At 61.0% G+C, this 62,438-nt stretch overlaps 7 protein-coding genes across 9 annotated transcripts; 3 read left to right on the top strand and 4 right to left on the bottom strand.

The window, feature by feature from the left end:
- The first annotated feature begins 1,749 nt into the window (after positions 1-1,749).
- NPR2 (natriuretic peptide receptor 2) lies at positions 1,750-13,181 on the top strand. Its single transcript, XM_036403846.2, has 22 exons — positions 1,750-2,495; positions 7,240-7,439; positions 7,524-7,637; positions 7,908-8,043; positions 8,135-8,229; positions 8,314-8,446; positions 8,564-8,648; positions 8,735-8,855; positions 9,374-9,448; positions 9,600-9,677; positions 9,801-9,905; positions 10,173-10,244; positions 10,322-10,481; positions 10,555-10,710; positions 10,790-10,958; positions 11,071-11,217; positions 11,388-11,511; positions 11,639-11,707; positions 11,796-11,970; positions 12,056-12,154; positions 12,246-12,337; positions 12,506-13,181. Exons 1-22 carry the CDS (start codon positions 1,772-1,774, stop codon positions 12,557-12,559), a joined length of 3,183 nt encoding a protein of 1,060 aa, XP_036259739.1. The 5' UTR covers positions 1,750-1,771; the 3' UTR covers positions 12,560-13,181.
- Positions 13,182-13,778: 597 nt separating this feature from the next.
- SPAG8 (sperm associated antigen 8) lies at positions 13,779-16,138 on the bottom strand. Of its 3 annotated transcripts, none has more exons than XM_054517916.1 (6): positions 16,093-16,138; positions 15,358-15,778; positions 14,569-14,731; positions 14,434-14,479; positions 14,030-14,321; positions 13,779-13,947 (listed from the first exon to the last, which is right to left on the bottom strand). In XM_054517916.1, exons 1-6 carry the CDS (start codon positions 16,101-16,103, stop codon positions 13,798-13,800), a joined length of 1,083 nt encoding a protein of 360 aa, XP_054373891.1. In that variant the 5' UTR covers positions 16,104-16,138; the 3' UTR covers positions 13,779-13,797. The 3 variants fall into 3 exon arrangements, with proteins under 3 accessions (XP_054373891.1, XP_036259181.1, XP_054373890.1); XM_036403288.1 differs by lacking the exon at positions 16,093-16,138 and having other exon boundaries at positions 14,030-14,092; positions 14,207-14,321; positions 15,358-15,985; XM_054517915.1 differs by lacking the exon at positions 16,093-16,138 and having other exon boundaries at positions 15,358-15,985.
- Positions 16,139-19,791: 3,653 nt separating this feature from the next.
- HINT2 (histidine triad nucleotide binding protein 2) lies at positions 19,792-21,418 on the bottom strand. Its single transcript, XM_036403268.2, has 5 exons — positions 21,350-21,418; positions 20,377-20,535; positions 20,189-20,293; positions 20,040-20,112; positions 19,792-19,935 (listed from the first exon to the last, which is right to left on the bottom strand). Exons 1-5 carry the CDS (start codon positions 21,401-21,403, stop codon positions 19,844-19,846), a joined length of 483 nt encoding a protein of 160 aa, XP_036259161.1. The 5' UTR covers positions 21,404-21,418; the 3' UTR covers positions 19,792-19,843.
- Positions 21,419-21,633: 215 nt separating this feature from the next.
- Positions 21,634-26,082, bottom strand: TAF1C (TATA-box binding protein associated factor, RNA polymerase I subunit C). Its single transcript, XM_036404028.2, has 14 exons — positions 25,900-26,082; positions 25,718-25,811; positions 25,471-25,577; positions 25,284-25,379; positions 25,131-25,201; positions 24,797-25,044; positions 24,612-24,722; positions 24,376-24,499; positions 24,194-24,265; positions 23,940-24,075; positions 23,717-23,845; positions 23,395-23,569; positions 23,124-23,261; positions 21,634-22,835 (listed from the first exon to the last, which is right to left on the bottom strand). The coding sequence occupies exons 1-14, from the start codon at positions 26,029-26,031 to the stop codon at positions 21,664-21,666; spliced, it is 2,805 nt and encodes a 934-aa protein (XP_036259921.1). The 5' UTR covers positions 26,032-26,082; the 3' UTR covers positions 21,634-21,663.
- A 3,174-nt stretch (positions 26,083-29,256) lies between these two features.
- Positions 29,257-39,232, top strand: TMEM8B (transmembrane protein 8B). The gene is made up of 14 exons (XM_054517867.1): positions 29,257-29,447; positions 29,551-29,642; positions 32,907-33,096; positions 34,124-34,331; positions 34,463-34,596; positions 34,731-34,990; positions 35,241-35,596; positions 35,896-35,992; positions 36,189-36,312; positions 37,651-37,793; positions 37,972-38,150; positions 38,236-38,382; positions 38,457-38,573; positions 38,735-39,232. Exons 1-14 carry the CDS (start codon positions 29,257-29,259, stop codon positions 39,068-39,070), a joined length of 2,574 nt encoding a protein of 857 aa, XP_054373842.1. The 3' UTR covers positions 39,071-39,232.
- Positions 39,233-50,945: 11,713 nt separating this feature from the next.
- LOC118698965 (uncharacterized) lies at positions 50,946-54,029 on the bottom strand (the record flags this gene model as incomplete). Its single annotated transcript, XM_036402524.2, has 8 exons — positions 50,946-51,419; positions 51,506-51,649; positions 51,833-51,877; positions 51,965-52,000; positions 52,080-52,133; positions 53,091-53,168; positions 53,284-53,358; positions 53,477-54,029. Coding segments are annotated over 8 exons (1,338 nt in total), but the record flags the coding sequence as incomplete, so codon positions are not given.
- A 1,523-nt stretch (positions 54,030-55,552) lies between these two features.
- On the top strand, positions 55,553-58,538 carry LOC118699425 (killer cell lectin-like receptor subfamily G member 1). The gene is made up of 6 exons (XM_036403442.1): positions 55,553-55,601; positions 56,048-56,158; positions 56,687-56,770; positions 57,387-57,535; positions 57,760-57,863; positions 58,343-58,538. Exons 1-6 carry the CDS (start codon positions 55,553-55,555, stop codon positions 58,536-58,538), a joined length of 693 nt encoding a protein of 230 aa, XP_036259335.1.
- Positions 58,539-62,438: the final 3,900 nt, after the last annotated feature.

Raw genomic sequence — 62,438 nt, 5'->3', positions numbered from 1 at the left:
ACACCCCCCTCCAGTCTCTATCGCCCCCCACCCCCGCCCGACGGGAGCAGGCAGCAGGCTGGGAATGCCAGGAATGCACCGCAGGCATGCTGCCTCCGCCGAGCCCCACTTGCCCCACCGAAGCGCCCTGCAAACAAACGCACGGCACCTCTGTGTGCCCCTTGGCTTGGCGGCCCCCCATGGCAGCCCATGACATCCCCTTAGGTCCTTCCCAAATCCCCGGCAGGTCCGGCAGCCCCGCTCTGCCCGCGTTATCCCAGCCCCACGGCGCCGCGGGGGCTTGTGCAAGGCTCATTGCACCCCGAGCGCTCCCCTGTGCTCCACTCGTATGCGTCCATCCTCCTACCCACCACCCCACAGGCCTGTGTCCCATGGCAGAGGGGCTGAAGCCCCAAAAGCTGCAGTGACAGCTGTGGTGACATGCTCGTGGCATCCAGCCCCCTGCCATCCCCTGCCCTCAGCTCCCACTGCCCCGCCAGGGCTCCTGTCGGCCCGGTCCCTGTGGCACGGGTTCCAGGGCGCCCTCCACTGATGAGCAAACACACAGGGTCTCGGGGACGGCTGGTTCCCCAGGGCATCCCAGCTCTCAGGGTCCAACTCCCCAGGTGCCTCCCTGCATCCCAAATCCCCGAGGACATCTCCAACCTCCTACCCTTCCCCCATGGGAGACACCCACGGCCAAAGCACTGGACGCCTCCACAAGGAAGGCAGCCAGACCCCGGGCAACTCCTCCTCAGACTGATTCCTCCTTTACCCAACAGCTTAAGACCTCCCAAAAATCCCTTGTGAGGACTCTCACACCCAGGATATTCCCTCCCCTTCCAGCTGGCTGTACCCCACAGCCGTGTATCCCTTCACATCCTTGCACCCCTCCCCAGGGTACCTCTTTGCCCCATCATGCACATCCCCCGCACTCCACTGACTTCCACAAACCCTGCGGACCCCCAGCCTGAGACATCCCCTCCCCAGTCCGTAGTCATTGGGGTACCCTAGAACTAGGATGCTCTCTCACTGCAGCTCCCCGAACCCAGGTACCTCTTTCTCAGCCCCGCACCCAGCGGGGACACTCCAAACCCTAATTCTCCCTGCCAAATTCCCCTCACCGACCCTAGATCCCACGTACCCCTCTTCAATCCTTGCCCACTGGGAGCCGCTGTCTCTGGGGACTTCCCTCCCTTAATCCCCCGATGGGACCCCCGAGCCCATCCCCAACCCCTCCACCAGAAGCCGAGCACCCCAGTCCCCTGCCCCAAACCGATGCCCTCTTGTCCGATTCCCCCTCACTGCGCCTCACCAGAACCAAAGCACACCTCCCTCGCTCCTCCACCCACTGGGGACACCCCGAGCGCGGATGCCCCTCCCTACCTCCCCTCCCGGACCCCCTAAAACACGGGCCCCCCATCCCTCAGTCCCTGCCTTCCAGGGGCCGCCGGACCTGGGCACCGCGGTCTCTGACCCCCCCCCCCCCCCCCGGGGAATCGCGTAGCACTTCGCCAGCCTGGAAGGCAGAGACGCCGAACGCCCCGCCATCCCCCCACCACCCCGACCAGCGCCCCGCTCCCCGCTAGCCCCACCCCTGGCCCCCCCTCTCTGGGGACACCGCCCCCCGCCCCGTCGCGGTGCCGCCCATCCCCGTGCCCGTCCGGCCGGGCGGGGACCGGCGGCGCCGCCCCCCCGGGGGAGGGCGGTCGGTGGCGGTCGGCGGGGCGGGGGCGCGGCGGGGGCGCCGGAGCGGCGGGCGGCGGCCGCGGCGGAGGAGCCAGCGCGGCCCATGGCTCCGCCGCTGCCGCTGCTGGCGCTGCTGCTGCCGCTGCTGCCGGTACCGACGGGCGCGGGGCGGCGGGCGGCGACTCCCGACGGGGCGCCCGCCAACTTGACGGTGGCGGTGGTGCTGCCGGAGCGCAACGTGAGCTACGCGTGGGCTTGGCCGCGCGTGGGTCCGGCGCTCAGCCTGGCGCTGGAAGCGCTGGAGCGGGGCGAGCCGCCGCTGCTGCCGCGGCCCTTCTCGGTGCGCGTCGAGTTCATGAGCTCGGAGCTGGAGGGCGCCTGCTCCGAGTACGTGGCACCGCTCAACGCCGTGGACCTGAAGCTCTACCACGACCCCGACGTGCTGTTCGGGCCGGGCTGCGTGTACCCCGCCGCGTCCGTGGGGCGCTTCGCCTCTCACTGGCGGCTGCCCCTCATCACCGGCGGGGCGGTGGCCGCGGGTTTCAGCCGCAAACGGGAGCACTACAGCACGACGGTGCGCACCGGGCCCTCGGCACCGAAACTGGGCGCCTTCGTCTCCCACCTCCACGCGCACTTCAACTGGAGCGCCCGCGCCGTGCTCCTCTACGTGGACCGCAAGACCGACGACCGACCCTACTACTTCACCGTCGAGGGTGTCTACCAGGAGCTGCAGGATGGCAACAACCTCACCGTCACCGTCCACATCTACTCCCCCGAGGAGGGAGGCCCCGACACCGCCGTCCACTTCATCAAAGCCAACGGGCGCGGTGCGTGGGGTGGCGCGGCGTGGGGTGCGGGGGGGACACCGTGACCACGGGCGGGATCGGGCCGAGCGCCCGCGGAGCGGGGGCGGCGGTGTGGGAGTGGGAGGAGGAAGGGAGAGCGGAGGGGGCTCCCCTCGGGAGATCTGCGCAGGGCTTGGAGGGGGGGAGGCAAAATGCTCCGCGGGGCACAGCGAGGGGCTGAGGGTGAGATGGGATCTGTGGGGGGAACGGTGCGGGCATTGGACCCGTCTGGGGCTCAGCAGGGGAAAGGATGGGATGCAGGAGGGCACTGGGGTACCGTGGATGACATGTAGGGTACAGCAAGGGGTTAAGGGAGCAGCAGGACACATCTGGGGCACAGAGAGGGGATGGGGATACAGCGGGACTGCTGCAGGACACAGCAAAGGGCTGGGAATACGGTGGGATGCATGTGTGGCTCAAAAAGGGACCAGGGATGGCAGTGGGACCTGTTTGGGGCACACCAAAGGATCGGGGGGCAATGGATTTCCACACAGGGCACAGCAAGTGCCAGAGAGGGCAGTGAGATACATGTGGGGGGCAGCAAGGGGATGGGAACAGAGTGTGATCGTGTGGGGTGCAGCAACAGTCCAAGGAGGCAGTGGCACCTTTGTGGGGCACCATGAGGGTCTGAGGACACAGTGGGACTTGAGAGGGGTTGAGAGCAAAATGGCGCCTGTGTGAGGCATGGCAAGGGAACACGGATCTGGTGAGACTTACATGGGGTGCAGGAGGGAGTGGACAGAGTGACACCTGTGGTAGGGCATGGCAAGGGGCTGGAGGCACAGTGGGACCCCTGTGGGGCACAGGGAGGGGCTGGAGGCACACTGGGACTCATGTGGGGCACAGGGAGGGGTGGGCAAAATGGGCTTTGTGTGGGGTGCAGTGAGGAGTGAGCGCATTTTGTCACAGTGGGGCTGGAGGAGCAGCAGGACCTGCACAGGAGGTGAGTTCACAGGGGACAAGACAGAACCTCAGCCAGGATGCAGCAGGAGGAGGGGGCACAGTGTCTCCCTCCCAGGCCCCACTCCAGTCAACCTTTGCCAGCAATAGCTGGGGCACACCCCCAGCTCTTGGGACATGTGCTGTGAGGGGCACCCTGTGGGAGCACCCCACCCTCTGTGTCAGCAGGATCAGGGTGACCCAGGCATGTCCTTGGAGGCTGAAGGTGATGGAGGGGATGTGGCTCTCTGGAGGATAGCATCAGCTCTGGTTACATACCCAGAGAACCGTGGTGCCAACATACCTAGGTGGCTGTGCTGTGCTCAGGCAGAGCCCCCAGAGTGGCACCTGGGCACCCCGGGCTGTGCCTTGTCCCTGCTGCACCCCCAGGATGGGGCTGATTGCCCCATCCTGCTGATGGAGGGATAAATCAATTTGGTGCCTTGCGAGTGCCCCAGGAGAGCAGCTATATTGGGAGTGGGAGGAAATGGAGGGGCTTACAGAGGCAGCTGGAGAGCAAGGGCAGCCTGATGCTCTTTCATTATTGATGAGCAGGGTGTATCAGTCCTGGAGTCAGCCACTCCGCAGTGCTTCTTAATGGATTCTGAGATGCTGTGTCATTAGGAAGGACATCTAGCCCCGATAAGTGGAGCCAGATGGGCCAGCAGGACTTGTGTCCAAGGCTGGGCCGGACCAGACTGCAGGGGGAGGTGCTTTGGGGTGCTGGACTGGATTCCAGTCAGGATTGAGGCCAGTGAGGCTGAGTCCATGGAGTGAGCATCCCATGGCTGCCCCACTGGGATGGGAGCTCTTGCCTGTGCCATCACCAGCCATGGGGTTTGGAGCTTATTATGGGATGAGGGCGAAGGACTCTGCAGGGAGAAGGGCTAAAATCAGTGATTCCCATCAATGTTTCCATCTTGGTGCCATAAATCACTCCAGTGGAAATCAATCCCTCTGGTGCAGGCAGGGGGTTGTGGCTGCTGGGGGAGAGGGCCAGGCATGGGCAGGGACCTGAGGGCTTTCTAAGCTGGGGTCATAGTATCACAGGACCATGGAAAGGCTTGGGTTGAAAGGGACCTTAAAGATCATTCAGTTCCATTCCCCTGCCATGGGCAGGGATGTTGAGAGGGTCTGAGCCTCTCTGGCCACAGCTCAGAGGTGGTGCCAGGGTGTGGGGCTGAGTGCTTGGCCGCACAGAAGTGGATGCTCAGGGCTGCAGAGATGGTTATAAGTCCCATCCTAGGCCAGGTGTGTGGGATGGGGAATGGAGACTTGCAGGGCTGTCCCAGGGGTTGGGACTCCTGCATGGAATGGTAGGGAGATAAAAGCAGGGTCTTCAGCTGCATCCACGTCCATGACCTGCAATAACACCATGTATCATCCCTCTTGTCATCACCTTCCTTCTCCCAAGTCATGGGCAGGAGTTTGGTGAACATTTCCTAGAGAAAGCCACTTCCCTGGCCCTCTGTGCTTCCCTAACACTGCTGGTCTTGACAGTCACAGGTCTAATGAACAGGCACAAGGGGGGGTGAGATTGCCCCTCTCACCGGTGCCTGGGAGACGTGCAGGGGCCCACGTCTCTCCTGCCATTTGCAAAAGCACTGATATAATTAGAGCTGTGGTTGAGAGAATTACCGGAGCATCTGCCTGCAAAAAGCCCAGGTGCCCTGCCTGTGGAGATGGCTGGGTGGTGCTGCTGGAGGGGAGTGCATTTGGTCTTCACCCCCACACTCCCCCTGGGCCAGGGCCCTGGTCTCTGCACTGCAGTGCCCTGTGCTGGTGAAACTGCTTGAAGCTGGGATTTTCTGCCCGAACCTGGGATTTGCCCTCATTTCAGGGTTATCTTCCATCATGCAGGGGTCAAGCAGTGTTCTGCCACCTCATCTGCATGCTCGTGGTCCTGCCCCTTCCCTGGGACCTGGCACTCTGCCACCTATGGGAGAGACGCCCCCTAAATAAATCAGTCAGGGGTCTGGATGCACTCCAGCCTTGCAGAACTTCATTCCCTTGTCCTGGGTGATGCTGAGGCTGCCTTTGGCCATTTGCCGGCCCCCTTTGGCCATTTGCCGGCACCTTAGGGGGTGCCTGAGCCCCCTAAGGCCATGCTAGCCATGCAGGAAGCTGCCAGCTGGAGGCAGCTGCCTGCCTCAGGGAGAGCCCCAAGCATTGACCCCTTCCTTCTGCACAGCTCATGCAGTCTGTCCCCAGGGAGCCATCTAGGCGCCGTCCATCCCCTTGCTTGGTGGCCTTTGACCAGGCAGGCTTTTGCTGCCGCCGCAGGGGCTGGCTGCCTGCGGTCTCCCACCATCTGCCACCAGCTGTTGAGGCTCCCTAGCCCCTGTGGCTCCCTTTTCTTGGTGCCTGCAGTGGGATGGGGAGGGTTCCGTCTATGTCCTTGGGGGGAACCCTCAGGCTCTGCGTGTTGGGGAGCTGCTGAGCTGCCCACCCTGCATGAGAAATCTGAGGACGTTTCTTGATGCAGGACTAGCAAAGTGGAGAAGCCAGGAGTTTATTTGAAGTATTGCAGCATTCAGAGGGAACCATTTCAAACCCTGAAGCAGGCTGTTGCTCACACACAGCCCACGGTGCTGCGATTTCTCCCTCCCCCGTGCCCAGGAGCAGCTCCCCACATTGCTGTGGATTCCCTGTGCCCAAGGTGGCTGTGCTGGGTCTCTTTCCCACTCGGGGGCTTCCTCACTGCCCCCGTGGGTGACGCTGCCAGCCCTGCTGCCCCCATGGCTGGGTGCCTGTGTGGCTCGGTGCCTTCCAGCAGCAGAGACCCCTTCCTGGAGTGCGGCCCTTCCTCGCTGTCCCCATCGCCGCCTCTCCCCGGGTCCAGCCGGGGCGCTGGGCCCCATGCAGAGGAGCTGTGTGTCGGGGCTAGCGCCCAAGCGTGACATTCCTCCAGCACCCGCTGCCGCCGCCTCCTCCGTTGCTCAATCCCGGGTTCCCAGCCAGACTGGCTGGAGCGGGGGCCCTGGTTTTCCGGGGGGAGGGAGGAGGCAGTGTCAGGATCCTCAGCAAGGGCACGGAGGGCCCCTGCTCGGGGGGTTCGGACGCTTTCAGGCGCCCGTCCCCACAGCCTGTGATGCCCTGTGCCAGCAGCATGCCAGCCCCACACAGCCCTTGGGTGGGCATCCCATGGGGGCTGGCCAAGCCCCCAGCAGAGGCTGGGGGCAGGTTGGGCGTCCTGACGGGGCCCGGGCACCCCCTTGCTGTGTGGGTCACACCGGCGAGATGCTCTGTTTCCAATTAGCGGCCGCCGAAGGTGCTGGAATCTGGGAACCTGCGCATTCCTGCCGCACAGACAGCCGGCCACGAACCCAAACATGGGTTTGTCCCATTCCACAGCGCGGGTTCCCCAGGGGCCTCCGGCACACGGCTCCAGTGCCTCTCCCAGCCCCCCTGATTCCGTGGCTAGGGCTGGCATGGAGCAGCACGGAAACTGATGCAGGGGGGAGACATCCTCTGGCTGGCTTTTGCTGGATCGGGGTGTGTGGGGTCTGTGCCTGGGGCATCCACCTCATGATTTCCAGCAAGTTTTTCCCTGTTCTCCTGTACCCCTTCAGTCTGAGGTGATTGACAAGGCAGGAATGGGTCAGTGCCAGCAGGGGCTGTGGGTCTGGCCATGGGTCGCAGGGAGAGGGTGAGCCAAGCCCTGCCCCATCTGCCTGCCCCGCAGCCTCCCGGTGCTGCTCTGCCCCACCTGCCCCATCCCTGGCTGTGTGCCTGGGGTGCAGTGGGGTGTCCCTGCCCCGCTGAAGCCCCTGTCTCTCTCTGGCAGTGGTGTATCTCTGTGGGCCGCCAGAGATGCTGCGGCAGATCATGCAGCTGGCGCAACAGGAGAACCTCACCAACGGCGACTACGTCTTCTTCTACCTGGATGTGTTCGGGGAGAGCCTGCGGGGTGACTCTGCCCGTGACCCCTTCAAGCCCTGGCAGGAGAGCCCTGGCCAGGACTCAGGACTGCGTGAGGCTTTCCAGGTGAGCTATGCCCACCTGCCTGGGGACAGAAACCTCCCCAGCCTGGCTCCAGTGTGTGAACCAGGGTGCTGTGCTTGGTTGCAGATGGTGCTGGTGATCACCTACTACGAGCCCCAAAACCCTGAGTACCAGCACTTCCAAACCCAGCTCATCCTGCGAGCTAAGCAGAAATTTGGGGTGCAGCTCAACTACTCCCTGGTGAGTGAGTCCCCCAGTATGCTGCGGTGGTGGGGTCCCTTCACACAGGTCTGAGACACCTCACCAGGATGCAGAGGGTGGGACACAGCCACAGACAGTGCCAGAGGGATCATCCCTGGAGGGAACAGCCACAGGCACTGCCATCCCTGCAGGGTGCATGTTGGCCCCAGAGTGGTGATGGGGCGGTGGGTGGGTGCGTGGTGCTGCTGTGAAGGTTCTGGGATGCTCCTGCGTGCGTGGCTGTGGGTGTGCTCAGATTCCCCCTGGCAGATGAACCTGGTGGCGGGGTGTTTCTATGATGGGATGCTGCTGTACGCCATGGTGCTGAATGAGACTCTGCGTGAGGGCGGCTCCAAGAAAAACGCCACCCACATCATCGAGAAGATGCGGGACCGCAAGTTCCAGGGTAACATTGGGATGCGGACAGCGGGGCTGGGGGTGCCGTGGGGGCGGTGGAGCTCAGTCCCCATCCCACCTGCGTCTTAATTTTCCCACAGGCGTAACAGGGCTTGTGAGCATGGACAGCAACAATGACCGGGACACTGACTTCAACCTATGGGCCATGAGTGACCCCAAGACCGGGCAGTATGAGGTGGGGGGAGGTTCCCCCTGGCTGGGGCTGGGGGATGGGATGGTGGGGTCTGGGGGTGGCCTCATCTCTCTCTGCCTGCCTTAGGTGGTGGGACACTACTCGGGTGTGGAGAAGCAAATCCACTGGCTGGGACGACCCATCCCCTGGGTGAAGGGGGCTCCCCCCTTGGACAACCCTCCCTGTGTCTTTGATGTGGATGACCCCTCCTGTGATAAAAGTGGGTGTCCTGGGTCCCCACATCCCCTGGACCCCAGCAAGCTTCCATACCGGGTGCATGTCAGTCTGGCTGTCATATCCAGCTGGGCCACCCTGACATATCGTCTCCTGCCTGCAGCCCCCCTCTCTATGCTGGCCATCGTGGCTTTGGGCACTGGCCTCACCTTTGTCATGTTTGGCATCTCCAGCTTCCTCATCTTCAGGTCAGCACTGGGGGAACCTCTGTCTGATGGGCAGGTGGGCAGGCAGGGCAGAGGGGATGGGGGCCTGACCCCAGTGTGTCCCCCAGGAAGCTGATGCTGGAGAAGGAGCTTGCCAGCATGCTCTGGAGGATCCGCTGGGATGAGCTGCAGTTTGGAAGTCCTGAGCGGTACCACAAGGCAGCAGGCAGTCGGCTCACCTTGTCCCTGGTGAGAGGAGCCATCCCTGAGGCACCACTCTGCCCCTGTGCTGCCCTCCTTCCCTGCGTGACACCCCTCCCTGTTGATCTCTTTCATGACCCTCTGTTTCCTACAGAGCCATAGCCCCACTGAATCTCTCCTCAATACAACCCTTCATCCTTATATAGCTCTCCATTCCCTATAGAAACTTATTCCATCCATCCCTGGCATGACTTTCCATCCTCTGCAGAGCCACAGCTAGATCCTTCCTCTAGACAGCCCTGAATCCTCTATGTAGCACCATACTTCATCAAGCCCCTATGTTGCCATCCATCCCCTACAGACATATCTTGTCCATGTCCTACACTCTGTGCAGTGCCTCATCCTGGAGTCTTCTCCTTTCTGACAGAGCATGCAGAGCTTGTCCTGACCCTTAGAGCCCATCCTGCACCATCCCCCACACACCTTGGATGTCCCTGCCCTGCTCCATTGGTGTAGGTCATCCCTCCTTCGCAGGGTTCCTCTCCCTAATCCCCTCCTTCCCACAGCGTGGCTCCAGCTATGGCTCACTGATGACCACCCATGGCAAGTACCAGATCTTCGCCAACACGGGCCACTTCAAGGTCAGTGCAGCAGGCAGGGAGCTGAGCCCTCCCCCTGAAATGCCCCAGCTCTGTTGTGCTCCCACCTGGCTGCACCCCCATCCTGCAGTTTCCTCCCCTTCGCAAATTCATCCAGTGGACATTGACCTTTTCCCCTTCCCAAACACCCCAGGGCAATGTTGTGGCCATTAAGCACATCAACAAGAAGCGCATAGAGCTGACGCGGCAGGTGCTCTTCGAGCTAAAGCATGTAGGTTTGGCGTCTGGGCTAGGGTGGGCAACCTGCCTGGGAGTGCAGGGATTGGTTCTGGGCGTGTGGGAAGGCAGCAGGAGAAACAGATCAAGACTATTAAGGGTCCACTTCCACCTGCAGATGCGAGACATTCAGTTCAACCACCTGACCCGGTTTATTGGGGCGTGCATCGACCCCCCCAACATCTGCATCATCACCGAGTATTGCCCACGGGGCAGCTTGCAGGTAGCGGGGCTTGGGGACAATGCAGGTGACACTGAGACGTTTCATTTCTTGTGACCCAGCTGGGCTGTGTGTTGTGTACAGGGCTGTGGATGCTGGTGGCCACCTGAGCCCTCCCAGTAATGCTCACAGCTGAGCTGTCCAAGCAGGTGTCAGAGGCCAGTGGAGGGGAGGGGGTGGGTGCTGCAGACCCCCGAGCTGGGCACTTGGTGAGGCTGCCATCACCATGACCTGGGTGCCTGGTGGGGTCCACTCAATGTGCTACCGCAGGACGTCCTGGAGAACGACAGCATCAACCTGGACTGGATGTTCCGCTACTCTCTCATCAATGACATTGTCAAGGTATCCAGCTCAGGGGTGTGAGAGGATGGGGAGAGGTGCCTGAGGGATATGAGCTTCACTGTGTCCATCTGTCCCAGGGAATGGCCTTCCTGCACAACAGCATCATTGGCCACCACGGCAGCCTCAAGTCATCCAACTGCGTGGTGGACAGCCGCTTTGTGCTGAAGATCACCGACTATGGCCTGGCCAGCTTCCGTTCGCCCAGTGACAATGAGGACACACATGCACTCTATGCCAGTGAGTGCCTACCTGGGACAACCAGGAGGATGGGGTGGCCCTGTCTCACTGCTTCATTGCTTTGTCCCACCAGAGAAGCTGTGGACAGCCCCAGAACTGCTGCAGAAGGGACACCTGCCCACCCCCGGCATGCAGAAAGCTGATGTCTACAGCTTCGGCATCATCGTGCAGGAGGTTGCTCTGCGCAACGGCCCCTTCTACATCGAGGGCATGGACCTGAGCCCTAAAGGTGAGGATGGAGAGCACGTGTGTGGAGCTCCTGCCCCACCATGGAAGCCTGGTGCTCACTGTTGGCCGCACCCCGGCAGAGATCGTGCAAAAGGTGCGTAATAGCCAGAAGCCCTTCTTCCGGCCCTCCATCGACATCGGGGTGCACAGCGAGGAGCTGGCAGTGCTGATGGAACGCTGCTGGGCGCAGGAGCCGGCCGAGCGCCCTGACTTCAGTCAGATCAAGATCTTCATCCGTAGATTCAACAAGTGGGTGGTTGGCACATGGGGACGGTGGCCCTGGGTGGAAGTGGGGACAGCCATGGGGGTGGTGGTTGGGAGGCACCTCTTCCTGCAGTGCCAACTGACTGCACCCCACCAGGGAGGGAAGCACCAGCATCCTGGACAACCTGCTGTCACGCATGGAACAGTATGCCAACAACCTGGAGAAGCTGGTGGAAGAGAGGACACAGGCCTACCTGGAGGAGAAGCGCAAGGCAGAGAACCTCCTCTACCAGATTCTGCCCCAGTGAGAGGGGGACACAAGGGGGTGTGTGGGTCTGAGGGTTGGCGTGAGTTCAGCATGCACCTGCTGCTGTGCAAGTATGGGGTCCCTTGCCAGCTCTCCATGCTGGTGTGAGGCAAGGGTTGCAGGGGGAACAGCAGGTTTGGGGTGGAGCTCACCACTATCCTTGCCAGTTCTGTGGCAGAGCAGCTGAAGCGTGGAGAGACAGTGCGGGCTGAGGCTTTCGACAGTGTCACCATCTACTTCAGTGACATCGTGGGTTTCACTGCCCTCTCAGCAGAGAGCACTCCCATGCAGGTGAGAGCAGGACTTGGGGGGCAGCACCTCTGTGGGGCTGGTGGAGGTCTCACACCCTGGCAGTGCCATCCCTGGGGCTCGGGGGACATATCCTCTCCCAGATGCACACACACCCTTGTTCGTCCAGGTCGTGATGCTGCTGAACGATCTCTACACTTGCTTTGATGCCATTATCGACAATTTTGACGTCTACAAGGTGAGTGGTGGGGTGAACAAGCACAGCCGCCCAGAGTGAGGCAGGCAGCAAGGAGCCCAGGTTGTACCTCCCCCTCCTGCTCCCACAGGTGGAGACCATTGGGGATGCCTACATGGTGGTCTCGGGGCTGCCGGTGCGCAATGGGAAGCTGCATGCTCGTGAGATTGTCCGTATGGCCCTGGCCCTGCTCGAGGCTGTCAAAACCTTCAAGATCCGTCACCGTCCCAACGACCAGCTCCACCTGCGCATCGGCATACACACCGGTGAGCCCCCGTGCCGACCAGCTGGGGGTGCTTGCCCACCCGCCTGCCCGCCCTGCAGCATCCCCGAGTGCCTCTGTGCCTGCAGGTCCTGTGTGCGCTGGGGTGGTGGGTCTGAAGATGCCACGGTACTGCCTCTTTGGGGACACAGTGAACACCGCATCCCGCATGGAATCCAACGGCCAAGGTAAGCCAGGGCAGCTGAATCCAGAGCCACGGGGTGTGTCCTGTTCCTGTGGCACCCAGCCATGTCTCTCTTGCTCCTCTGTGCCACTCAGCCCTGAAGATCCACGTCTCATCTGCCACCAAAGAAGTCCTGGATGAGTTCGGCTGCTTTGAGCTGGAGCTACGTGGCGATGTAGAAATGAAGGTGAGGGCACAGTGATGCTGCTGGGGTGCCAGCCCTTCCAACCACAGGGAAATGTGATGGGGAGGTGGGTTGGGGCTGGGACCCCTTGTTGCTGTCAGTGCTGGGGATGACACCCAAGAAGCAGCTCCAGGGGCAGGCAGGGTCTAACCTGCTCACCTCTGCCTCCAGGGCAAGGGAAAGATGCGGACATACTGGCTGCTGGGCGAGAGGAAAGACCCTTAACTCATTTGAGCCCAGTGGCTGTGGCAGAGCCCCCAGCTCAATGGGGCCACCAGTGCTTTCCGGTGCCCCAGGATGCACCGGCACCCCCCCATCACTGCATCCACCTGACTCTGCAGCCCCCCTGCTTCAGCAGGGCCTGGGCAAGGTGGGGCAGCGGCCACAGCACCGTCTGCTCCCCTCCATCAGCACCAGCAAAGCCCACCTTCCCCACAGCCTCTGCTGGAGTGGGGTAACCAGCCCTCATCCAGCCCAAGAGACCTTGTATTCCCCCGCAACTCTGAGGTCTGCCACCCCTGCTCTCTCCCCTGTGGCTCAGCTGGCTCTGAGCTTCTCCGGGGCCTGGCTGCCCCGCAGGGCACTTTGCCGTCTCTTTTCAGTACCTTGCCCCCAGCAGAAGTTGTGCCCATGTCAACCCCTCCCTGGGGTGGGGGGAAATGGGGATTCCTGCCAAGACTGACTCCTTGGCCAGGTTAGGCTTCAGTGCCGCAGCTCCCCCCCTCCCCAGTTTCCCCTTCCCCTGTATATAACCCCACTGGGTCATGTAAATACCCATCCCTCCTCCAGGTGTAAATATAGGACTCACTGCAACTATTTTGTTGAAATACAAACTTCCCCAGATCCATCTGTCCTGTGGCCTCTACTTCACTCTGCCCCAGCATGCCAAGAGGGAGGGAGGCCAGGGGAACGCCAATATGGAACTCAGCCTGGGCTGGCGACAGCTGCCTGAAATGTCCCAAGAGATCGTATCCCAGGGGTCTGTCTGCGGTGCAGGGCAGGAGTGTGGGCATGGGGAGCCAGTGCTGGGCCGTTGCAGCAGCGGCTGTTGAGGGCTTGGGTGGTGCTGGGAAGGCAGGGCTGCCGTGGGTTTGCTTTGGCGTGAGGGCTGCAGTGCGTTCCTCTGAGCTCATGCTCTGGCCGCCCCGCTGCCGCCTCTTACTGGAACACACCTGTGCCTGGGGACTGGAACAACGGCTGCCTGTCACCCACTGCCTGCGCCGGGAGGGGACGTGTCCCAGGGGCTCTGCCTCCATGCCTAAGGAGGAAATCTTGGGACCACAGTGTATTTTTGGTCAACAGTGACTTGCAACAGGGCTGAAAACAGGGTTTTCCATTTTGCTTCATGCTCTCATGGGATTTGAGATCCCAGGAACGCAGTGCTCCCCCTCCAAACATCCAGCTTGAGGACAGCCTTGGGGTAGGCAAGGATGCTGGGACCACCTGTGTCCCCTTGTTTTTTATTACTTGTGGGGCTGGAGCTGTCTGCTCAGGGGGTCATAGGGGTTACAGAGGTTGAAGGGCTCAGGATGCCCTAAGTACATGGTAATGGGAGTGGAGAAGTCTGCATTCCTCTTGAAGGGAATGTTTCTGCCGAAGAAGGCAGTGACACCCTGGAGAGGAGAGAATTGGAGAGATCTCTGTCAGCAGCTGAGACTCCCAGGGTACTGGCAGGACAGGGTGGTGGGGCCTTACCGGCAGTCCACGGGCTTGCTCCATCCAGAAGCTGGTTGGCTGCTCTGTTAAGTAATCGTGACGCTGCAGTGGAAGCAAAATGTGAGCGGAGGGGATGGCATGCTCAGCAGGACAAGAGCCTCGCTGCCTCCCTGGCGGCTGCTGCAAGCTGCTGGGGATAATATCTACTGCCTGTACCTGGGTGATGGGCTGGGGTGTGGACTGGAAACCCAGGGCACGGTAGTCGTGGTGTGTGGTGGAGATAGATTCCATGCACTTCGGGCAGGGTCGGATCTCCTCCTCCGTCTCCTTGCTGCAGTCAGAGCAGACCCCACACCTCTCAGCTCTGGGATCCCCACCTCCCCAGGTCCCCTCCTCTGGGGCACAGCCCCAAGGGTGGGTCTCATGAGGGAGTGCAGGCTTGCCTGTATTTCTCATAGAGCATGGATGCCAGTGTGGCCTTCCGCTGCCCTGCAGAGGGGAAGGTGCCATCAGCCTCCCAGCTAAGATTCCCCTGCTGCCTTTTTGGGGTGCACATGGCTTGTGGGGGCCAGCCTCACCTTGCCCCAGCAGCACAGCCCTGAGGGGTGGGCAGTCCTTCGGGGGGGAGCTGTCAGTGAGTGAGGAGAGAAATTGGTGGATTGGCAGTCCATCGTAGCCACGCTGTAAGTCCTCACTGCCTAAATCCTTCCTTGGCCGAGAGTCCAGGGGATCCACGACTACCTAGGGATGGACAGTGGGGGCTGTGGAAGGAGGCAGGAGCCCGTACTGCACTTCCCCATGCCTGCTCCTGGCTTTTAGGCTTTTGATAGCCCTAGAGGCATAAGCTGTAAAGAGGTGTTATCATCTTTCTGGCCAGAAGCCTGGGAAAGCTGGAGCAGGGACACAGCTTGGGCAGGGCTGACCTGTGCTGCCTGGTGGAGGTCAGCCAGCCTTGTGTGGCAGTCCCAAGCACCTGGGTGCCCAGACTGCTCCTGAGCAAGCGTTCTTACAGCACTTGAACAACCCATGGAGTCCCCAGGGTGTGCCCCAGTTTGGTCCACCAGGTGCCCCCCAGCTTGGCTTGCCCAAGCAGGCATCCCCACATCACTGTGATGAGCCGTGACACACAGCTCTGGCTTCCCAGCAGCGAGATCCCAGCTCCCCTCCTGCCTTACTGTTACTCCCCACGTGCCTGCCTGTGCCTTTTGTGCTATTGAGTTTCATCCCTTTTCCATCCTGCTGGGCTCAAGGTCGTCCGGGTGGCTATTTAAAGAGATGTGTCTGCCCAGGAGTAGGGAGCTTCACAAGATCAGCATGTGGGACATGATGGGGCCAACTTGGAGGGGCATTTTCCCTTATGGAGTTACCTCCTTCTGCCAGTCATGGGTCACACGGCTCCGCTGGGGCACCGCCTGGCTGGGCTTCTCTGCTGGCGTGGGAGGAGCGGGGGCCAGCGCCGGCAGTGTGGTGGGAGACTTCTCCTCAGAGCCGGTCCCCCACTTTCCAAGCCAGGGAGGCAGCTTGATCTCAGAGGGATTCTTCCTAATCTCTGGGGATGGCACCCGGCTGGGCACGACTGGTAGGGGCACAGTGGGCAGCTCATCTGTGTCTGCTATCTCCTGGGGCGGCTCGGCTATCTCTGACATCTCCCGGAGCCTCTTGGTGGTGGTTGTAAGCGTCTCCCCGCAGCACGGGAGCCTCTCCTCGGGCAGGGGCTCATTACCCTGGACCCTGACCGGTGGCCTCTCCCCATGGCATCTGGGACCCACATGGCTCCTCAGAGCGTCCCTGCAGACGGGAATAGACCCTGAAGAAAGGCAGCGCGGCGCATCCGCCATTGCCAACCGCGTCCCCAGCCCCCACCAGCACAGGCCGCGTCCTGACCCTGGGTCCTCTGCAGTGTCACCCCCACACTGGGACAAGGGATTCCTCTCCTTTTGGGGGAGAAAAGCAGTACCTGCTGCTGGGCCTGTCATCTCGAGGGGTCTCCCCCTCCGTAACTCCCTTCTGTCCCCTAGATCTCCAGCACCAACACGGTTCCCCACCCCCCTGCCTGGGCTCAGCCCCCTCTTGCTGGCGACCTCCCCACAGCTCGGACCCACCATCGTGTCATTCCCCCCTGGCCCCCAGCGCTCCACAGGCCCTGCCCCGGCTCTCCCCCCGGGGTTACCCCGCGGGCTCTCGCTGCCCGCAGCCTGGGCCGCACCCCCCGCCGCAGCCGCCTCCTGCCTCCATTGCGCGTGCGCGCGGCGGGACGCGCCTCTCACCATGGAGACGGGGATGGGGGGGGGGGCAGCCGCGCGCGTGCGCGCTTTCAATTGGCGGAGAGACACGGAGGGGGCGTGACCGTCCCCCAAACTAGGCGGGGCAAGATGATTAGTTAAACGGATCGTGGGCGTGGTCTAGAAGGAGTGGGCGAGGCGGGGCGTGGTCGGCGTGAGGGGACGGTGAGGGCGGACGGGGGTGTGTGGGGCAGGGGGCTGTGTGGGGTACGGGGCACAGGGCTATGTGGGGCACAGGGCTATGTGGGGCACGGGGAGCAGAGACACAGGGCACGGGGCTGTGTGGGGCACGGGGTGCAGAGACACGGAGGGATGGGGCTGCGTGGGGCACGGGGTGCAGAGACACGGAGGGATGGGGCTGCGTGGGGCACAGGGAGCAGGGACACGGGCGAACGGGGCTGTGTGAGGCACGGGATGCAGGGACATGGGGGGACGGGCTGTGTGGGGCATGGGGAGCAGGGACATGGAGGGACGGTGGTGCAGGGCACGGGAGTGCAGAGGGATGGGAATGTCAGGGGATGGGCGCATGGGGCTGCAGGGACACAGAGGTGTCCACACTGCACTACAGGATCAAGGCTATACCCACCTCTGGAGTCCACGTACCCCACGCCATCTTGTCCCAAGTGCACTTAGGGCAGAGCTAGTTGCGGGGTCTCTCGGGGGTGCACTGTACCTGGGCAGAGCCAGCACAGCCCCACTGGGGCAGCAGAAGGGACATGCCCAGGGCTCCTGAGGACACACTGCTCCCCACGGCTTGACCCAAGTGACCACCACACTGTTTGGGCCTGGCACTGGAATATGTCCGCTTGCCCCAGGGACCCCCAGCTGCCCTAGGGCGATAGGGTGGGACGTGCCCGGCGCCTGGCTGGGTGCAGCTTTGCCCACCGGCATGGAGAAGCAGCCTCCTCTCACCACCAGCCCTCGATGGGCCCCCGGCCCCATCCCCACAGAGGCCGAGCAGAAGAAGGGCCCTTTGATAGCAGGCGGCGGGCTCGGGAGTGAGGGCTGTTATTCCAGCGCTTTGCGGTGTGCGCCGACGGGGCACCGTGCACTCTGCGCTGGGGCCTCTGTTTTTCCTGGCTGGGGATGTGCTTGGTCCTTCTGGCCTCGGCAGGCCGGGGGGGCCCCCACTGGGGACTGCTCCTCCCTGTGGGCCCTCGGCCCCGTGCCAAGCAGGGGCTCCTCCAAGCCCATCTGCTGCACAGCTGCAGGGAGGAGGGAGAAATGGGAGATGTGTCCCAAGCTCATCTCATGGCTTCCCCATGCTGGGGCCACATAAGCCCTGCTGCCCCTGAGCAGGGTGAGAGGTGGTGCCAGGGTGCCCCCAGGACTGGCAGCTCACTGTGAGGGTTCTGGGTTCCATGCTGCTGGTTTTGACCCCATGCTCAGCCCACGGGCCCTGTGGTGGACCCTGAGGTGCACCCCTAGGCCAGCTCTTGCTGAAGGGGTGGCAGCCTGGGGATCCTGCTCCTGCTTGTATCCCTTGGAGGTCTTCCTAGGAGCATCCTCAGATTCCTCACCAAACACCCGTGGGCTTACCCATGGCTAGGCAGCAGGGGAGCCTGAGGGATACTGAAGGGACACCAACAGCACCAAAGTACACCGTGGGACAGGGAGCCTGGCGATGTCACCCCGGGTGTGCGCACCCACTGTGGGGCAAACCATCCTGGGGTGGTCTGTGGGGCATCACTGTGGGGCTGTGCTCTGGCAGCATCAGCTCGGGGCAGCAGCCCTGGAGCTGCTGGAGCACATCTGGCTGCCTCTCGCCGCCGGCTGACACATCCCTCGCAGCCCCCCCGCCCGGCTCTTTTGGGAACTTGCGTCATTTGTGATCCTCTCCGGCTGAGGAACCAAAACAGCCGTTGGGCCCCGTTCCCCCCCCCCCCCCCGCCTCGGCCCCATGGGGCTGTGTCCACTGTCCTGCCCTGCCGCTGCTCGGGGACTGACAAAATAAACCTGGCACAGGAAGAAACACGATGGCAGGCGACTGGCCCTGACCTCGCGTGCCAGCCCGTGCCCTGTGCCCAATACAGCACTCCCTGTGGGACTAGTCTGGGTGAACCCTGGGGGATGATGTCCTGGGGATCCCTGGCGCCTCTTTAGCGTCCCCACCACGCCAGGGACGCCCAATCTTCTTTGGGGTACATATCCCAAAGGCTGAACTCAGGGCTGTCCTCAGTTCAAGAGCAGCCCCAGCCCGTGCTGAGCCTCAGAGGCAGGAAGAAGCAGTATCAACAATTTTAAGGCTCATTTACACCCCGAAAACATTCCCCATACTATACTGGGTGTGTATGTGTGCGAAGTGACTGGGCTCTGCCACAGCCCCACACAGCTCCCGGGGGCCCCCCGCCGCCAGCGCCACCGAGCCGGGGGATGAACAGAGCCGCCATTCTCCCCGGCGGGCTGCGGTCCCCTGCGCGGCGGCTGGCGGGGGCCCAGGCGGTCCCGACGGCGGTGCCAGGTGTGCCGTGCACCGCGCCAGCACCGGCCCCGGCCACTAAATATAGCCCCGGCAGGCGGCCACGGAGCAGCGGGCGCAGGAGGCACGCGGCAGGGAGCAGCGGCCGCATGCGCCGAGCCCCGCGTGTGCTCCCCTCACGGGGCCGGCGCCGACACGTGCGGGCCCAGCCCCGGTCAAGGCCTGTAAACAGCGCCGTGCGTGCTCGGAGCGGCGGGGCTTTGTGTGCAGGGGGCTCTGGAGTGTGCAGTTTCCATCGGTGATTGACGGTTGTGGGGTCTGCAGCGAAGGGTACAATGTGTTTTCCTCAGTGTGCTTGGGGAGGGGTCTGGGGTGAGCAATGCAGTGAGTTTCCCTCGGAGGTGGGTAGGTGGGGGGTCTGGGGTGAGCAGCGCAGTTGGGTTTTGCATGGCAGTGCACACACAAGCAGTATAGTGGGAGAGTACACGGGTATGTGTACATGGAGGGGGCAGCTGGTCCACCCACCACACAGCCTGTCCTGCCCTGTGCTCTGCTCAGGGTTATGATCCTCCTGGGAGCTTCCAGAGAGGCCCATCTGGGGTGGACAAGAAGTACACATGCAGTCAACAAGCCTGCTCCGAGGGCATTTAGATCAATCTAGTGCAATTAACTGGTTTTGAAAAGCAGGGAAACATCAGTGTCCAGTGCAGGGCTCTGGGGGCAACACAGGGGGGCTGGCAGGGGGGCAACCTGAGGCAGAGCAGGGGCATTCAGGGATGCTGGGGCTGCGTGGTGGCAGTGGGGCTGGCTGGGCAGCCCTGGACATGGCGCACTACTGACACCCCTAGGATGTTCCCCACCTTGGGGACAACCTTGTGGCACCCAGCCTGCTTCCCTAGCCCAGCACCAAGATGAGTCTTTTGCCTGTGAGCAGCCCCACAAAACCCTTCTGCTTCAACTGTGGGGTTGGTATGTGGGGAGCCCAGACCCTCTGCAAAAAGCAGGGTATCAACTCTACTGCTGTGACAATGGAGGCCAGCCCTGCCCTGCTCAGGCCAGCCACCTCCACCCCCAAAAAAGCCACCCCGACACAGAGCCACTGAAGTTGCCACCAAGGAGATGTTTTATTAGAGAGCAAGTGGGTAGTGGGCATTAGCCAGGGGGCCAGCCCATCTGCCGCCCCCCCAGCACATGGAGGTGTAGGTGGTAGACAGACTGTGCGCCATGTTTCCCATCGTTGATTACTGTCAGGAGAGGTACAAGGGTCAGGCCACCCTCTTTGTCCCCAGCCCCCCAGGAGTACCAGTGAGGGTCCTGCCCCATGGCATGATAGGGGATATCAACTCACCAAGGCGGTAGCCATCAGCCAGCCCCTCTGCCTGTGCCGTGCTTGCCGCCACCACCATCAGGTGCCCCAGCAGCTGAAGGAGGGGGGAGTGGCAGGTCAGCACTGTATGACCCCCACCACCAATGTCCCAGGGACCTCTCTGGACTCACCTCAGTGTCCTGGGGACCCACGCGGCTGATCCGGGGGATGGGACGCTTGGGGATCACCAGGAAGTGCACGGGTGCTTGTGGGGCCACATCACGGAAAACGAGGCACTACCAGGGGGAGCAGGGTAAGCCCCACACCCGTGGGTTCTGCCCCCCTGCCTCGGTGGGGACACAGCTGCTGTCCCAGCTACCTTGTCATCCTCATAGAGAATGGTGGCAGGGATGGTGCGGTCGATGATCTTGCTGAAGATGGTGGGCTGCACTCCTGCCTCCTCGCCAGCCGCTGCTGCCTGCTGCGCCTTGCCCACCTCCCCATCCTGTCTGCCGGGCGCTGACACACACCGCCGGAGCTGCAGGGCATACGTGGCTTACAGCCTGTGCCCATGGGGACAAGGACAAGGACACCACCGTGGGGGTGGGTGGGGGCATGTGGGGGAACACGCGTGCAAGGTGATAGAGGGGAGCACATGGGTGTAATGGTGGGATGCAAGTGGGGGTGGCAGGGGACACGTGGGGGGATGCACAGGGGGCTGACATGCAGTGCACGCTGGAATATGGGCGAGGGATGCATGTGGGGTGATGCAGGGTACACTGGGGGTGATCGGACTAATGCATGGGGTGATGGTGGATGTGATGCGGAATGCATGTGGAAAGTGGTGGGATTCATACAGGGGTCCTGGGGGTGCACACGGGAGTGATGCTTGGCTGTGACGGGGGTACCACATGGGGCACAGGGGGGTGCACACGGGGTAACAGTGATAGGCGTAAGAGAGGCAGATGCCCAGGGGGCTGGTAGCAGGCTGTGCTGACAGGGGTGACCGGGGACTATCCACAGCCTGGACAGTGGGCTGTGCTCACTAGGCTAACAGGCGGCTGTCCACAGGCCTGACAGAGATCTGTGCCCTGGGGGTGCGGCTGTGCCCAAAGAGGCGCACGCTGGGCTGGGAGTGGATACCCACGGGTGGATACCGACGGGTGCTCCGAGGCGCCGGGCCGTGGCCTAGGGGTGCGCGGGCCGGCGCTCATGCCCGCCGCGGACTTTGCCCGAAGGTGTAAGTAATGGCGAGCACGGTATAGACCCGCTCTATTGCCCCTGTTACCCCGCACACCCCGGTGTGCCCCCCTTATCCCGGGTCCCCCATCCCCGCGTCCCCCCGCGCCCACCTGCGCCGGGCGCAGCGCGCCCCGCACCAGTCCCCGCGCCAGCACCGCCGCCATGGCCGCCGCTCCCGCCCCCGGCACTGCACCCGCCCCGCTCCCGCCCCCTTAAAGCGCCACCACGCCGGGCATGCGGGCAACCTTCGCGTTGGAGCATCCCGGAGGGAACCCTTCGACCGGGGAAGATGGTCACTCCCTCCCCGAGGGGAGTCCCAACCCCGGGCGTCCGGCCCGACCTCCCCTGCCCCTAAGCGTGGGTGCCTTGACCAAACAATTGAGGACCCCGGGAGGAAGGCTGTGCCAAGCAGGTTTATTTGCACTCAGAAGCCCATTCGTGGGCGCTTGCGGCGGGGCTGCGAGGCGGAGGACAGCTGGCTCTGTGAAGACGGGAAGCACAGCTGGCTGGCCTGGCTGCCAGGGAGCTCTGGGGGCTCGGGGGGCCCCTCGGCCCACACGGACAAGTAGTCCCGCAGCGTTTTCCGCCGCTCCTTGGGGATGCCGCGGCAGCGCAGGCTCTGTGAAGACAGCAGGGCTTCGTCGGGCGCTGGTGAGGGTGGGTGGCTGCGAACTGGGGGGCTGCCTGCTGGTGGTGAGCCCTCCTGGGAGAGAACGGATGGACGGCCGGGGGAGAGCAGCGAGGGGCCCACATCACTCAGCTCGGACAGCTCAGACTGGTAGGTGAGGGAGGAGGTGAAGCTGGCCGAAAGGCTGCGGTGGCCCTGGGCTCGCTTCTGCCGCCGCCGCCGCTCCCGCAGTGCCCGCTGTCTCTGTGCCACACTGAAGCTCGTCCTCTCCTCCCACCACTGGTCCCAGTCCCCAGCCCAAGCTGCTGTCAGACGGTTACTCAGGGGGTCCAGACCCCCTGCCAGCTCCAGGGTCTGTGGCAGGGGAGCGGGCTGGAGGGCCAAAGGCTCCCAGCGCTGGATGCGGCCCCGTTCCTGCATGGTTTGGCGTAGCCGCTGGCGCATCTGCTTCTGCAGGCTACTGGGGCCTGCTGGCCCCTCCAGATCTCTGCGGGTGAAGAGGCGCCTCTGGCTGAGGCTGGGGGGCCAGGTGTGCTGGGGAGGCTCCCTCCAGGCCCTGGAAAGGGCCCTCAGCCAGCGGCGGTACCGCAGGGCTGCAGCTGGGCTGGGCACTGCTGGCGAGGGCGGGGGGCTGGCAAAGGGCTCCTGCAGTAGTTCAGCTTCGTCCAGGGGTGCTGGCGTGCCCACGTCCTCCTCCTCCTCGTGGATAATCACCTCCAGGTTGGGCAAATAGAATGTTTGCTCTTCCTCCTCTTCTCCCTCACTGCCCAAGCCATGTGGGCTGCTGGCTGGAGCCTCGAAGAGGGGGGAAGAGCCAGGGGCTGTTGTGGCCTCATCCCTTGATGGGGGTGCAGGGGGCTGTGCTGCCTTGTGGATCAGCCTCTGGCAGAAGACATCCCCAGCCTCAGAGAGCTGGAAAATCAACATGGACTTGCGTGGTCCATCCTCCTGCAGTGTGGCAGCCAGCCCTGCAGGAAGAGGAAAGGCATTGTCACCAGGGTTCCAGTCCTAGGAATATTTCAGGGGCCTGGCCAGCAGTGGGGACTGCCTCCACTCCTCAGTGGGCACCCTCACTGCTGACTCCTGCCCTGTACATCCTTTTCTATGTCATTAATCGCTTCCGCAGCATTGTTCAGGGCTTTGCTCTTGCTTTTTCAGCCACCCTCCAGCCAGGCCATGACAAAGGCTACACTTCCACTCTGTTCCACCTTCTCCCCCACCAGGAGCTGCAGCCTGGGCCGGTGTGGGACACTCACCTGCTGCAGGGGCTGAGAGGCGCTGCTGGAGCAGGTGGTGGCGGTGCGGGAGCTGGGTGGGCAGGTGCTGCAGGCACTCTGCGATGCTGTGCAGCTTCTGTGGAGTCCCCGCCAGCTGACAGGCCGACTGGCTGCCCCCTGAGGAAACACCCCAAAAACTGTCTGGTGAGCACAGATGCCAGAGCAGCAGCTGATCCCAGCAGCAAAGAGGCTAGGAGGGAGGCACAGAGGAGCCTTGGCTTTGTAGCACCCCTGGAGCTTGATCTCTTACCCCAGTATTGCAGAAGCAGCAGCTCCTGCGTGCGGGATGCACCAAGCAGCATCTTGTGGCTCCTCCCAGGTTTCCCTGGCATCAGGTGAGCAAAGAGTGGAGGTGCCTTCATCATGTGTGCCCACTTCAGAACAGGCACCAGTGGCAACCGCTCATCCAGCACATACATGGAGAACTAGGACAGAAGTCTTGGCTCAGACACGACACACCCCAATGCACCATGGCAGCTCCCCTCAGATGGAACACCCTCATGCCCCGTGGGCACTGGGAGACACAGCTGTGCAGCGTGTGTTCCCCAGCTCCCAGCTGTGGTGGGACTCACCTGGGTGGTGACAAGGTACTGTGAGGGGTGAGCCCTGCCCAGGTACATGGGCAGCACCACACGCTCGCCCTGCTGGCAGCCAGCTTCCTCGCCCACCTTGAACAAGTCGAAGTGGCATCTCTTGGGGGCCTACAGCAGTGGAACAGGGCACAGTCAACACTCTGGGCCGTGGAACCGTCTTCCCTGCCTGCCCCAAGCCCCACGCCCACCCTCCCAAGCTCACCCGGGCATCCAGGCACTGCAGGCCGGTGCGGTCAGCACAGCTGAGCACCCGTGGGTGGGCAGTGAAGTCACTCCACCGCCAGGGTGAATGGTCCCGAAAAAACATGGTCTGGGGGTCATGGCGCAGCTGCTGCAGCCTGTGGGGAGATAGCAGTATTGGCATGGGGGAGGGCTGCCCCAGTCACTTGGCCTCCCATCCCCTGGGACTCCACTGTCTGCGAGAGTCCCTAGACAGCCCTGAGTGCCCTCTCTCACCCAGTCTCAACGCTCCAGAGGTAGACGGTCCCACTCTGGGTGCAGACAGACAGCTCCCCGGGAAGGTGAGGGCTGCAGGACAGGGGGCACAGCATCATCCTGGGGCGACAGAACCTGCCACACAGAGCAGGGCTGCGCCAGCAGAGCTCCCTCCTTGCACAACCCCTTCCTCCAACACCTACCTGACAGTGAGGCAGGAGGCAGGCACATCAGTGCAGATCACCTGCAGCGGGGTGGGAGCTGCTCCTGTCTTGCCTGGCACCCTCCAAACACCACAATGATAGTCTGAGCGAACCCCAACAAAATCTGCCATAGGGAAGGAGGTGGCACGTGATCTGGCAGCATCCCAGGGGGCCCCTGCTGCCCCTCCTCACTCCATCCTGTCTGCCTCGAGATGTGGATCCTGGGCATGGCTCACCTTGCCCATCCACACGGGCTGCAGCCACTTGCCGGATGCGCCCGCTGAGCTCAAACTGCGCTGGCGAGCCCTGGGCGTGGGGCAGCTCCTCCAGCACCACATCCTGGAAATCTGAGGTGCTGACTAAGGGCAGTGCAACACAACTCCCACTTCCCGCCCCAGGAACACCCCATGGGGAAGGATACAGAGGTGGTTCATGGCCTGTCCTCCGGGGTGCACCAGGCGTCCCACGGGTGTCTCCCCGTCCTCAGGGGGCAACCAGGCCAGTGCCCCCCCAGTGAGGCTGTCATCAAAGAGCAGGTTGGACCACTGCTGTGCCAGCTCCTCGTGCAGGCAGTCTGCCAGCAGCCCCAGTGGCACCTCGAAGAGCCAGTCACGACAGAGGTGGGAGAACCAGCGCAGGCGGGAGGCCAAGTGCTGCCGGGGGCAGCCGCTGCAGGGCATGGAGAGCATCAGGTGGGGGGACAGAGCAGGAGCCCCCGCAGACCTCTGCAGGGCAGGGGACAGAGAGACGCTCACCGTCGGGCCTCCAGGCGGTTGATGTCCTCCACCAGGGCCGTCATCCGGATGGTGCTGTTCCGGGCTGGTCTCTACAGGAGTAGGGGGCAGAGTTTGAGACTGGCAAAGGGAAGGGTGGGGAATAGCACTGTTAATCCCTGGATAGACAGTGACCTTCAGCTTGGCGTTTCCCAGGTAGAAGTTCTTGTGTAGCAAACGCCCCAGGGAGCCAAAAGCATCTTCTGGGTGATCCACAAAGAAATGGCCCAGCTGTATGGGAGGGAAGGGAAAGGGTCAGTGCATGCAAAGGTCCCCCACTGCCCCCCAGGTCCATGCCAGGATGCAACACCTCAAATCCCACCTGCTTGGCGAAGTCCAGAGTAGCTCCAGACTTGCCTGCCCGGAGCTTCCTGCACAGGCTGCTGCGGTACAGGATGTCCTGAGGCGCAGGCGAGGGGATCCAGCAGCCTGTGGGGAAAAGGCAGAGCCGCTCGACATCACATGGAGCACAGGGACGCCGCTCAGCACCGCGGGGCAGCGGCAGCGATAGAGGCGGAAGGCACGTTCCCCCCAGCCCCCGAGCTCCCTCCCGCTCCCGCGGCTCTCACCCGCGCTGGGCAGCAGCACCGGTACGGCCGCAGCCTCGGCGGCTTCCCACCTTTCGCCCGTCGCGCCACGGCGGGGCACGAACGACGGCTGCGCCTGTGGGGAGCGAAGGGGGAGAGTCAGACCGACCCCTGAGCGTCCTGCCCGTTCCCTCGGCCGGCCCGGCCCCGCGGCAGGGTCTCACCTGGCGGCGGCCGGGGCCAGCCTCCAGCACCTGCCCGTGCTCGCCCCAGCCGGCGACCGGCGCGGGGCCACCCTCTTCCCGCGGCGGGCCGGCGGTGAAGTATGAGGGGAAGAGCGCGGCCGGAAACTCCATGGCCGCGGCACCGGGCACGGGGCTGCACGCGGAGACGGAGCGGCCACCGCGAATGGCGTCACCGCCGCGCTGCGCTGCCGCCACCAATCAGCGCCCGGGAACAGCGCGGGACAGAGCGCCGCCGGCGGCACGGCCACGCGGGCCGCTACCGCCCCCTGGCGGCCGGAGGGTAAAAACGCACGGCCGGCACGGGGAGAGGGACGGGAGCCGCATGGGAACGGGAAGGGCAACGGGAAGGGGAACGGGAAAGGGAACGGGAAGGGGAACGGGAAGGTGAAGGGGAAGGGGAACGGGAAAGGGGAAGGGGAAGGGGAAGGGGAAGGGGAACGGGAAGGGGAACGGGAGCGGGAAGGGGAAGGGGAAGGGGAACGGGAACGGGAATGCGAACGGGAACGGGAGCGGGAAGGGGAAGGGGAACGGGAACGGGAACGGGAACGGGAACGGGAAGGGAGGGGAACGGGAACGGGAGTGGGATGGGAACGGGAACGGGAACGGGATGGGAACGGGAAAGGGAGCGAGATGGGAACGGGAACGGGAACGGGATGGGACCGGGAATGGGACTGGCACCGGGAACGGGAGCGGGATGGGAACGGGAACGGGAACGGGAACGGGAATGGGACAGGAACGGGAACGGGAACGGGAACGGGAACGAGCAGAGGAAGTGATGGGACCAGGATAGGAACGCGAGGGGATGGGAACGGGAACGGGCGAAGGGGAAGGGGAAGGGGAACGGGAACGGGAACGGGAAGGGGAACGGGAGCGGGAAGGGGAAGGGGAAGGGGAACGGGAACGGGAACGGGAAGGGAGGGGAATGGGAACGGGAACGGGAACGGGAACGGGAGTGGGATGGGAACGGGAAAGGGAGCGAGATGGGAACGGGAACGGGAACGGGATGGGACCGGGAATGGGACTGGCACCGGGAACGGGAGCGGGATGGGAACGGGAACGGGAACGGGAACGGGAACGGGATGGGAATGGGACAGGAACGGGAACGGGAATGGGAACGAGCAGAGGAAGTGATGGGACCAGGATAGGAACGCGAGGGGATGGGAACGGGAACGGGCGAAGGGGAAGGGGAAGGGGAACGGGAACAGGAACGGGAAGGGGAACGGGAGCGGGAAGGGGAAGGGGAAGGGGAACGGGAACGGGAATGCGAACGGGAACGGGAGCGGGAAGGGGAAGGGGAACGGGAACGGGAACGGGAACGGGAAGGGAGGGGAACGGGAACGGGAGTGGGATGGGAACGGGAAAGGGAGCGAGATGGGAACGGGAACGGGAACGGGATGGGACCGGGAATGGGACTGGCACCGGGAACGGGAGCGGGATGGGAACGGGAACGGGAACGGGATGGGAATGGGACAGGAACGGGAACGGGAACGGGAACGAGCAGAGGAAGTGATGGGACCAGGATAGGAACGCGAGGGGATGGGAACGGGAACGGGTGAAGGAACGGGAATGGGAATGGGTGGGGGAAGCGGTGGGACCGGGATAGGAATGGGATGGGAATGGGAACGGGAACAAGCAGGGGAAATGGTGGGACCCTGATGGGAACGGGTCGAGGATGGGCAGGGGAAGTGTTGGAACTGGAACAGAACTGGGCACAGGGAACAGTGGGATAGGGCCGGACTAGGACCAGCACTGGGGAATCATCAGGACAGGACCCCGCCGGGGCACGGGCAGGAGGACGGGCATTGTTTCCTTCCCTCTGCTCCCCTCAAGGGCAGTGAAAGCCCCTGTGAGTCCTGCTAAGGGCACACCTGGTATTCGGTGGGCCTGGTTTTGTGGCCATGGGGCACCCCACACTCCAGCGGGGTGTGTGGGGTCATGGGACAGTCTCAAATATCTGGAGGTTGTGGAGTTGAAGTGCGGCTCCTGGAAGGCTGAGGGTGTGCCAGTCCCCAGTCCCAGCCTGCCCTTCCTCACCCCTGCCTGGCCTCAGTGAACCCACTCCCACCCCGGCTCTGTGCTTCTTCCTCCCCATAGGGTCATTGCTGCCTCCCCTTGAGGGACCCACCTGGCCCCGGGCCCCCATGGGAGCCCACACAGAGTTCAGGTTAGTCCCACGGGGCTCTGATGGGACCCTGGAGCTTTTGGAGAGTATCTGGAAGGGGGACAAGCACCCCTGTCCATTTTCCAAGGAGAGCATGACCAGCTCTCCCCTTGATGGTCCTTGTACATCCCTGTGCCAGAGGCCACTGGCCCCAGAGCTGTGCCGATGCTGTCTGCACTGGGGAGGGAACCCCCAGCCATGCCTGGAGAGGGTCTGTGCTCCGGGGAGGGTTGCTGGGCAGTCAGGCTGGGGTGGCTGCTCCTGCTGCAGCTCCCAGGATGCCCTGTGGGGAGCACAGGATGGGAGAGGAGCATTCCCATGAGCAGTAGCATTCCCTGCTGCCTCCATTATGGCCCAGGAGGATGGTGATGTCAGGGGAATCTGGGGATGATGTCAGGGGAGTTTGGGAAAGTGTGATGAGATTGTTTCCAGTCAAGTTGCCCTCATCCCTGCAGGCGGTGCCCAGACCCCCTCTGAGGGACACCTCCTCTCTAAGATACATGTTACAATTTGCTTTAAGAAGGTGGTAGCCACTGGTAAGAAAACCACCTGACCCCCTTACACAGTCCACCTGGGATAGGTAGCCCTTACCACCTTCAGCTCCATAGGTAGCCCTCATTGCCTCCCATCCCTTTCCCTAGTTCCAGGGCATGCCAACAGCTCCATGTCCCTCTCCATTATATATTTCTGTGCCCAGAGCATATTCCTGTCCCCAGGCCCATGTCCCTATCCCCTAGACCCACATCACTGTTCTCTGTCATTTTTCTGTCCCAGCCCCATGTCCCTCTCCCCCAACCTATGTCAGTGTCTGCGGCCCCATGTTCCTGTCCCTCAGCCCCATATCTCTGTTCCCAGCCTATATCCTTGTTCACAGCACCATGTCCCTGTCCCAAGCCCTGTGACCCCATTCCTGGCCCATATCTCGGTTCCAGAGACAAGTCCCTGCCCCCAGCCCTGTGACCCCATTACCGGCCCATATTTCAGTTTTAGCCCCATGTTCCTGCCCTCAGCGCCTTGTTCCCGGTCTCAGCTCGTGTCCCTGCTCCAGACGGTGGCTCTGTGCCCCGTGCCCCCGTTCCCGGCTCCGTTCCAGCCCCATGTCCCTGTCCCTAGCGCCTGTCCCTGTCCCCAGCCCTGTGCCCCAGTTCCCGGTCCATATCTAGGGTTCCAGCCCGATGTCCCTTTCCCGCAGCCTCCCATCTCCATTCCCGCCCGTGTCGCTGTCCCTCCGTGCCCCGGTCAGCGCCGGGTCCATCCCGGGGGGAACGGTGGGGGGGGGGATTGTCTCTCGGGGCGGTCGTGGCGTGGCGCGGCCGCCGGTGATTGACGTGCCAAGGGGCCAATGGCTGCGCGGGAGGCGGTCCCGGTGGGCGGGGGCGGGTGACGTCAGGGCCGCCGGTGCGCGGCGGGGCGGCCGGAGGCGCGCGCCCCACGGCAGCCGCGGCGGCGGCGGCGGCGGCGGCGATGGCCCGGCGGGGCGGCGGGGGCGGCGGGCAGCGCCTCCCGCTGCCGCTGCCGCTGCTGCTCCTGCCGCTCCTGCTCCTGCCGCCGCCCGCCGCCGGTGAGCGCCGCCGGGAGACCGGGGCGGGGGGCGCGGGTGTGGGGCGGCGGGGCGAGCGCGGGACGGGGCGCGGGAGCGCACGTCGAGGGTGCCGGCGCGGCGGGGGCTCGGCTGTACCGCGGGGGACGCGTGTGCGGCGGGTGGGAGAGGCGGCGGAGCGGAGAGCGGGGCTCCGTGCGGCGGGACGCGAGGGATGAGCTCGGGATGGGTGCGAGGTGCGGGAGCCGTGGGGTGTGGGGGTGCGCGCAGTGGGGCGGGGGGCGGCTGCGGACGGAACGCGGGGCTGTGTGCGCTGGGCAGGAGCTGTGGGGCTCGGGGTGCGTGCGGCGGGACGCGGGGATGAACTTGGGATGGGTGTGAGGTACGGGAGCCGTGGGATGTGGGGTGTGCGCGCAGTGCGGGGGTGGGATTGGAGCGCCGGGATGTGCGCGGTGGGCAGGGGGATGCAGGCACGGGGCGCGGGGTCCGTGCGGCGGAGCACAGGACAGCGCGCCGTGGGGCAGCGGGATGAGCGTGTAGTGGGCGTGAGGCAGAAGAGCAATGGGATGTGAGGGGTGCACGCAGTGGGGCGGGGGCCAGGTGGGAATGGAGCACGGGGGTGTGCGCGGTGGGCCGGAGGGCTGGAGGTGTGAGTCACGGGGCAGAGGGATGAGCTTGGGATGGGTGTGAAGTACACGAACAATGGGATGCGGGGTGTGCGTGCAGTGGGGCAGGGAGTGGGTGAGATGCGGTGAGCAGAAGGGGTGCAGGTGGGGGGTGCGGGGCGCCATGTGGTGGGGGTCAGGGGATGCACTTGGAATGCAGCTTGGGATGAGCTACACCAGCCATGGGATGTGAGGTTTGCATGCAGTGGGGCAGGGTGCGGGTGAGAATGGAGCACAAGGGCACAGTTTTGGGGGGATGTCATCCTGGGATGTGGGGTGCACATGTGATGGGACACGGTGAGTGTGGCACAAGGGATGGGGCCAGCGTGCAGTGGGGTGTGGGGCAGATATGCTGCAGAGTACAGAGGTGTCCCCAGCTGGGTGTGGGGTGTCATGGGACACAGGGTACACCTACACTGGGACATGAGGTGGGTGCGATGGACACAGAGATGCGTGTGCAGGGGGCTGTTTGCATAATGGGCTACAGGGACGCCTATGTACAGGGTACTGGATGTCTGTGGAATGGGATGCGTGGATGTGCGTGCAGTGGGGCACGGTGTACCCATGCAGTGGGGGAGACAGATGAGCAGTGGGGTGCAGAGTTGTGCGTGCGGGGAGGACGCAGGCAGTGCACGGGCAGTGGAACACCCTGGGACGGAGGCGTGTGCGTGGGCAGTGAGTGGGCCCGGGGGGTTGCAGATGCAGGGCAGAAGGCTGTGTGCGTGCAGGGGGCAGCGGAGATGGACAGCCTGCAGAAACGGGGGTGTGTGTCCAGCGGGGCGTCATGATGTGCGGGGGATACATCAACGACAATATGAGACCAGGAGCAGGTTGTGGGGCAGGGAGCTGGCTTAGTGACCGAGATGTGGAAGGATACTTGGGGGCTTCGAGGGGCATCCCCCGGGAAGGAGAGAAGCTGGCCGGGGCTGTCGGTGCCCGGTGCCGCGGTGGGGCGGCAGCGGGAGCTGTGCGCGGTGCTGACCGCCGGCCGCGGAGCTGTCCGCGGTGCTGACCGCCGGCCGAGACCTGAGGCTGTAGCCGCGGGGCTGGTGTCCTGCGGCTCTGGCCGCTGGCTGCCTGAAGCAGGGGGGCTTTGGCTTTTCTCCTTCCATCCACTGCGCTTCCATGGATAGTAATCGCAGTCCATCTTCCAGCACCTTTCCCCTGCTCTGGCTGCACTGCCATGCCGCCTCAGACTGACCCTCTGCTTCAACCAGTTCCCTCACCTTGCCCTGGGTGAGAGAGTTTGGAGGAGCTGCGCTGGGACTGGATAGCTCTGGGTCCTTCCCCCAGTTCCCCTTCTGGAGTTGTGTTCAACACCCTCCCTGGGGTCCCCTGCCAGGTCACTGTCCCCACGTGGGGCTGTGGAGTGACCAGGTGGTTCCTGGTGGAGAAATTGGGATCGAATGCTCTTGCATTGAGGAGACAGGTGCTTCATGCCTGGCTTGTGCCGGCTGGGAGTGAAGGGGAGGGGGAGCTGCCTTTGTTCCAGACAAGGGAGCAGATGCATGTCAGTGTACAGCCTGCTGGGGCTGCACACACGCAGCACAAACACACGTGCATACAAGCACATGCGCACACTCCCGGCCAAGAACATGTAGTGCAAAGCAGACCCTCTTCTCAGCTATCCCACTTCGTGCTGGAAAAGTCCTCCTGGGCACAGACCTGCTCCCACCCCACCCTCTGTTGGTCTCCCCCTTTCCAGCAGCTTGTGAAGAGGGGTATCTCATTCTTGCTGTGTCTCTAGAGAAAAATGAATGGGCCTTCCAGGCTGGCACTGGTGTAGTGTGGTAATGGTAGGTGAAGTTATGGCTGCTGTCTCTGGTCCTGCTCTCTCTTGTGACAAAGAAGTGGCTGTCTCACTGCTGCTGGGGCTCCTGAAAATCGACCTGTCAGGCAGCTTGTCAGGGGGAGGTGGCCCCCACCTGTGCTGTGGGCTTGCAGGAAGCATCTTTCAGACATGGGGCTGTGCACAGGCACACACCCCCTTGGGTGTGGGCTTGCACGCCTCCACTCTGCCGTGCACGCAGACTGCACCCACGTGTGCATATGTGCACACATATGTGCACCGTTCCTCCTCCACAAACCATGGGAGAGCTGGGAGGCAGTGCAGGAAGTGCTCTGCCTGCTCCTTCTTCTTGTGGCTCGAGGATGAAAGTCTGCACTTTATGATGGGCTCGGTGCTGAGCCTCCCCAGCAGGCAAATGAGGGGGAAGGTGTGTTCCTGTGGGAGCTGATCTGCTAGGGCATAGCTGAAGCCATGAAGAATATCCCTTTACTATTAGAGGTAAAATGCAGGGAGCAGAGCATGAGCAGCCAGGACCATGGGCTCCTCAGGCTACTGCAAATCAGTGCCCACAGCTTGATGAACCAGACTTGAGGCTGTGCTGAACCAGGAATGATGCAGACTGTGCCAGGGCTGGGTGACACAGCTGGGGACAGCTGACATCAGCCCTGGGCATTCACTGAAATGGCACTGTCCCAGCCCCTCCTGCCTCCAGGCTGCTGGATGCTTGTGACATAATCAGAGCCTGGGTGGTTGGCCTGCTCTGGGGGGGTGCTCCACCACCCCCTCCCCAACCCTTTGCCCCACTGAGAGCCGCTTGGGTCTCCTTTGCAGACGGGCTCTTTGTGACCGACTACTTCACCCGCACACCACGCAAGCTCAGCCCCTTCCGCTCCTTTGCCAGCATCGAGCTCTTCCACTTCCACATTCCTGAGGACACAGTCATCGCTGTTTGGAACCTCATCACCTTCAAGGAGCAAGGTGGCACCTTTGGGGATCAATGCCCAGACCGCAGCATCACCGTGTGAGTAAGCAGCCTAGCCTGCCTGTATCCTTCCTCCCTGCCTCTGCTGCTCCTGCCTGGATTTGCCCCACAGCTTGCCTGCTCTTGCCTGCTTCTTTAGAGTCAAAGAATCATAGAACCACAGAATCCTTTGGGTTGGAAAGGACATTAAAGATCATCTTGTTCCAACCTGCTACCATGGGACGTGTTCCACTAGAGCAGGTTGCCAACTGAGTACCATGAAGCTGCTTGCTCATCCCCCCTGCTCCCCCGGTGGGGAGGAGAATTGTGGAAAAAAAAGTAAAACTCGTGGGTTGAGATAAAAACAGTTAACTAATCAAAATAAATATGCCAATATCACTAATTATAAAACAGCTACAAAAATAATAATAATAACAACAGTAACAAAAAGGAGAGAGAGAAGTAAAACCCAAGAAAGATGAGTGATTCATCACACAATTGCTCACCACATGCTGACTGATGCCCAACCTGTCCCCCAGCAGTGATTGGTGGCTCCATGCCAACTCTCCCAAGTTTATACACCGGGCAGGAGGCTCTATATGGAACAGAATGGTATTCTGTATGGTATGGAATATTACTTTGGTCAGTTGGGGTCAGCTCTCCAGGCCATGCTCCCTTCTAACATCTTGTGCACCCACTCTCTGGCAGAGCATGAAACGCTGAAAAGGGCTTTAGGGTAAGCGCTGCTGAGCAACAACTGAAACGTCAGTGTGTTATCAACATTGTTCTCATACTAAATCCAAAACACAGCACTGTACCAGCCACTCAGAAGAAAATGAACCCTATCCCAGCCAAAACCCAGACAACATGTACGCTCTCTCCCCATGATTCATCTTCCCAGGACCAATGCAGGCTCCACTCTTCTGTGCATCTCACAGATGAACTGTTTTGCTTGAACACCCACTCAGGAAGGCTCAGTCTCCAGAAAGGTCCCAGCTTCCATGATGTCTTCAAGCACAGAGGAAGACACTCACATGTAGGACACACTGCCCAGCCTACACCCTGCTGACTGCTGTCTCTCCTGCAGGTATTTCCGCTCAGGGGCTCCATCTGTCATTAACCCGCTGCACACGCACTTCCCCAGGGACACGGCCGTCCCTGGCTCCTTCGCACTGACCCTCACCTGGACCCTGCCCAACCGCACCACAGGCGTCTTCAATGTCACTAGCCCACTGCCTGGGGACTGGTTCCTGGCTGCCCACCTGCCCAAGGATGAGGGCAAGATCTCTGTTAAGGTGAAGGGCCTGGAGGGACCATGGTGGGGCTGGGGTCTGACTGCTTTGGGCTGGCAGTGCTCAGGGCAGGTGTCCCAAGTGGGGGCAGTGCCTTGTGCTCCTTGCCCTGTGCTGACTCTCCTCTGCTGCAGGGGCTCTACGAGGAGTGCCAGTATCTCTTCCAGCCACAGCTCATTGTGCAGCGCCTGGTGAACATCGCTGTGCTGTACCCCGGTCATGTCACCGAGCAGAGCATGGCCCCCCACAACCGCTCCTGCCTCTACAAGTGAGTGTGAGAAGGTCACCCATGAAGGGGGCATTCTCAGGGTGGGGAGATGGGGGTGTCCCATCCCTCTGGCTTCCCTCCCCAGCCCTGTTAGTCCGTAGTGATGGGCACAGCCTGGCACTGCTGTCCCGCAGGGTCTTTGTGCCCAGCTACACATCGCGAGTACTCGTGGAGGTGCTGCGGTGCCGTGGCGCTGAGGGCTGCCCACTCTGGTTGCGTGTGCGGGCCAAGGCTCCTCCCTTGCACAACTCCACAACCCTGGACTGCCGGGAACACACTCCCTGCCAGCTGGCACAGGACCTGCCCTTCTGGCAGCACTGGTACTACGTGCTGGTGGAGAAACACCCTGGGGTGCCGGGCACTGTCTCCTTCCAGGTCACCGTGCAGCTCACAGGTGAGGGTGCATGTGGAGGTGTGGGTGGAGGCATGGTCTTTACTCTGCTTTGGTGTGGGGGCTAAAGGATGCCCTCAGGATCTGTCTGCAGCTGGGCACAGGGTTATACTCAGCTCTGCTGGGATGGGAATGCTGTGAGGTGTTGGGGCTGGGTTGCAAATGGGGATGAATGGCGGGCAAGAAGGAAAGGTGAGAATGAAGAGTGGGCTGGGGCTGTGTGGTGCCCAGGCTGATGGCTCTGTCCCTCCAGACTGTTCCCGACCCAGCCTGGCCCGGCCACCCTTCCTGCCCTCCAGCGCCTCCATGAACATGCCCCACTCCTTCGGCTCGGCGGGTGGGCTGGCGCTGGGGGACAGCCCTCCACCCACCAGCCCCAACGACACCAAGCACCCGCTCCCCATCCCTGTCACCTTGCACACCGAAGAGCGGTGCTGGCCTGTCCGGCCCACGCTGCGCAACGAGCTGGACACCTTCTCTGTTCACTTCTACATCTTCTTCGGGCCCAACGTGTCGGTGCCGCCCGACCGCCCTGCTGTCTTCGTCATCAACCTCCTGCCAGTGCTGGACAGTGGTGGGGTGCTCAACCTGGAGCTGCGGCTCAACGTGGTGAGGTGGCCACATGCACCCTGGGGGGGGCAGGGTGGCTTGGGATGGGGGGCAGGATGGGAGATGGGTGATGTCAAGGCTTCAGCAGGGCAGGGAACAGGATTTGGGGTCACAGGCAGTGGTTGTGAAGTTTTTGGGTGATGGAGAATGGATTAGGGTGCTGCAAGGCCCAGGTTCGGGGTGTTCTTGTGTGAAGGGCAGTGGGTTAGGGCACTGCTAGTTGGTGTGCTGTGATCCAAGTGCTGTCAGAGCAGGGGGCACCCCTGGCACTGGTTTAAGGCCATCTCCTTTGCCGTCAGAGCTCCCTGTGTGGTGAGAATGTGACAGTGTTTGGGTGTCTGAACCATGGAGTCCCACTGACATCTGGTGACAATGCCTCGGTCACCTGTGAGACAGGTAGGCTGGGCTGTGCATGTCCATCCTGCCATGTCCATGGGGTCACAACCCCTGTGTCTTGCATGAGGCTGGCTGGGGGGAGGCTGTAGAGACCACGAGGGCATGTGGCCCTGGAGCCTGGCACAGGGTACCCCTGTTCCAGCTCTGTCCAGGGCAGGGGGCTGCTCTGCTCACCCAGAGCTCTTCTGACCCACAGAGTCTCTGGCAGGCTTCCTGCTCTCCGTTAATGCCACAGCCAGCCTCAGCCGCCTGCGGATCCCCTACCCACAGACCGGCAGCTGGTACCTGAGCCTGCGCTCGCTCTGTGCCACGGAGCACGGGTAAGCCCCAGCAGCACATCCCCTCCCTGTGCCCCGAGGGGGGTGTCCTCACTGTGACCTGTGCGTGCCGTGGGTCTGTGGGTGCACCTGTGCCCTGCGCTGCTGTCTCTGCTCATTGGGTGCACGTGGCTTTGCGGGCCGTGTGTCACCGTGTGTCACCGCGTGTCACCGCGTGTCACCGTGTGTCACCGCGTGTCACCGTGCGAGCGCTGCGTGGGCACGGATGGCTCCGGCTCGCATCTGCCTGGCCATCTGCGGGTCCCCGCGGCTCTTCCCTCTGTCTCGCAGTTAGGAAGTGCCTGTCAGCCCGCGAACGCCGGGCATCTGTCAGCGCCTCTCTCTCCGCCCCCGTCTGCGGCACGGCCCATCTGTACCCGTGCCTGGGAGGGGAGCGGGCTGTCGCTGGGAGGACAGGGCTCTGCTCTGCCAGTGAGGGGCCATCTCTGGTCAGGCTGGGGCTCTGCTCAGCATCTCCAGGGACTGCTGTGGCTCTGTTCCTGGTCTCTGTGTCTGCCTGGAGCCCTGTGGAAGAGTGAGGCTGGTGTGTGTGTCTGTACGTGCAAGGATGCATGACTGCGGATGGTGCTGCATGCATGTTTGGGTGCATAGGTGCAGCCAGCTCTGTGTGCATGTTCTGGTTTGCACAAGCAGTCAGGGCTTTGCTGAAGCAGTCAGGGCTGTGTATGTTCTGCACACACGCATGTGCAGATTAGATTGTGTGAGGACACAGTCAGTGGACAGCAGACCCACGTACAGCTGGCACTGTGTGCATACCTGTGCATGTCGGGGTGCCTGTGTGTGCCCACCCAGCAGCTGGACATGCTGTCAGCATGTGGGGCTGCCTGTGCTTGGGGTTGCTGAAGCTAAGGAGTGCTGGCAGTGCCCAGAGTCTTTTGCAGGGGCAGCCCAGGGCAGTGGGGTTGTTGTGCCTGCTCTGACTCATCTGCTGCGTTTCTAGTTCACGCTGAGTTGCCAGCCACAGTCAGTCATTCCCTGATGGGCTCACACATGGCCATTGCAAGGCAGGGCGTAGTGTTTGCACAGCAAAAGCCAAATGAAATAGGAACCAGCTGAGTGTGCTGCTGAAGGCAGAGGGGCTTTAAGCGTGGCCACGTTCCTCCTGCTCACTCAGGCTGGCACAAACAATTGAAGCACACAGGATCCTTGGGGACCAGCTCTCAGCTACCTGTGCAGCACCAAAGAATCTCATTCTCAAGCTTGCCCAGTCCCTGGGTCTCCCATCACCTGCCAAGTCTGGGTGAGACAGGTGGCTCTGGTAGAGGCAGGAGCTCTTCAAGGGCCCAGGACGAGGGCTGACCCCTTTCTCCCACCCCGCAGGTTTGAGCCGTGCACCAATGTGACAGCTGAGGTGTACCTGCGCGCCTACCTCTCACCCTGCATCAACGACTGCGGCATCTACGGCCAGTGCAAGCTGCTGCGCACCAACAACTACCTGTACGCTGCCTGCGAGTGCAAGGCTGGTGAGAGCTGAGCCCGGCACCCACGGACCCTGCATCCTTCCCTTCCCTTCCCTTTGGATACCACTTGTGTCCCAGTAGTCCATTCGTGCCAGGTCTCTGCAGGGTGTTGGAAAGGGGGTTCACCCTTTCCAGACCCTGTGAGTGCTGCAGTGGTGATGGCAGCTCTCCCTGGTCACAGGCTGGAATGGCTGGGGCTGCACGGACAACGCTGAGGCTTTCTCCTATGGCTTCCAGCTCCTCTCCACACTGCTGCTGTGCCTCAGCAATGTCATGTTTGTGCCTCCCGTGGCTATTGCTGTCCGCAGCCACTACCTCCTAGAAGCTGCTGTCTACATCTTCACCATGTTCTTCTCCACTGTGAGTGTGTGTGGGGCAGCTGAGGGGCAGGCGAAGGGCTGGGGCTGTGCAGGGCAGCTCTCACAGCCTTTTCCTGCTACCCCAGTTTTACCATGCCTGCGACCAGCCGGGCATTGTGGTATTCTGCATCATGGAGTATGATGTGCTGCAGTTTTGTGACTTCTTGGGCTCTCTCATGTCTGTCTGGGTCACTGTCATCGCCATGGCCCGGCTCCAGCCCATAGTCAAGCAGGCAAGTGTGGGGAGGGAGCATGCAGGGCAGGCATGGGAGAGATTTATCCTGATGGGTGCCCCACTGCTCCACAGGTGCTCTACCTGCTGGGGGCCATGCTCCTGTCCATGGCTCTGCAGATGGACCGTCACGGGCTCTGGAACCTTCTGGGGCCCAGCCTTTTCGCTTTGGGGATAATGGCCGTCGCCTGGGTAAGATGATGTCCCTTATGTCCCCATCCTGACCCTGCCAGCATCTCCTCTCTGCTGCCCTCACTCTTCCCTGGCTCCTGAGGGGTGTGTCACCATGGCACAGAGGCCGCGCCTGTCCCTGCTGTGTGTCCCTGTTCCAGCCTGTCCTCTCCCCACCACAGACGGCTCGCACCATCCGTCGCCGCCACTGCTACCCTCCCACCTGGAAGCGCTGGGCTTTCTACCTGTGCCCGGGCGCGCTGATCGCGGCGGCGGCCGTGCTGCTCTATGCCTTCGTGGAGACAGAGGAGAACTACTTCTACATCCACAGCATCTGGCACCTGCTCATCGCCGGCAGCGTTGGCTTCCTGCTGCCGCCCCGCGCCAAGCCCAGCCGGCGCCTGGGGCCCCTGCCCCGGCGCAAGGGGTGTGGGTACCAGCTCTGCGTCAACGAGCAGGAGGAGCTGGGCCTTGTCGACCCCGCTGTGGCCTCCATCAACAGTATTTGTACCAGCTGATGCTACCAGCTCAGACTCCTCTGTCCTGGACAGCAGTCCTGTGGGGCTCGGCACCCACTCTCTTTGCTGGCCACCCCTCTCTGGGGTGCCAGGACTCCTCTGGACAGGCACACAGCCACCTGTGCCAACCTGTTCTTCCAATTACAGCCTGATTGAACTTGTCTCCAGGGGTTGCTGTGACTCAGTCTGGGGCAGAGCTGTGGGGTCTCAAGGCTGAGCTAGGTCACATTCCTCTCTTTGCCAGGCCATGGAGTTGCTGAGGGGATGTGGTTTGGTGTGGAGCAGAGGAATGGCAACAGTCTCTGGCTCTCAGTCAGAGCTGCCACTTTGTGGTGGCTACTCTAGAGCTGATGCAGCTCCAACAGAGCAAAGTGGCTGGCAGGAGGTGGGGAGCAGAGACCGTAGTGTTTTGGCTCCTGTCATGACAGGTTTCAAGGCTGGGATGTCTTTGTTGGGGCACTGTGCTCTCACAGATGGCTGTCATGTCTGACCCGGGAGCACCTATGCTGTACCAGGGCATCTAGGATCCTCTCCAAGCCTGCAGGACCGTGGTGAGCCCATAGCTGTAGGGGGGGTAGGTGCCACTGGGTGTTTCTGCTGCCTGCCACAGCAGTGCAGAGCTCTGAGAGGCCTCTGCCTTCAAAGGCCACATCCTCAGGAGCCCACAGCCTGTTAGTGTCACTCCACTGCCTGGACAGCCTGCCTCAGCACCCCACATGTCACTGTCACCCAGACTAGTGACCCTGTGTCCCTGCTGTTGCCCCCAGCGCTGTCTCTGCAGGGCACTAGGCTCCAGTGGGAGGGCACTGCATGGGCTGCACCCTGTGACCCGGCTGGGACAGCCCTTTCTCAGCCCCTGCTCCTTGTGTGGCTCATGGGCAGACCTGTGGGCTCAGCACTCACTGCAGCCAGTGGTGACCACGGTGTGGTGACACACTCTCAGGCTGTGTGTGTACCCCAAGGACAGGGGGGTTTCACTGACACAGTAGCTCAGAGGGGTCCAGGGAGGACAGGGAAAGTTTCACTGACACTTCTCACCCCTCTGGGGACTTCCCCAACCTCCTGAGAATTTCTCAGCCCTGCAGGGGTCTTCACGGTGGAATCCTGAGGCAAAGCTCTGCATCCTACCAGCCACATACTGGCTGAGCAGAGCCCACCCGCCAGCAGCCCCCCTCCCTGTACCCCTGGGGACAGAGCCCGGCACAGGGAGATTTACTGGATGCTTAACAGGATTAGCAACTGCAGGCAGGCAGGCAGCTATGTAATAGGATTGCAATCTAATTAAAACTGCTTCTTGGGAGCTGGGCCCCAGCTGGCCAGAGCAGGGTGGGCTTGGGGGTTTGTGGCAGTTTGTGGGGACTGTGGGGATGGGATTGGCAGAGCAGGAGGAGGGATGAGCTGGTGAGGACCATGGCAGTGCTGGTGAGTTCAGGGGCTTGCTGCCTCTGTCTCTGGGCCTTGGTGGGGACTATGCCCATGGGGAGCCAGCCTGGTGTGGAAGTGTGCTGGGCAGCCTGGGCAGGAGTCCCAGTCATTGTACAAGGACTGGGGAACCTGCATCTGCCATTTTCCTTCCCCCTGAGCTCATCCTCCAGCCCTCTTTCTGCCATACTGAATGTCCTGTCTGGCCAGGTGACAGATTAAGGATTAATTTTTTAATTAAGTCCAATTGCACCCCACTGGCAGTAGCAGCCCCCAGAGGATGAGGAGCTCAGCTTTAGCTTTCACATCAGCAAGAGGGTGGAGTGGAGTGCCCACTGGGCACAAATTTGTCCTACACCAATTCATCCCAGTTTCATGGAGGTGTCAGGGCTGCATGCAGCATCCTTACCCATCCCTCACCCCCTGTCTCACTGCTGCAGGGCTGAAGTGCAAACCTGCTGCTTGTCAAATTTGTGAAGACTCTACAATAACAGAGCCAGTGGTGGGATGAGCTGTGCCTGTGCAAGCTGCTGCACAGCCCCTGGCCTGCCTCACAGCAGACACCACGGGGTGACACATATGGGACTGGACCCTTGAGGGGTCCTGGAAGAGGTGGGCAAGGGTTTTAGCCAGGAGAGCTGCCCAGGGAAGCCTGGAGGAGCCACACACCAGCTCTGCTAGACTCTGCTTTTCTGGGCAGCTGGTGCAGCTCAGAGCTCCCTCTCCTTTTAATTAAACCAGCAACTGCATTTTTCATCTCAAGGACAGGCCACGCATCTGACCGCACTGCCCAGGAGGGAGCTCAGCCAAGCAGCACTGGAGGGAATCCAGGCACTCTCTGCCAGCCCAGCTCATCCCTGGAGGCCCGTGGGCTGCCTGCTGAGAGCTGGGAATCCCCATTCTCACTTCATCTCGCAGTCCCAGGGTGGGCAGAAACCAATTCCCCTGCCTAGTTCAGGGTGCAGCTCGGTGCAAGTGCAGAACACACAGTACAGGACAGGAAGGGTTTTTTTTCCTGCAGGACAGGAAGGGTTTTTGCTCCCTGCTCCAGGCACCAAGCATGGAGAAGCAGGTCTCTCCTGTGGCACACCCAGCACAAGGGGTGTGTGTGCCTCTCCCACCTCTCCCTGGGACACACCATGGGGGATTCCAGTTCCCCTCAGTCACCTCCCCTTTGTTGCAAGGTCAGGAGAACCAGTGTGTCCGTGCCTGTGGGTCTAGTGAGTTTTCTGTCACAGTTCCCCATGGCCTCCAGCCCCTGCGCCTTGAGGATGCACTTGGGCTGAAGGCTGGACTCTCCTCCCTTCTCCTCCTGCTCAGAGACTTTGGGCTCTCTGTGAGTCCCACCCTCCCAGTGTAAACAGCTTTCCCGACGTTCCATCCCTGCCTCTGCCAGGCACAGCAACCACATAACCATGGCAACAGTATCCCTTATAACAGCCAGGTACATCTGACATCCCCATGGCAACCAACTCCCGGAACAGCCGATGAGGAGCTTTGCTTCCTCAGTGCTGGAGAGGGATGGGGGGGGGGGGTGGTTCGAGCCATGCCAGGTCAGGGGCAGACGCAGCTGGGTAGAGTTTTTGACTCGTGTGTGTGGCAGCATAAGTCTCTACAGCCTCCGTCCTGACAGGTAGGATGCAGTGGGCACAGGGGGTGCACAAGAAGGCGGCAGCCCCGGGAGCAGTATCACCCTGATTGCTGCATCCCTGCTCCATCCTGCCTGGGCTGTCAGTGCCATCGGGCCAGCGCTCCCTGCACCAACACAAGTTTCTTGGAAACGTGCATCCCAAACACTGGTGCTGTGCTTCCTGCCACAACCTCCTCCCACGCCAGTCCCCGCTAAAGAGGTGCTCCGCCTGTTGCCCTCACCCTGCCCTCCTCGGGGGCTGCCGGACCCTCCCACCGCTGCCCGCCCAGCGCCTCCTGTCCGCGCTCATCACCCAGCAGCCCTGACGCAGTGTGTCGTTGCAGATGGCAATTGCATGCCATGCAACTTTAATGTGTCAGGCCTGAATTATTGAGCCCTGCAGCAGACTGCGCGCACGCAGGCAGCACCCGGCATCCCTCCTCCTCCTCCTCTCCCTGCCCACGTGTGCCTGGCCAGGAAGCAGCGGGAGGCGGCTGGTGAGAGGTCCAAGGTTTTGGGGTCTGTCTGGGTGCCCAGGGGTGCTGTGCCCCTCGCTAACCGCCGTGGCTGGGAGGTGTGGGTGGAAGGGTGGCTGGGGGTGTCACCAGATCGGTCACCTGGGGGTTGGTGAGTCCCCAGGCAGGTGTCTAGGGAGGGACGTGTAACCCTGCCGTCCCCGCCTCAGCACTTTCTCCCTGTATCCTCATGAAACCCCGGGTCAAGAGGCACAGAGCCCCTGGAGCTGCCCTGGGAGTCCTCAGCCCTCCTGCTCACTGTGCTGCCAGACCCAGGGAGGCAAAGCCTTTCCACCCCAGTCAATGTAAATCCCATGGTGGATACAGACAGAGCTTGCTCCCTGGCTGGACATGGCTGTCACTGTGCTGCTCTGGGGATGATGAAGGGCTCAGAGAATGCCCTGGCTGCTCTCTTATTTTTGCAGCTTGCCTGAAGCACCCTGCAGCCACTCGATGATTTTCTCATCAGAGTAGCAAGGCTTGACTGCCCTCCCCACACAGCCCCATCCATCACCTACGGCTGGCACCACCATGCAGCTCACAGGCACTGGCCCTGTCCTGTTCGCTCCCTGGCTGTCCCTCAGCCCTGCAGGCAGTGCCTGCGCCATGGCCAGCCCGAGGGAGCAGCTCTGTGCATGTTTTCCCTGGGGGAGCCCATGCACAGCCTGCTTGCTCACCCCTCCTCCTCCCCCATGCCCTAGCTCCAGGTCTCATCCTCCCTGCTGCCATCCCCACCCTTCAGAGAGGGGATCAGGGACCCCTCAGAGCTTCGCCCCCAGTCTGCTGCATGCTGGGTGAGGATCAGCTGCGAGCCAGGCACTCACAAGTGGGAGATATACCAGGAAAAAGCCCAGCTCCAGTGCTGTGGGGCAGCTCTCCGGGGCCCTGCTCCTGGGAAACACCCTGCCATGGATACCTGTCCCAAAGAACTGAGACAGAGCTGAGCACGGCAAAGTCAGCCCAGAGCAGGGACAAGGGGCTGTCAGGGGGACCAGGGCACTGAGAGCCAGCATTGTCCCAGCAGCACATCATGTCACAACACCTGGGGGAGTGAGGGAACACAAGAGTGGCAGGGCATGTCCAGTTTGGCATCAGGGTAGGGGTGCAGGGGCTGTGGGTATGAGGGACAAAAGGCTTGGCTGTACCCAGAGGGACCAGAACATTGCAGGGGGAATGTGTCAAGGGACAAACAGCAGCTGCCATGGTCACATGGCTGGAAGGGAGCAGCAGACAGGAAAGGGGGACACTGAGACATGGGAAATCAGGAAAATATGCTGGTGATGCAAAGCATCACAATTTTCAGCTGCTGCTAATTGAGTTTCTTGGAGAGGTTGGTGGGGAAACCTGCGGGGGAGCTGGACTCGGGACTTTATCCCTGGCAATTTAGAAGAGGGCTGTTGAAGACCTGCTCTGTCGAGCGGAAAAACCACTTGAGTCGTGCTTAACTTCATCAAGGGAACTGCATAGAAATCAGGGAGCTTGCTAAGAGAAATTAATAGAGCAGCCAGGGGGGCAGACTGCCTGCAGACAGCATGAGAACTGCTCAGATCCGCATGCTGGAGACTTCCAGTAAATGAACACGTCCTTTAACAAGATTTGCGAGGCCAGCATGGCCAAGGAGCAGAGTGAGTAAATGGGTGGGAAAGGTCATTCCTCAAGGAAGGGAGCTGTGCCAAAATGAAGAGCACATGAAAGGGGGGGAAGGTTACATGAAAAACCAGAGCAAAACAACCCGCAGAGAGCCTTTGAGGAAGATCTTGGCAACAGTTTAAAATTGCAAATAATTTTGCGGTGCTAAATTTGCTAAATTGTTGCCATAGCAATGAGAGTTTGGGGATGTCTGGGGTGCATCCGAGTGCTGCAGCTTAGATTTACCCCTTTGGATGAATCTTGGGGTAGGATCTGTGAGTCCTGCCAGCTCTTTCTGTTAGGACAAGGAAGCCAAGTGTTTCTATCCCTGAAGCAGACATCTATGGCCCACAGAGGGGTGATGCTGAAGGAGCAGCCTTGGCACATCCAGGCTGGTGAGCAGAGGAAGGGCTGGGATTGCAAGGACAAAGTCTACGAGTACAAAATGCAGCTGCACTTGCTGTCAAATGGTAGGAAATTAAGGCAGTTGCTCTTGTGAGAAATCAGCCTTGCACCAACAGAAATCAAGCTGTTACACCAAATGCAATCCTGGATAAATTCATCTTAAGAAGCAAGCCTGCAGAGGAAGATAAAATCAAGTTAGCAGAGGCTGAGAACACTGTCCATAGACGAAAAGCCACTGTTCCCTTTATGGCTTGCAGATTAAAGTTTTCCCTTAAAAATCATTTCCCCCCACTCAAACACTACCACTAAAATTTCCCTTGAGCCCCAAGTGCTAGGCAATATGTTGTTATGTGTGAACAGAACTCTCAATGGAGCCTGCATTAAAGAAATCATATTGAAGCTTCCTGTTGGACTGAGAGAGGCGCCTACAATGGGAGGAATATTACAGATTATTCTTACTTTACATAAATATGCTTCATCACCTCCACAGCTAAAACACAAGGCTCTGCATTTTGAAGAGGAATGTTTTTGGCTAAAATTAAATGGGCTTGGAACAAGTGCAATCCAGAGGCTCCTGGCTTAGCAGGAAGGGAGGGAGGTAAGTCCCTGAGGGCTCCGTGTGCCAAGTCCTCCTGAGCAGCTTTGCCCCAGGGCTTGCCTGCAGTCAGCAAATCTCCTGCCAGCACAACTACAAATCCCAGATGAGCCCATGAGGATTGTTGTTCTAATTAACTAATGAAGCCATCTCCTGTTGGGAAGATGGATAATCTGAGCTGGAGGCTTCCTCCCTGTGCTGGGGGAGGACCTGGAGCAACACCCACCCCCTCTCAAGGGACCTCATAAATGTTTGTACACCCCGAGGCTGTAGGTGCTGCAGGGAGGTGCCAAGCGCTCCCAGGCACAGCATCTCCCTGCACCCTGACTTCAACCTGCCTTCAAAAATCTGTCTGACCCCCTCCTCTGTCTGGCAGGTCCAAAGGCAGCTCGGCTGCTCTCATCCCTGAGTTTTCACTTTGGTCTCACAGTTTTCAGGCAAATCACAAGAGAAAAATTAACATTTGAGGAGGGTGAAGTCTGTGCAGGATCTCCCTGAGCTGCAGCCATGCACAGCACAGGAGGATCCACTTCAAAGGGAGGAGCCACTTCATTAAAAAAGAGAACTAGGGCTTTTGATATCAAGATAAACATCCTGATACACATCAAAGCAGCTTTCTCTCCTTGTCCTTAGACACCCTCTCCTGTTTCACTAAAGTTCTGGATTTTGGAATCATACCTCTGCCTAATCCATGCTGTGCTACATCTCATCTGGATGGCTGTTTTGTGGGGGAGACTCTGGGTGCTGTTTTGTGGTGCGTGAGACCTTCAGGTCACATCCATGAGCCTAAACACTCTGTCACTGCCTTCTGCTCCACACACGAAGAACTAAGAGCTGCTGGTGAAAGTGATTCCATTTCCATTGAAAAACAACATGATTTTAAAAGAAAGTGCAGTAGAGAAGGGACCAAAGGCCATCTGGGTTGCCTGAGAACCCAGTGGCATCCATCCCTCTGGACACCTCCCCGAGTGGCTGCAGGCCCCTCCTTGGCAGCAGGTCGGGCACCCAGTAGCCTGGGAGAGAGGATTGAGGTGAGGATGCAGGGGTGGTGTGTGCACAGGGTGCTGGGGGAAGTCACACCCACCTTGCTACACCTCTCCTTCAATATTGGGAGATGATGAGAAGGGTTTCACAAGGCTCAAGAGCCTTGTCCTGTTCCTAATGCAAATACGTCTTGCTTTTGCTGTGGCCAGGGGCTTTATCAGGGTGGCCATTGGAGCTGGGATGCAGGTGAGCTGTGGCCAGGAGTTCTGTGTACCTCACACCAGGTCACCCCAGGCCTTGGGGCACTCTTTGGGACAGGAAAGAGAAGTGGCTGATGCAGTGGGGAAGGCACAGGACTGAGCATTCAGCTGTTAGCAGGCAACTACAGACACAGCCCAAAGCTGCTCTCAGAGCAGCCATTTGGGTCACGCTAGCTGTACCCCAGGTTTGTAAGATGGGGCTGGGCTCAAGAGGGCACGGAGCATCACCTCCAGGTTACAGCGTGCTGGCTGGGAGTGAGGCACAGGGGCAAAGAGCTTGCTGCCACTGGCAGGTAACAGCTTTATTATTTCAATTCTTCTAGACATCGAACATAGGCTCTGGACATGGGGCAGGCCATGCAGGAGGGAGAGGATCAGGAGAGTGGTACAGCTTTGACTTGCTGCAGAATGGGTTAAAAACAAGGAAAAATCCTCCATTAAAAACAAGGAAAAATCCTTCCCGCAAGCCTCCACTACTGCAGAGATCCATTCTAGCTGCCCTGGCTGTTTTGTTTCAGCTGCCCTGTCCAAGCTGCTGTGTGTGACACAGGCAGAAGGGCTTGTATGCCCAGGCTACCCAGAGCAGCATCCCCCATGGCCACTAAACAGCAACACTGAAATCCTGCTGAGACGCGCTGGTGCTTTCACTTGTGTTTCTAGCCTGGAGAAGATCTGGCATGCCCCAGAAGAAGCCCACCCTTTTTTCCCTCTGCTGTCCTGGCTGTCACTCCAGCCCTCAAGCGCAGACACATTGCATGTGCCTGGAGGGGGGGTTCTCACCAAGCAGGGCTTGTGATGGAGACCCCCAGGAAAGGCGAGGGCTGTGTCTATCCCAGGCCCTTCCACACCTTGTGTCAGCCCCATACGCCTGCTGGAACCTGCAGTGCACCCCAGCACTCGGGGCTCGCTGGGGAGAGACTGGGGTGCAGCCCTGCCCCACCGCCCCCCGGCACCGCCCCGAGCCCCAGCTGGAGGGGAGCAGGGCCACGGGAAGCCGGGGACACGGGATGTGTGCAGGCAGAGGCTGGAGCACAGGGAGCCGTGCGAGTGCCCCAGCCTGGCCGGCAGAACAGCCCCGCTGCCCGGCAGCCCGCGGGTGGCGGCGGGGCAGCCCCTGGGCGTGGGGACACCGCGGGGGCGGCGATGCCCCAGCCCCGCCGGGCCGGGCCGGCCTCCGGACCCTCCGCGGGGGCCCCGCCGGGGCTGCCCCGCCCGTGACGTCACGGGGCCCCGCCCTCTCCCCGACACAACCTCTGCGATTGGGTGGCGTGCCCGGCCGGACCCGCCCACCCTCTCCTTTATGAGTTTCTATTGGTCGCTGATCTGTCACTCCAGCCAGGCCACGCCCCTCACGGGTAGGAGGGGAGCGGCGCCCCGGAGACCCGCGCCGCCGTGCGTCCCCTTGGTACCGCTCTGCGGCCCCGGCACCCCGCACTGCACCCCCGGCAGCTCCAGTGCCCCTCACTGCACCTCACTGCAACCCCCGGCACCCTTCACTGCACCCCCGGCACCTGCAGTGCCGCTCACTGCAACCCCCGGCACCCTTCACTGCAGCCCCGGCACCTCCAATGCCGCTCACTGCACCTCGCTGCCACCCGGGCACCCCTCACTGCACTCCCGGCAGCTCCAGGGCCGCTCACTGCAACCCCCGGCACCCTTCACTGCACCCTTCACTGCACCCTCCAGTGTTGCTCACTGCACCTCACTGCCACCCCCTGCACCTCTCACTGCACCCCTGCACCGTTCACTGTCATCCCCTGCACCCACTGTTCCTCCCACTGACCTATTCAATGCACCCCTCACTGTGCCCCTCACTGCACCCCTCATTGTGCCCCCTGTGCCTCTCCCTGCACCCCGCTGCACACCACTCCATGAAATCCCGGTTCCCAGTGCCCCACATTGCTCTGTCCCACTTGTACCTCTGGTGCTATCCCCTGCACTGCCGACCTGCAGCCCCCAGGACACCCCACATCCCCCCAACAACACCCTCCTCAGCAGCCAGCCCCCTCCTGCAGCCCCATCTCAGAGCACCCCTCACTCTCTTCACCTCCTGAATGCAGAGGGGGCAGCCCACCCCACTGCCCCAGCACCCCAGAGCTGAAGGATTGGTGCTGTGGTGCCCCAGGCCTGGAAGGATTGGGTGTAGGTGTAGACTCAAGTGAGGAGCATGGCAGAATGGCAGGGAGCAGGCCAGGGTGTTGGGGAGTGTGGTGGGATCGTGGGGATCACAGCAGGCAGGCTGGGAGCAGGACAGGACAACCAGTGGAATGATGGGGAGCACAGCAAGGTCAGTGTGGAGGACGGACAACCACAGCAACTTCCCCAGTGCAAGCAGCAGGGCTCAGGAAGGGAGATCCCACCTTTCTCTTCTCTTTGCCTGCCCTGATAAGTCCCAGGAAGAGAAATCTGGGGCAGAGATGTTTGCAGGCAGCGGCCCCATCACTGTGAGGCTTGGGGCCAGAGCTGCTGGCCAGCAGCCAGGTGGTTTCTGCTCCTGCTTGGGAGCACAGAGGATGTTTTGTACGCAGTGGTGGGAGCATCGTGCCCACCAGGGCTGGCCCTGCTGCCAGCAGCCCCCACAGACCCCAGCTCCCTGCCCACTGCATCACGAGGCCTCTCTGCCTCTGTGGCATGCCTTTCTCTCCCACCCAGGGTGCACAGCTGGTATGGGATGAGGGACAGTGCCGGGGGGTCATGGGCCTTTTCAGCACTACCTGCCCATGTTTCTCCCCTGCTAGATGATGTCTGGGCTGTGATGTTGTTGCTCACTGCTGCTGTGACACCTGCTGTCCCCCTGCCACTTTGTTGTCAGGCCCTGTGACTGTGCCCCTGGTCCTTCTCCACAGCTTGGCCACATGTGGGGTGCTCCAGTCAGCTGGTGTGTGCACCTGGAAGATGTGGGGTGCCTTGGCAAGCTCCTGGAAGATGGTGGGGCAGGCAATGGGCCAGGGTGTGGGGTGGAAAGGGCAGGAGTTCAGGGACACCTAGCTGGGGAGTTACAGGGACATGTACTGCAACCTCACCCTGAAGGTCATGCACAGCATCCAGGCAATGATGAGTAGATCCATCATCCATACATCCTCAAGATGGGATGACAACTGCTTCAACATGGACTGCTTGCCCACCTTCCTGCCTGGGCTTGATCTGGCATGGACTGGCCTCTGCATGATCTCCCTCCTCTTCTGGGAGAAGTGGCAGGCCACCTGCCAGCCCTCCAGCACGTGGCAGCTGGCATGGCACGACCATTTTCATGATGTCTACATCATGATGTACACTTCCTCTCCCTGGCTGTGGCAGAGATTCTGGAGGCAGACAGCACAGTGCTGTAGTAAACCCCATAAGTTTGGGAAAAGCACCATGGAGAATATGAACAATAGAAATGCTGAAACAGCAAAAGAAAATTCCTGTTTCCCTGTCTTCCGCCCTTAACCTATCTCTGTATCCCTGTAAGGCAATGTCATGTTAACCCCTTACCATTGGTCAAGCTTGGATCCTTTCCAACCCTATAAAAGAAGCATACTGTACCCCATTAGTTGGAAGAAGAAGAGCAGAGACCCTTCACGGACCTCCCCAAATAAAGCCATCTCCGTGGAACAGCCTGCGCCTTCTCCTTCTCCTCTCTCTCTCTGTCTGCTGCAGCCTCAAGCCCAGGGCACCACTACCTAGCAAGCAGAGCTGAAATCCTGAGAGCTTGCAATCACTATATAGCTGATAATCACCATGCTTGCTAGATGGCAGTCCCGCGGCGTTGGCATGAGCGAGCCAGCTTTGGGCACCCGGTCCCTACCCAGGGACTGAGCTCCTGAGCCCTATTGCTCTGCTTTATGATAAGGCCGATCAGAGGCTTTATTACACTGCCCCATCCCCATGGAGGATGTGCACAAACTGGTGAAGGTGGGGGGTCCAGGTGTGAGTCAGAGGTCCCTTCTCCAGGCACACACCATGGTATGTCTGCAGCTACTGTTACCTTGATGATGATCCATGTGCTGAAGCAGGAGGATCCCTCCTGGAGCAGGAGGGCCTCACCACAGTGTGTGGCAAGCCCAGGCTGTGAAAGCCCCAGACTGTCCCCTGGAAAAAACCTGCCAAGGACCTGGACACTAAGGGACCGTGGCTGCTGCACACACTGCTCCCCCAGCACAGCATCACCCACCCCAGCCTCTTCCCCTGGAGATGGATGCAGCCTGGGCTTCCTGGCATCCACTCCTGGCAGCGGCCCTGCTCTGCTCCAAAGACAGCAGCCCATCTCCCAGGAAGGTGCGATGCCCACCCCAGGTGCTGCTGTAAAGGGTAAAAAAAGTACATCTGCCTCGTGCTGTGTGCGCTGGGAGTTTCTCTGAGTCTGTAAATAGCTGAGTTCCCCTCATGCTCATCTCGAAAGTGAGAAGCGGAACATTCCCCAGAAAAGGGGAAAGAATTGGTCATTTGCCATCGCTGGTAGAAAAGCTATTTTTAATTTTATTAAATGTCTCTCTAGTATAAACTTTCAAAATATCTGGAACCTCTGATATAAAGATCTGTGCCATGGCTCTGTAGCAAAGCTGTTGCTCCTGGGGTCAGTGATGGTGGCACTCAGGGGGGGATGCACCTGGCATCAGGGGACAGCTGAGGCTCCTCTTTGTGATCCGGGGAAGTGTGGGGAGCACCGGGGAGCAGGGCACTCCGGAGCCACCCTCAAAAAGGGGCACGTGGGGGACATAGTGGCCAAGGGGGCCAGGGTGGGCCTGTGGCCGGAGCAGGAGCTGGTGCAGGGTCTCGCCCACCTGCACAAGGCTGTGGGAGAGGAGGTGGAGGTGGGAGACGGTGTCACTGGCCAGGCTCTCCAGTAGTGCCTGCTGCTGCCGTGATGTCTGCAGGATCTGCACCAGCAGTTGCTGGACATTCTGGAGCAAGCCTGCCACACCAGACCCTGCAGTGAGAGAGGGGTCAGTGGCACCTCAGCACGGCTCCAAGAGCTCCCTATGAGGCTGCCGTGGAGCTGCAGGGAGCACCCACCGTGCAGGCTTGGGTCTGATGCATCTTCACCTGCTGCTGGCTGCTCACTTGTGGCTGCTGTCCCGTGGGAGCATGTGGCTGCAGCAGCCAGTGGCAGCACTCGGTTTCCTCTTCCCATCCCCAGGGACGACTCACCAGGAAAACCTGTCATGAAAGCTTGGCATGGAGCAAACAACAAGAGTGATGGAGACACCCAAATTTAGCCTGACTATGACACAGAGCCCTGGGAAGGCACTGCCTTTGGGAGCCCGTGCCCTTCTCACTGGCAGGACAGGATGGAGCTGTGCCCTAGAGCACGAGGACTCACTCAAAGCTGCAGACACTTACTGGCCTTTCCCTCAGCTCCTTCCTGCTTCAGGTCAGTGTGATAGCCTGGAAGGAGAGCAGACACAGCCTGTGAGCTGCAGCCACCTCTTGTGCCAGGGCACACAAGCATGGTAGCTGGGGCATGGTACTCACCTCGGAGGGAGAGGGGAGAGAAGCAGCAACCGGTGTCTGCAATGAGAACCATATCAGACCCTGCTTGTGGGGCTGAGGGGGTTTACTGGGCTGAGCAGGGCAAGGAAAGCCTTACGTGGCATGGCAGGGGGTGTGGGCGGCACTCCAGCAATGTGTTCCCCACCTGCTGCTGGGAGAAAGCAGAGAGGAGAGATACGCCTTCTGAAGGGACCTGCTGGTGGACCACCACCAGCCTGGGGTCTGCCCGGCTTGCCCCGGCCAGCCCCTCAGCCTGACATGCCCTAGCCACAGCTCCAGAGCGCCCTGCAGGGCCCCAAAGCACTTCAGAGCTAGGTACAAAAGCAGGAGTCACTCACCCACCACTGCAATGCAGCCACCTCTGGGCTGGAAGGCAGCAGTGGCGGAGCAGCGCGCAGCAACGCTACACAACACACTAGGACTGGAAGAGAAGGAGAATCCCACATCCACTTGAAACTGCAGGGGGAATTTGGGGAGACAGAAGGTAGTTACCCAGTGTGGGAAGATGGCCGGGGCGCCCACACAAACCAGACTCAGAGAGGTATCCTGCATCACCTCAGGGCCAGATCCCCAGGAATGTGAGCAGTGAGGGGCCTGCAGGTTATGCACCGGGAGTGGCACCAGGAGCTGAAGGGCAGGGGAGCTGCAGGCAGCTCTGGCCCTCACACACAGCCCAAACTCATCTGAAGCTTTATGGTGTTACCGGGGCAGTGAGGAGCCAGGAAATGCCGAAGGGAAGGGAGTCACATGCCCTGCAATGCCACCAGCCACGAGATCCCTGCGCAGTATCAGGGCCACTGCCCCTTCCAGATCTCTTGCCTCATGATCTGCCCTAGGGCAGCCAGCAGCCTTGCCATGTCCTCAGGCTGGTGCTCCCTCCTGCCCTATCCCAGCCATCCCCATCCCCACATGCTCTGGGGCTGGTCTGGAGCCAAAGTCTGCCGAGACAGAAGTCCAAACACACCCATCGTTGACCATCCCTGCTGAGGGACATGTGATGGATCCCCTGATCCTCTCAGCCTCCCATTCCCACCATGCTGGCACGGGGTTGGCTGGAGTCACGGCTGGAGCCATGCAGCTCAGCACAGCAGGGCAGCTCAGTACTTACGACTCTCTGGCTCGTCCTTCACACGCTGCAGCATCGGTGACAGCAGCGTGCTGGGGGTGTCCCCGCTAACGCCGTGCTCTGCAGGAGGAGGGGAAGGGGTGCAGAAAAGAGCTTCAGTAACTGGGGGAACAGGGGTGCCCACCACCTCGCAGCCAGGACAAGCCCCACTCCAGCTGCCTGAGCCCACGGGTACCTGGTGGCTCTGGTGAGGATGGAGAGCGTGTGGCAAGGGCTGACCTGCGCCTTCTGGAGGGCAGCTTCACCACGTCTAGGGGAAAAAGAAAGACCATCAACAGACCCTGGGTGTCCACGCAGCACCGGCGCTCCACCAGCACCCCACGCCCAGCCACCCTGCTGAGCCCACACGCCCGTCCCCCGGCGCCCACCTGGCATCCTCCGTTCGCCAAACACGGGCCGCCCCGCCGCCTTCCAGATACTCTTCATGGCTCGGTAGTGCGGCGGCAGCCGGGGCGAGTGGTGTCCTGCCCTGCGGCGCGTCTCCCGCTCCGAGTGGAAAGCCTGCTTGAGCGCCTTCCACTTGGAGCGGCACTGGGCCACGCTGCGCCCGTAGCCGGCCGCCGCCAGCCCCTGGGAGATCTCCCGCCACAGCGCCTCGTTGGGTCGCGACGTGGAGGCCATGAGCAGCGCGGCCTCCCCCGAGCCCTCCACCAGCGACAGCAGGCTGCTGACCTCCGCCTGCGTCCAGGCTCGCCCGCGGGGCATGCTGCCGGCCCGGGGCGGGGTGCCCGGGATCGATCGGCCGTGCGCTCCCGGGGGCGCACCGGGAGGATGCCCCGCCGGGGGCGGCACCGGGAGGCGCTCCGGGAACCGCGCCGGGAGCTGCGCAGGGAACGGCCGGGAGCCGCCCCGGTGGCTGCCCCGGGAGCCGCGCCGGGCAGCGCCGCACCGGGAGCGGCACCGGGAGCGGCACCGGGAGCGGCACCGGGAGCGGCACCGGGAGCGGCACCGACCGCCCTTGCGCCGCACCGGGCGCCGCGCCGGGAGCTGCCGGGAGGCGCCGGGAGCCGCATGGAGCATGTGCAGCCCCGGGAGGAGCCGCTGGGAAACGTAGTCCTGGACGGGATATCCTCCCGCAGCGAGAGCCGCAGCTCGGAGCGGGGTCCTTGTGTGCCCGCCGGCTCCCGGGGTGCGGGGCGACTCTGCCGCTGCCCCGAACGAGGGCACAGCACCGGGAGCCATCATGGCAGCCCTGGAGGCTGAGGCGGGGGAAGGAGCACCGCAACCCCCCCATGTTCCAGGGCTGAGATGCAGCTGCAGCCACATGCAAAAAAAAAGGGGCTTGTAAGCAAACACCCCATGGCCTTGCTCTTTGGAGAGAGGGGCAAGGGGATGTGTCCTGTGTCCCGAGGATACCCAGTCTTCCCTTGCAGTCCCTAGGGAAGATCAGACCGAGAGAGTCGCACTTGTTCAACCTGGAGAAGAGAAGGTTCTGGGGAGACCTTAAGCAGCTTTCCAGTACCAGAAGGACTAAAGAGGGATGGAGGGGGAATTTTTGCAAGGGTGTGTCTTGATAGGAGAAGGCAGAATGGCTTCAGGCTGTCAGAGGGCAGGTTTAGCATAGGTATTCATCACAGAATTTCCTGAGTTGGAAGGGACCCACTGCAATCATCAAAGTCCAACTCCTTGCACAGGACACCCCCAACAATCCCCCCATGTGCCTGAGAACGTTGTCCAATACTTCCTGAACTCTGTCAGGCTTGGTGCTGTGATCACTTCCCTGGGAGCCTGTTCCAGTGCCCAGCCACCCTCTGGGTGAGAAATCTTTCCCTAATATTCAGCCTAAACCCTTCCTGTCACCTGTCACTGGTCACCAGAGAGAAGAGATCAGTGTCTGCCCCTCTGCTTCCTCTTGTAGACTGTGATGAGGTCTCCCCTGTCTCCTTTTCTCCAGGCTTGAATAAAGTGACCTCAGCTCCTTCCCATATGACTTTTTCTGTTTTACGAAGAAATTACGATGAAGATGGTGAGGCACTGGCGCGGGTTGTCCAGGGAAGCTGTTCATGCCCCATCCCTGGAAGTGTTCAAAGTCAGGTTGGAAGGGGCTCTGAACCACTTGGTCTAGTGGAGGGTGTCCCTGTCCTTGGCAGGGGTCTTGGAAGGACATGACTTTAAGGTCCTTTACAACTGCCTGACGTGTCTGCCTAGCCCGGCCCTGGCTGCATGTTTGAATCAGCAGCCATTCCCACTGCTGGCTGCCCCCAAGCCAGGAGTGTGCGGTTCCCTCCTGCCGGGATTCCGGGACGCTGGCCCCAGCAGGGCTGCCCCTCGCCCCCAGTGCCTGGCAGCCCCACGAGCCCCCCGGGTTTTGGGCCAGGTGGTGCCTCTGGGGACCCCACCAGGAAGTGACACTTTCCATTTTGCATCACAGCTGTCTGACAGGCCGGGCTGGGAAAGGGCTGTCAGTGCCCCCGAGGGCTGCAGAGCAGGAGAGCACTGAGGGGATGGAAGAGGGTGTCATGTATGCCGACCTGCGCTTTCCCCCCACACCAGGTAACGGGCTCCCAACTCTCTCAGTGGGTTCCCTGCTCTCCTGCAGCCCCTTACCTTCCCGAGAAATGTCCTCCCAGTCCTGCTCCCCCCACTCTCTCTTTTTGGGTGTCCTCTCTCAAACAGCTCCTCCTGTTGCAGAGTGCCTACTCTCGGGGTGGGGGGCAGGAGGGGCTCAAAGGCAGGGAATGCCCGCTGCACCCCCATGCCACAGCACAGACACTTTCCCTCTGCTCTCCCCACCAAGCGTTGAGTGCAGGGAGATAATTTCTAGGACAATCAAGCTGCTGCAAATGGACTCTTCTCCCCCACTTTTCCCAGGCTCCCCCAGTGCCTCCTGACATCCCACCTGGGATTCACAGACATTTCCTGGCTCAAGGCTCCCCACTGCTCCCTCCAAACTTTCCCTCCTCCCCCCTACCCTGGTCTTCATTAAGTCCTTTTCTCAGCCCCTCAGCAGCGAGTGCGCCTGCCCTGGTGCTGGGCAGCCCTCAGCCTGGGTCTCCTCTCCCTGACGCTCCTACTGGCACAGATCATCCTTGTCAGCCTGAGTTTCCACTGTAAGTACCAGCCATGCAGTGCCCAGATCTCTTCAGAGAGGGCCCTGGGGTCTGGGCTGGCAACACAGCCCTTGTGTCCTAATGGGCTGAGCTGTAGCTTCCCCATGGAGCTGGGTGCTTCTGCTTTGGGCTGAGGGCATCGTGGGCTCTGGGGCAAGCAGGAGAACTGGTGAGGCAAGACACCACCTACGTGTCTGGAAAAGGAAGCTGGGGCGACAGCGTGGGCTTGGGGAAAGCCACTGCATCAGGTGGCAATGAAGGGTGGGACGGAGGGCACTGATACCGATACTGAAAGACAGCAGCACTTTCCCCGAAAGCCTGCTGCATGCAGGGCTCCCAGGCACAGCAAAATCTGCAAGGACCTTAGCTTGGTGTAGCTAAAGCAGGGGACACCTCACCCACAGCCACGAGGCTGTCCTGTGGGAGAGGACACTGCAGGGAGCAGGAGCCCGGAGTGCTAGGGGAGCAGGAGCTGCAGGGAGCAGGAGCCCGGAGTTGCTAGGACACAGCTGTGCTTTTCTGTTGCAGATTTAGTGCAACAACAAACAAGCTGCACAGACGGTCTCTGGAGAATAGAGGAGAGCTCCAGCTATGGGAAACAGACACTGGGAGGTAAGAGAGCCTGGTGGGCTCCTGGGTAAGGTTTGGAGAGGGCCTTACTGCTGCTTTCAAGCAGCAGGATCTGTCCCTACTCGAGGATGTTTCCCTGAGCTCTCTCCCGACATATTCCTTCACCTTCACTGCCTGTCCCCCAGCTTATGGTGTGGAGAGCTGCCCCAGTACTGCTGAACAGGCTGAACTGCTCAGACCCCTTTAGAAGAGATGACCCCAGACAGCTCAGTGTTACCTGGGCACACCACCAGCACCAGGCTCATGGATGCCACCAGCATCCCTGTGCAAGATGACATCAGCTTCTGGTGCAGCTGAAACCTTATCTGAGTCCCCAGCACTTTGTAAACAGTGTTTGTATCACCTCCCCAAACCTGCAGCTCCCTGCTCAATTCCAGCATGTTCCTGTAACTAGCCCCTCTTCCCAGGGCTCTGGGGCTGGAAAGTTGGAGCTGGGCTCACAAACGAGGGCAAATGCAGAGCGGTGTCCGTGGGGCAGACATACAAACACGATGGGTTGGTCAGTGCCCTGACTGCCCACTGTCACTCTCCTGGTCCCTGGGGCTGGGGGCAGCCCTGGCCATCTGCCCCATCCTACCTGGGTGTTTCTGGTGTGCAGGGCAGTGCCAGTTTTGCCCGGATGGCTGGCTCTGGGATGCAGGGCAGTGCTACTACTTCTCCTCTGCCAGAAAGAGCTGGGAGCAGAGCAGAGAGGACTGCTGCTCCAGAGGGGCACAGCTGGTCACCATCCAAGCCAACAGCACCCTGGTGAGTGCACCCTGCCAGCTCCCTGTGAGCACTGGGCTGTCCTGGTGGCCACCTCACGGTCCCTCAGCAGGCACAGTGTTGTCTCAGCTTCCCAGCCCGTGTGCCCAAAGCCTGGACAGCCTCCAGGCAGGGAGCTGGCGATGCCCACACAGCACAGCCCCATCACTAACCTGTGGCTGGGCTGGGTGTCCCCAGGGGCTCATGTGGGTCCTCTCCTGTGCTAGGCGTTCCTGGTGCGCACAGCTAACATGGACGCCTTCCATGTGGGGCTGAAGCAGGATGGCTTCAGGTCTGACTGGAAGTGGCTGGATGGCACCACACTGGAATGGTGAGGCTATCAGCTTGTTCCCAGCTGGGTGTGCTGAAGGCCTATCATCAGGGCTCGGGGTGGTGCTGGGGACAGGCATGCAGGGATGTGATCCAGATTTTGGCCACCTCTTTTCTTCCCAGGATTGCATTGGGGCATTTTAGGGAAGGGGCATTTTTAGCAGGGGCCTGACCCTGGTGCCTGCACTCTGCCTGGGTGAGGGACTGCAGGGGATTCTGCAAGAGCAGAGTCCCAGTTTGGTCAGTGCTCAGCCCTGCTAGGCCTGACCTGGGGATACTTTGTGACTGATGGGGCTGAAGGCATCAGGGCATGTGGCCTAATTGGGAAGAGGCTGGCGGGAGACTGTGCCCCATGGGGAGGGTGAACTTTGCTCCTACAGCATCCCTGTGCCATGGCTGGTCCCTGGCTGCAGGAGCTGCTGATGGGACAGCCTCGGTTCTTCCTGCCCATCCTATCTCAGCCCACTCTCTCCCCTGCAGGATCTTCCCAGTCCAGCGCTACACCAGGTCCTTCCAGGCCTGTGGCAGGGTGTCAGGCTTGGGCCTTTTAGGTGGTGCATGCACAGATGCCCTCAGATGGATCTGCAAGCAGAGTGCAGCCACCATGCAGTGGCTCCAGTCCTCGCCTCCTGCCTTCCTCTGGGGAAACACCACCTACAGCTGTGTGAGGCCCTGATGGCCAGGGTGACCCCCAGCCTGTGCCACCACCCTGTTCCCTGCCTGACTCCAGGGCATGGGCATTCCCAGGCTCTGCTGCCTCCTGGCACAGGCATCTTTACCCCCCAGAACTCTGAACTTTGCCAATAAACTCTGCCAATAACTGCAGCTGGCTTTGGGGTGTAGGGGTGGGAGGATGGAGGTGCATCCTCCAGCTCTAAGACTCAGTGGCATCACTCACAAGTGGGAAATTGCATCCTGTGGCCAGGAGCCAGCATTGAGCCAGCAGGAATCCAAGCATCCCCATGGCCCAAAGGCAGTGTTCAGCACAGCTCTTGTGCGGGCTGGCACAGGCCCCATGAAGGCTCTGGGTTTTCTGATCCTGCTGGTTTCCTGGGGCTTTTGCTTCCTGGGCCATGCTGCTGAGAGGTGACCCTTTGCCTCTGCATCCCAAGGAGGACTTGGGCTGGGCAGCACTTGTTTGCTGATGCCTGCCCAGTCTGAAGAGGTTCCAGCACACATCCTCACTTTGGGTGATGTGTGAGGGCCTAAAAGGCCTGCTAGGGCTTGATTTGAGGTTGTTTGGTCCCAGAGGCTGTTCTGGTTTTGGTATGAACCACTGGGTTTTTCCAGCAGCCTGCAGCTCTGGCACAGACCTCACTGGGACTCCCTCCCAGCACATGCTAAAGACCAAACCCCGCAGCCAGGGCAGCCTGTCAGCCTGAGCAGCACTGGGAGGTGCAAGGTGATGCATGGGGAACGGTAGCCCTGTACCCAGGGGCTTGGGCTCTTCACAACACAGGACATGCTGAGCAGGAGGGAGGCCATTCACCCCCCACCCCCTAAAATGAGAACATATGCAGGCAAAAAAGGACTTTTTGCAAATAAAGCAACTACTTCTGCTTTTGTGCATATGAAGATGTGTCTCCACGCAGTATGGTCTTAGCCACACTCTGCCAGCTGACCACAGTGGAGAAGGACAGAAGTGGATTCCTTCCTGGACTGCTGCTGCTGCTGAGCTGCCTGCATGGCCCAGAGTGGGGCCCACACTGACCTGCAGTTTGCTGAGGCCCTGCTTGCTGCCCCCTGTGCCCTGCCCTCACTGTCACCCCAGTGAGGGTGACATTCACTGCAAGATCCTGCTGCTGGGCTGGTGCTGACCGTGGCCAGCCTGGGTGGAACTCAGCTGTGTTCACTGCCACAGGGATGCCCCAGCACAGGGGCAGCACTGGGTGATGGCAGTGGGACCGTGGGGGGTGCCCATGGGCACTCAGCTTGTCACAGGCTTCCCATGGAAGAGTCTCAGTTGTCTCATTCCACAAAGCCGTTTATTCACAGCACAGTAACACAGAAACAGCTCAAAATGGTTCCTCTGAGGTTCCTCTCAGGTTCCTCTGAGGGATACCCAACAAAGGAACACCTGGGCTTTTATCCCCTCAATGTTTGCTTGTGCTCAAACCTTGCTCCTCTTCCTCTCTTCTCCTGCCCCCCACTCTGTGTCCATCCACCTTGCTTTCATCATCCCTCTCCTTCATTATGCAAAATGTCAGCAGTTCCTGCCTCCTGCAGTGTCTCTCAGTGTCCGTGTATCTGTCTGGCACCGCTCATCTTCCTGCCCTTTGCTATCCCAAGGCTGGCAGCTCGCAGCCTCTTGCCTCGGGCTCCCACCCTGAGCTCAATCTGCTTTTCCATCTGTATCTCTAACTGTGCCTTGCAAGCCCAGCTGCCTGGAGCAGAGGTGTTCCTCAACACGGGACATCTGTACCAGCCTTCCAGGCCACCTCTGCTGCCTTCCACTGGGGGAGGCTTGGTGAAGGTGGGTAAGATGCTGTCATTGAGTCCCTTTGAGGACTCTGTTAGTTTTCCTGGCTGCCTCTTGCCTCTGCCACTATTTGCTGCTGGCTCCTGTCTTGCCCTTTCTTATTCCTACATCACCTGTCCTGAGCTGAGCTTTGTTGCCCTGCCTTGATGCCAAGAAGAAGATGCAGCACAGCTCCTGGGCATGCGACCATCCAGTGCGGATGGGGAAAGCCAGGCAGGATTTACCAAGGGCAGGCAATGCGTGTCTGACCTGCTGTGGCAGCAATGGGCTGTGCCTAAGGGGAGAGCAATGGGGGACATTTATCATGAACCTTTCAGGTCTGGGACTTGGTTTCCCATGGTTTCCTCACTGGCAAAGTGGGGATATATGAGGTCAGGAGTAGAGGAGGAGAGCTTGGGTGGAAAACCTGAGTGGTGTGAGGGCTGCAGTGGGTGTCAGTAAAGCCCTTGTTCCCCTGAATGCAGCCACTGAAGGGTTGATCCTGGGGTTTGTGCTCCTTGGAGCCTTCATCAGTGCACTGGATGGCGGGTAGGGGCTGGCCTCAGGCAGCTGAGGGGCAATACCACACCAGTAATGTGTACACTGGAGGGCAGGACTGGGTACAGAGAGGCCTGGAGAAATGGTTTGATGGGAGCCTGCTGATACTGGAGTGGGTAAAAGTGCAAATCCTGCAGCTGGGAAGAAAGGAGAAGCCACATTTCAAGATGGGCAAGTAAGCAGCCATGCTGACTCAGCCTAGGGAAAGCATGGACCAGAGGATGGATGGGATCTGCAGTGTGTCCTTGCAGTGGCAACTGCGACACTGTGGGCAGTGGGGGCTGGAGCTCAGGGCTTTGGGAGCAGGGAGGACATCTGGACACTCCAGGACAAGCCAGATACAGCAAGTCTTTGATTTTCATGATAGCTGAGACTGTAGGGAACCTGCAATCCTGTCCCAGCCTTGCCATGCCATTGGGCTGGCTCCACCAGCCTCCTTCTATGGAAGTTCTCCTAGGAGCTGCCCTCTCAGTCTGAAGACATTTCCTCTTGTGCTTTTGCTACAAGCCCTTCTGTAAAGTCCCTCTCCAGATTTCTTGTAGCCATTTTTGGTAGTGGAAGGCCACAGTAAGTTTTCCCCGAAGCCTTCTCTTCTCCAGGCTGAACAATCCCAATTTTCCTCACAGCAGAGCTGCTCCATCCCTGTAATCATCTTGGTGGCTCCTCTGGGCTCACCCCAGCAGGTCCCTGTCCCTCCTGTGCTGGGAGCCCAGGGCTGGATGCAGTGCTCCAGGTGGGTCTCAGCAGAGCAGAGCAGAGGGGCAGAATCCCCTCCCTGCCCTGCTGCCCACGGGGCTCTGGGTGCAGCCCAGGACACGTTTGGCTCTCTGGGCTGTGAGTGCCATGGCTGGGCCATGTGCAGCCTCTCACCCCCAGCACCCCCAAGCCCTTCTGGGCAGGGCTGCTCTGGGGCTGTTCATGCCCAGCCTGTGCTGGTACCAGGGCTTGTCCCAGCCCAGGGGCAGCACCTGCACCTGGCCTTGTTAAACCTCATGATGCTCTCATGGGTCCATTTCTCGAGCTTGTCCTGGTCCCTCTGGATGGCATCCTGTCCTTCAGGTGTGTCAGACCACCTCAGCTTGGTGTCATCTGCAAACTTGCTGAGGGTGCACTTGATCCCACTGTTCACATTGTTGACAAAAGTACAGAATAACATAGGTCCCAGGGTGAATCCCTGAGGACCAACATCATCACCAGTGTCCAATGAGGACACGGAGCCACTGAGCACTATCTTCTGGATGGAGCTGTCCAACCTTATCCACTGACCAGTTCACCCATTGATTGAATCCGTTTATCTCCAATTTAGAGGAGGACTGTGTTGGAGGCTTTACAGAAGTCTGACAGGTGACACCTGCAGCCCTTCCCTTGTTCACTGGTGCAATCACTCCATTGTAGAAGGGCAATGGGTTGGTTGGGCAGGACTTGTGGTGAAGCTGTGCTGGCTGTCACAGGTCCAGCTTAGCAAAATGGTTGCCAACACATTCCCCTCTCTGCAGAATCACTGACTGAGGCCAGGAGGGTCACCCTGGGTCCTGGACTGGGGTCTCTCATCACCCTCCT

Source organism: Molothrus ater, chromosome Z (genome assembly GCF_012460135.2).
Source record: "Molothrus ater isolate BHLD 08-10-18 breed brown headed cowbird chromosome Z, BPBGC_Mater_1.1, whole genome shotgun sequence".
Lineage (NCBI taxonomy): Eukaryota > Metazoa > Chordata > Aves > Passeriformes > Icteridae > Molothrus > Molothrus ater.
Note: the sequence above shows the minus strand (reverse complement) of the source record. Positions and strands in the feature narration are given on the sequence as shown.

Bases quoted from the DNA above. Each gene is read 5' to 3' on its own strand.
- TMEM8B (XM_054517867.1), top strand. From the start codon at position 29,257: ATGTCCCTTTCCCGCAGCCTCCCATCTCCATTCCCGCCCGTGTCGCTG. The intron at 34,991-35,240 runs GTGAGGGTGCAT...CTGTCCCTCCAG, and splicing joins GGTCACCGTGCAGCTCACAG to ACTGTTCCCGACCCAGCCTG. The intron at 37,794-37,971 runs GTGAGAGCTGAG...CCCTGGTCACAG, and splicing joins TGCCTGCGAGTGCAAGGCTG to GCTGGAATGGCTGGGGCTGC.
- LOC118699425 (XM_036403442.1), top strand. From the start codon at position 55,553: ATGGAAGAGGGTGTCATGTATGCCGACCTGCGCTTTCCCCCCACACCA. The intron at 56,159-56,686 runs GTAAGTACCAGC...TTTCTGTTGCAG, and splicing joins TGTCAGCCTGAGTTTCCACT to ATTTAGTGCAACAACAAACA. The intron at 57,864-58,342 runs GTGAGGCTATCA...TCTCCCCTGCAG, and splicing joins GATGGCACCACACTGGAATG to GATCTTCCCAGTCCAGCGCT.
- SPAG8 (XM_054517915.1), bottom strand. From the start codon at position 15,966: ATGACAGGCCCAGCAGCAGGTACTGCTTTTCTCCCCCAAAAGGAGAGG. The intron at 14,322-14,433 runs GCAAGCCTGCAC...CTCTGACTGCAG, and splicing joins ATGCTCTATGAGAAATACAG to CAAGGAGACGGAGGAGGAGA. The intron at 13,948-14,029 runs GTAAGGCCCCAC...TCTCCTCTCCAG, and splicing joins AGCAAGCCCGTGGACTGCCG to GGTGTCACTGCCTTCTTCGG.
- NPR2 (XM_036403846.2), top strand. From the start codon at position 1,772: ATGGCTCCGCCGCTGCCGCTGCTGGCGCTGCTGCTGCCGCTGCTGCCG. The intron at 2,496-7,239 runs GTGCGTGGGGTG...TCTCTCTGGCAG, and splicing joins CATCAAAGCCAACGGGCGCG to TGGTGTATCTCTGTGGGCCG. The intron at 7,440-7,523 runs GTGAGCTATGCC...GCTTGGTTGCAG, and splicing joins GACTGCGTGAGGCTTTCCAG to ATGGTGCTGGTGATCACCTA.
- HINT2 (XM_036403268.2), bottom strand. From the start codon at position 21,403: ATGGCGGCGGTGCTGGCGCGGGGACTGGTGCGGGGCGCGCTGCGCCCG. The intron at 20,536-21,349 runs GTGGGCGCGGGG...TATGCCCTGCAG, and splicing joins GCGCGCTGCGCCCGGCGCAG to CTCCGGCGGTGTGTGTCAGC. The intron at 20,294-20,376 runs GTAGCTGGGACA...TCCCCCTGGTAG, and splicing joins TTCTCTATGAGGATGACAAG to TGCCTCGTTTTCCGTGATGT.
- TAF1C (XM_036404028.2), bottom strand. From the start codon at position 26,031: ATGGAGTTTCCGGCCGCGCTCTTCCCCTCATACTTCACCGCCGGCCCG. The intron at 24,266-24,375 runs GTAGGTGTTGGA...CCTGTCCTGCAG, and splicing joins GCCTCCTGCCTCACTGTCAG to CCCTCACCTTCCCGGGGAGC. The intron at 23,262-23,394 runs GTAAGAGATCAA...GTGTTTCCTCAG, and splicing joins GCTGCTTCTGCAATACTGGG to GGGGCAGCCAGTCGGCCTGT.